Source organism: Apteryx mantelli, chromosome 13, assembly GCF_036417845.1.
Source record: "Apteryx mantelli isolate bAptMan1 chromosome 13, bAptMan1.hap1, whole genome shotgun sequence".
Taxonomy (NCBI): domain Eukaryota; kingdom Metazoa; phylum Chordata; class Aves; order Apterygiformes; family Apterygidae; genus Apteryx; species Apteryx mantelli.
Window position 1 is genome coordinate 5,109,079 of NC_089990.1, and position 70,973 is coordinate 5,180,051.

The following is a 70,973-nucleotide window of genomic DNA, read 5'->3' on the forward strand; positions in this document are numbered from 1 at the left end:
ACTCTGTGATATATATTCAAGGAAACAGAGTTAAATTCATAGGACTTAATCCATTTAAAATCGATTTTGCCTTGCAGCCTTTCTGAAATATCTGTGCAGGCGAGCCTGGGGGCTTCTGCATTTCTGCATTAGAAAACAGAGCAGCCGAGCCAAACCCCGCATAAGGCAGGGGCGAACCTGAGCTCGCCTGGCCGCAGAAACACACTTTGTTATTTCAGTTGGTCCCCGAGAGCCAAACTGCTGGAAGTGACCCAGCAAAGGCCACCGGGGTCCTGTCTCTTGCAATAATGGAGAGAGGATCAAAATAATGGAGGGTAATGTAGGGTGGAGAGCTACCATGCCATAAGGGTGAGCAAGCGGACAGGTCCCGAATGACTGAGCACCCACAAGCTCAACTCACCTGTGGAGGCAAAGAAACAGCAGCTTTCTGGGCATGGAAGTGGTTCCTTCTGCCTAGCTCCTTGGAGGATGGCACAGTTCGTGTTCCCTAAAGGACAGCTCTAGCTCTTGGGTGCCACCGGCAGGGCAAGACCTCTCTTTCCCCTTGGAGAACCCGTATTGAGCCTCTGTTGACCCCGGGGGACCAGAGACCTGAAAGCCTCTAGCACAGGTTTGCCCTTGGCATGGCAGTGCTGCCAGGGTGTCCTACCTGGGGCCACTTCTGAAACCCTGCAGCAGCTCCTGGGGTGCAGCACATTGCGCTGAAGCAAAACCAAGGTAATTTCCGCCAGACATAACAGTTTTCCCATATTTCTTAATCTATGGCCATACTCCTCCACTTTCCTTTTTTTCTGTTTTTTTTTTCTTTTTTTTTGCTACGACCCAGTTTATTTATTGCCTCTTTGATGTGCCCTTGCTCTGGGGAATCCCCCGCAGCCCGCAGCACATCAGTTTACGGGCTGCTGCAAAAGAACAGGGCAGGACAGAGACATTTTGCCTTTTGGCTGATTTTGTTAAAACAATCTTAAACCTCGCCAGCTGGAGCCCTGCCTGCTGCAGGCAGCGCGCACGCAGGGCCCCAGCGCCACCGTCTGGGGACACGGCCGGAGCCGGCCGGGTGCCCGGTGCCGTCCCTGTCCCCTCCTGCCTCCCGCCGGGGCCTGGCCCCGGGTGGGCTGAGCCCCTCCGCCGCGCTTTGCGCAGCACCTTGGGTCTCGCAGGCTGCAGTATCAGCGCCCACGGGGGTGGCAACGAGGCGCGAGGCGAAAGGAGGCAGCGGGACAAGCCGCCTGCTTGTTGGCCACGTCTCCGCTCCGCGGTGCCGCTCTGCCCGCGGCGATCCCTCGCTGCGCCGCAGAAAACGCAGCGCGCACAAGGCGTGCAGGGTGGAAGCGCCTCGGGTGGAGCGGAATGGTCACCGGTTTGAAGGAAGCTGTTAAAACAAGTGTTTTTCACAAAGAGTCTTAAGCCCTCCCAGGTGGAAAATCTTAACCCTTTCTGAGGTGTGTTCTAAAAAGCTAGAAAATGTCTCCTCTTTTTTTTTTTTTTTGATTTTCTTTTCACATCAAATGTTGTTGCATTTCCAGATCTGCTCCAGCCAGAGGGAATTACCTGCGGAAGGAAGGACACTTGTGCGGAGGAAGTCTTGCAGGAAAAGCGAGCCGTTCTGCAGTACGGACCTCTCAACATGATTCTCGCTCCAATAAATATTCTGAGAGCAATTTATCGGATAACTTTAGCAAAATGCTGTGGATGTGAGTACTTTATATCTGCTTATAATAGACTCCCCTTGTTATTTATTGTCCCTTTCAGGTTTAGCTGAGGAAGGAAATGGGAAATGTTTCTCTCGAGCACGCCACCGACGTGGCTAAGATGCTAAGGAGGAAAGGACAGACAGGCCGTGCGAGGGCAGTACTGTCCCCCTGAGCCTCCTGCAGGGTTTTGCTTTGCTCCGCGATGCAGAAAAGGCCCCGGGGAAGGAAAACCACTGCAAGGTTAACGGTCCTGCAGCATGCAAGGTGCAAACCGAGCCGGAGCGCACCGTGGGGAGCACCTCTGCCGCTGCCTCCCACCGTGCCGACCCCTGCCCAGCTCCGAGCTGCAGCGCCACAGGTGGGTGCAGGCTCCCAATGGCGAGAAATGTCCGAGGTGGCCCCAAACACCAGCCCCGACCCGTCCCTCACCCCTCTCGACACGCAGCCAGCAGGGCCAAGCGAGCTGAAGAGGGCATTTCCCTCCGGGACTAAACACGGGCGCCGACTAAACGCAGCACAGCAGGGCTCTTCCCGGTGTCAGCAAGGGGACAGGAAGGTTTGGAGGAGGCTCTTCCTCAGCCTCTGCTCCTCTTGCAGAGCCGGCATGATGGAGGGCTGCTGTTTCATGCCCGCAGCTTCAGGAGTTTGCATTTGGCCCCGAACGCTCACCTGGAAGCAGGCATTGCTCTGGGCAGAGAGCACGGCACAGCACAGTCACAACCCGATGTTCCTGCAGCATTGCTTTTCCCGTGTGCGATGAGCATTTGCTGAAGCTGTGACCCTGCAATGCAATATAGCGGTTGGCGGGGTGGTGGCCACTGTGGCTGTGAGCTCCTAAATCACTTAGAGCAAGAAATATAAGGGTAATTGCATAGCTTTAGCATACACCGCACTTTTCTGTGAGCAGTAGCAAGGCCATTTCCACCAAACTGAGCACCGTGGGATGTCCAGGACCAGCACAGGTCACCATGTCCACGTGAGCCAGGCGTTCTCCCTAGGCTGCACGCACACGGCCCCGCACTTGGGGCCGCAGCAGGAGCTGCGCCGTTCCAGCAGACAGCTGGAGCTAAAATAAGTTACATCTCCCTCGTTGTTTCTTAGCTTCAGCTTTTAAAAGCTCAAACTGTTTGTGTTTTTCCTGGTGTTAGTCATGCACACAAATCGGGAGCCTAACCTGTAATTCTGGCTTTGCTGCTGTTAGAAAACATTCACACTGTGCTCTTCTAAACCAGGTTGGGAGCAGAAACCTTTCAATTTCATCCCAGTAGAGGACTTTAATCTAGGACTCTGACATTTCAATTACTTAGTAATGCATATTTAACATTTAGCTCTACATGGCTAAAATTAAACCAAGAGGAAGAAAAATATTGTATATAAGCAACTATAAGAATTTTATTTAAAGCCAATAAAAGCCATAAATTTAGAACAAAGATCTAAACAAAGACCTTAACGTAACCTCTTTTGCCTATTAGGCTGCATGATTTAAGGAGCTCTGCTCAAAATGAAATGGCTGAGATTGCCATTTCTCCCCGTTTTGGAATTTTTGGCTGATGAAGGAGAGAAAAGTCTGAAATCTTGAAAATTTCCCCTGGATAGCAAAACCATTTCTCCGTGACGCCGGTCACAGTCAGGAACACACAGATGTTCCCCCTCTCCAGGGGTTTGCTCCAGCCGTGCAGGAAACCACTCCGGCATGTTCTCATTGCTGCAGGGAGCCAGGTGTGCGGCTTTTCAATCCCGCAGTCCATAAAATAGTGGTATAAGCAGCACACGAGCACTTCTGCCTCCCATGTGGAATATATAGGCTCCTTGTGGCCTTCCTCAGCCTCGTCTCCTGGTGTCTCTGGCTTTGCAATCAGGCTGCGAGTTCCCTGGGGCAGGTTATTTCTCCCCGTGCCGTGTTTGTGTGGATGTGAGCCCGGCGCCGAGGCTCATCGACAGCTTGGCATTGACCTGCCACAGTATGTGACGTGCTCGACAGTTCGGCTTTCTCACATAACTGCACCATTAAGGAGTAACTTCAGTTTTATATTCTTTAACATTGCTGCTTTCCGCATCCCCGTAGATCGTTCTTTATTGCCCACTGCCAAAGAGATTTTTACTCCCCTATAAAGTAAGCACAATAAATCTGTTTCTTTTCAGCATAATCCCAAAATGTCCCAGAGCAGCTTCAGCTCGCCCAGGCGCATCGCACGGCTCCGAGTGGCGCATGGATAACCAGGCTTTCCGAGTCAACCCTTTCCTCTGTGCGAAAGCTATTGCTGGGCATTATTTGGTTTGCTTTCCGTGGTGGTCGGCACTGGGGATCTCCAGCCTCAGCCCCCCCGAGCAGAGCAGGGGCAAGGCAAGACGCCATCCCGGCCCCACAGAGCCCATGGGCTGGCGGGGAGGGCGAGCACGATGGACGCGTTGGGAGACAGGGAAAGAAAGGGAGAAATCCTGCTGGGCTGCAGCCTCCTGGGAGCACCCCGCGGAGGCGGCAGCCGGGGGGGAGAGGAACTTCCTGCTCCGGGCTCGCGCACTCACACTGGCTCACCACGTGTAGGACACAGCTGGATTTCTGCACTTCCTAAGTATTTCTGGGATTCTTGTTATTTTTTAATCACAATGAAGTTGCAGGAAATGATGCAAGGTGAGAATGGACGAGCAGGTGTCAGCAAAGCAGCCGCTTCGTCCTCGCCTGGGGCGCCGCAGGACCTGGCCCCGTCGGATAAGCGGCAGCAATGCGAGCGCTGGATTCCTGGAGCTGCTTTTACAAATGTCCACTGACGTCTCCATTAGCTTCCACAGCAAATATCAACACCCGTAGAAGAAGAGAGATTTATTTCCATTAATAATGCATTTGCTGCTAGCAGTGAAGGATAAGTCAAATATCGTTGGCCTTGTCTAAGAAAAAATATACAGGCCACATAGTGCCCTTTTAAAGCTCAGCGATGGTGGTGCTAAACTCGCTGCTGGTGAGACGGGTGGGTTGGTCTTGTGGCTGTCCAAGCACGCGGCGAGGCAAAATGCAGTCCTCTAAGGGGCAGGGATCTTTCTTTACAGGGAAAGTAAGTACTGACTCTCATTAAATACAATACCATATATTAATCTGCTACTCCTTTACCCAATGCTTGTGCTATTAACAGCAGATGTTGACCCAAAGGTGGGAATGGCCTTTTCCAATATTCTACCATTAATCCTTATCAGCCTTGTGGTCATGTTCAGAGATCTCCCTCAGCTACGTTTTCTGGACACTATTAAGTGAACAAATTGCTTCTGCTGGCTGCAATTAAAGAAATATATCCAGCCCGAAGGGGACACAAATGGAACTGCACCCCAGAAATTTACTGTACCATGCGTGATCCTTCAAATGAAGTGCAATGGCAAAAAAAAATTACATTCCCTGCCGGAAAGCAAAAATCAGAAAAGATAACAGGAGATCAAATACCGACTAGATGTATCAGATGGGGAGCTAACAAATTATGATATTTATTGATGTACCCTTGAAAAATACAGTCTGTCTCTACTGTGTAGTCCTATATTGTGTCCATCACTGCACTAGGAGCTCATACGCTGTGTTAGATAGAATCTCTTTTAGGGCACAGCAGTGTGGTTGCAGGCTCTCACATTTGGTTTTTGATGATCACCCATCATGGAGAGTCCTGGTCCACAAATTTCTAGGGCTGCAGCTTGCTTTGCTTTCTCTGTTCAGTCTTTATCGTGGAGTAAAGACGAAAGGGGCGAGCCGGGCACGTGGCGCAGAAGGGGGTGACAGCGCTGGGGACAACCCTGTGACTCCGCTTCTGCAGCCAAGGCAGAGCTGTGGCACCCAGGAAAGTAGGTAGCAGGACCAGGACCCATGAGGCAGCTCGGTTATTTCCAACGGGCTGCAAAGAAAAGAAAAACCTCGCCTTCCAGGCGCTCGCCGGAGGCTGGCAGTCCACGCGCTAGCAAGGATTTGAGTGGTTTTCCCCTGATTTTCCTCTGGCTCATTTGTCCCTAGCACCCCTGCTTCCCACTGCTGCTGTTGCAGCCTGACTTGCTCCTTTCTCTGCTGCCCTTCCTGGACACGTCTTCGCTACCGCACGCTTTTCTCTGCCTTCTCTCCTCTTTGCCCACACCACCACTTCCGTCGGAGGGTGCAGCTCATCGCCAGAAGCAGGGCAGGTGATTCGGGAGCGGTTTTTTGGTACATTCTTTCCAAAGGCCATAAAAGCTCAAAAGGCCCGTTTCGCCCGGATTGCTGTCCCACATCTGGCCAGCCAGGCTTGCAAATATTCACTGGTTTGGGGCTCTGGAGAGAGCAGAAATAGATGGTTTAATTTCTTCTGGGACCCAGAATCCGTCAAGAGAAAAAGAAGCAGAACAAGACCCTAGGAGTAAATAGTAATTATCATCAAAAGCACAGATATATATATAAACTGGGGTTAAACTAATACTAAGGTTGAGGCAGAAAACCATGAAACCAGGAGAATTCAAAGCGAGGGCTGCCATGGCAACCCCGACACACGGCAGCGTGGTTAAGCATTGCAGCGTTTCTCCAGGACCTCCCGGCAAATGCCGACATTTTGCTCAGCTTTTTATGGAGGTTTTACAGACAGGTCACGGAGCTGCTGGAGAGAGCGGCTGGTGCTTTTGTGGAAAAGGATGCAAATTTTGAAGAAAGCCCTGGAAACCCAAGCTCGGGGGGTGCAAACACATGCACCGAGCTAAGCCAGGGCTCATGAGTGAGGGAGCACATGAACTCTTGCACCCACAACCCTGCGGGACCTCAGGGCTATGCAGCTTCAGGTCGTCTCTTGGCCTGGTGGATGTCTCTGTGACAAAAACTGCTGTATTTTTCTCCAATGAAAATTCTATATTCTTTTCTTTGCATGATTTTGAGTCACTTTTGCAATTGTTCTGTGGAGGAATGGAGTCATAACACAGACTTACAGCCAGTAAAAGTCTCAATAAAAAACAGCATTTGACCTGCAAATTGCAACCCAAGAAAATCCGGGCTCTTCCCACGCCACCTCGGGGAGGCATTGCCCAGGCAAGCGGCTACCGGCTGCTACAGGCAGGTGTGATGAGCAGCAGACAGAAGAACTTTTCCTAGTACCAACTGGCTTCATGCTAATGGTATATATAAAGCTATAGCTTTCGGATACTATAATACTTTGTGGTCTTATTATATCTTTAGCAATCTAACTGATTTTTGTGAGCTTTTTTAGAGCGCAGCCATTTTGGCTTGAATCTGGATCCAACAGAGAAAACATGTACAAACTAATTAGTTCACTTTAATACTGTTATCTTTTCTGTTTCTATTCTTTCATTCAAACACAAGAGTGTTCTGTAAAACCATGTTAGTAAAAGCTACTTGTTTTCTTTTTGATTCATTCGACGCTTACATTTACTTTTTTAATCTTCGCAAGGAGCTAGTTATCTTTTCAAAGCTGACAAAATTCAGTTCAAAGAAAGCTGCTCACAATTCTTCCTTACGAGACGAGCAAGCTAACCTACTTTTAGCGCAAATGGCTTTCGTCGTGACTTTCAGAGAGCCGCAACGAGGAACAAAAGTAAATCTCCGGGGAAAGCGTAACTCATGGCTCCGCTGTACAGCGAGGTGCCAGCTCTGATTCACAAACTAGCAGTACGCTGCTAGACATTTAAAGATGAAGCATACAGAAAACAAAAACGTAACGATTGTGGGTGAGTACGCACGCATCCACTAAGCATCTTCAGACAAAAATAAAACACGGAAATTCAGCGGACGGAGCATTTGCATTGGCAAAGGCTCAGGCGCGACTCATCTGCACGTGCAGAAATTGCCAGTAAGCCAGAAAGAAGGAATAAAGAACAAGTCTGGGTAACTAAATCAGTGTATTTGGGAGTGCAGAGGATGTAGTGCAAGTCAGAGCAGCTGGAAGAGTCTTCGAATACAAGCCCACGAGCAGCCTGAGCCTTGGGAGGGCCCCAGAGAGGCAGACAGGGCTTTCGCAACCCTTTCCTATTCCAGTCGGCAGAGTTTGCGCCTCACCTTCAATTTAATAGCTGCACTACCTCCTACTTCGATTTTTTGGATAGCTCCCCATAAAAATAATACAAATTAATAGTAACTCTTCCACCAAACCAGACGGATGCTCCAGTTCTGGAAGCAGGGAACCCTCCCCAGATATCTCAGGCTTTGCTCAGCCCATCCTGGCCTCTCCGCGGGAGGGATGGGCAGTCACCACTCGGCTCCAGAGCGCCACTTCCCAGCCCTGGTGCAATGGGAGGCAGGTCTGGGCTGGACTCACCTGCTTGCAAGAGCATCGTCCTCCATGGGGGGCTGACCCACCTCCCAGCCGCCTTGTCCCAGGGTTGGGCTGGCTGTGGCAAAGAAAATCCAGGCCAATGACTTCATAAGAAATGTCCCGCTGAGTCGGTCCGAGGGTGGGAGGCGCAGCCCTGTCGGGAAGGGTCTGTGGGACCCACAGCATGCTCTGGCCACCCGCTCCTCTCCACGCGGCTGGAGGACTGTGGTGGGGTGGCCGCAGGACTATGAGCTGCCTCCCAGGAAAGGCTGCCCATTCCTCCGGAGGGATGGCTCAGGTTGTGTCCTGCTGGGACATGACCCCTCCGCTCAGGAGTGAAGGAAGATTTGCTGTTCCTGGAGACCTGTGGCTTCATCCGGGCTGCAACATCTGGGCTGCAACAGCTGGGCTGCAAGCAGGAGGGAGGTAGCACCGAAGAGGCTGCGTCGGGGTTACAGACTGCAGGACGCTGCTTGACCGCAGCCTGCCTTGTTCACGTGGTTCATCTACAGCCTGAGCCTTCACCCACCAACTTTGCAAAGTCTCCGTATGCCGGAATACCTTTTCCTCTTAATTACGGCAGGAAAAGCCAGCATTGTCCATTCTGGGGAGCCTTGCTCCTAAGGAATGTGTGCACCTCCCAGATGCACGAGTGATTTTCTCTCCTGTAATGCGACTGGTGCGGAGCCCTTTCCACATCCCCAGCAAGGAACCGGGCTCCTTACAGCACCACGCGATCTCTGCCGGCCTCCTACCTTGCACGAATGCAAACCTGCCTCATCGCTGCCGGGGTAAACAGCCGGGCGTGAGGGTCCTGCAGCGCGGCTTGCCCATTAGCAGCAAATGCCATCGTTCCCGTGTTTCCACCTGCTGCACGCAGGAGCAGCCACAGCCGACATTGCCCCATCCCTGCCAGGCTTCACCCTTCGGGGAAAACATTTTGTCTGATATATTTTTGTTAGTGTGTTTCCAGTGATCTGACTTGCTGTTTTGGAGGGGTTCGCCACTGTTGTCTGGATATTCACTTGTTCGGAGAGGGCTGTTTGGGAGCCCTCGGGCGCCTTCCCTAGAGCAGGTTTCCCTCTCCCTGTACCCGGAGGCAGGCATTGAACCACATTCCTTCGCTTGTCCCCGTGTTTGCATTTCTCAGCGTGCTCCTTCATCCCTTTGCATGAGGATTTGACTCCCCCCAGGAGCGTTTGGGCTCCCTGCTCAGTGGGATCCTCCTCCCTGCTCCAGTTTCCCCTCTGCCCTTTCATTGCTGATACCCTCCCCAAAACGCCCCCCTCCCCTCGCCCCTCATGCCTCCCCTGCACTATTTGGGGGGGTGGGAATTTCTGGAGGCTGAGACAGCCTGCATTATCTGCATACGGGTGGTGAGACAGCACCAGCGAGCCGCACATCTCTGGGCCTCCACCTGGGACCTAGGCAGGGGGAAAAAAAACCACGGGAAGGCAGGAGGAGACACAATTGATGGAAATCAGAGCAAAGCACACAAGCGATGCCGGATCCAGGCTCTGGCCGACTGCCCGAGCTGCACAGCAGCGCTTGGACAGTCGTGGCCGGGCCATGGTCCCCCGCGGTCTGCTCAGCCCCTGCGGCACGCTGCATCCCGCCGGGCGCACCGGGATGCTTGCTAGCACGTGGCGCGCATGTGCATGCACCCACCGGGGCAGGAGGTGTGAGGGCAGGAGGTGACCATTGCCACAAAGCCACCCGCCCGTGCAAATCAGCCCCAGCCCGGCCTCGGATGATCCCTCTTTGCGGCGGTGGCAGCAGTGGCGCAGGGGCCCGGCGTCTGCCGCGTGACGGCTGCGGCGGCGGGCGCCGCGGGGAGCAGCCCGAGCGGGTGGTGGTGAGTCAGCCGCGGGGAGCAGCGCTGGGAAGGAGAGCCGCTCGCACAGCGAGAACCAGAAATCATGATTTACATCGATGGGCTGTCAAACGAGCTGGCAAGGATAGAGCCGTCTGCGTGCGTGCGCACGGCATGCAGCTTTTCCTGTTTTCCTGCTCCTCTTAGACCCGTGCAGCCTTGGTGCTCAGGACTTTAAATCAGAGGGAATCACCTGCTTTTATCTGACCACTGACACCATTTCCGAGCCACATCGCAGCCCCACATAGTCGTCACCTCTGGTCACCTTGTCCCTCCTGCTCTCACCGAACTCCATATCCCAGGGGAGCATGGTCACGCAGATAAGCACCTTCAAGCCCCAGAAGGAGATGCAGGAGACCTCGGTGCAACTCTTGGTTCAGCCACAGGTTTTGTGTTTGACCTGGACCCTCCTCTCCCCAGGGGTAAAGCGGGACCAGCAGTTTGTCCAGTGTGCATCTCCCTGCTCATGCTGCAGGTGCCGGCTGCAGGAGCACGCAGGAGACCCACCACCGGCTACACCGCAGCAGGGAACCAGGTCCAGCTTCTCTCTAGATATACTTCTCATCCTTATTTTTTTAATGCACGGATAAAAAATAATTTTGCTTTAAGAGCTTATGCCCCTAGGTGACCAGATGGATCAGGAGACGGGTAATATTTTGCAAAGGCCATAAATCTGCCCTATATCTGTCCACTGTGGGTATTTTCAGATGCTGATGCGGCCTCACAGTGGTAGCAAGACGTATCTGCCAACCTCAGCACCACGAGCAAATGAGCTAGGAGACAACGGAGCAGCGCTCCCACGCTTCCCGGGCCTCTCCATTAGGAAAGCAGCAGCGCTCACTTAAGCGGATACAACCATGTATGCAGGAAGTCAGCTCGGTAGTGGAAAAAGAAGGGAGAGCGTCCACACGTGTTAGCAAATACCCCTGGTGACTTCAACAGCACGGTCCTACTGACACCGCGGGGTGCTCAGGGCCAGCTGACACGTGAGCTCTGATACACAGGAGCCCTCGGGGGAAGTTTGCATCCAGGCCAGGGAGGAGGAAAATTGTCATCCTCTGGTCAGGAGCAGAGCACGTACCGCAGGGCTCCAGCGACCAGGCAGGCGGCTCAGTCGGGAAGCACCGGGGACACGTGGCGAGCAGCCTGTGCTCAGCTGGCCGTGAAGTTCACGGGCTATCTGCTGGGCAGCTCCGAAGGAATCAAAAAGCGGTTCAAGCCCTGAAAATGGGCTGAATTTGTAAATTATTTTATACTAAAAAATACATGGTCCACTATGTCAACGATCCTGCTGTTTCTAAGGATTTTTATCTGTTTATCTCCCCTTCTTGTTTGAGGGCTCTTCTCCCCCCGAGAGCGCGTGTCCTCGCCGCCCCCGCCACGCTCGGCCCCGTCCGCAAGCCGGGAACGGTCTGCACCGACCCGGGGGAGAAAACGCCTGGGTCCTTTGTAATTACTAATTACATCCCTTATCGTGTATCTCTGGGAACTTTGTCCCTGTTACACCCACTTGTCCTGTCCCTGATCTCTGCCAACAGCGCAGACAACCAGATTCGGCCCTCGCAGCGCGTGGCAAAGTCCTGCGGAATGGCACCTGCCCGCCCGCCAAAACGCCTCCCTGTCTGCACGCCGTCCGGGCGAGCGGCTCTCCCGACGCTTCACAGCACGAGACTCTTCCCGCGCGGCCGACGTGATGCTCGGCTCCGCAGCCAAAGGCAGGCGGTGCCGTGCCGTGGTGGGGCCGCAGTTATCACCCTCCCGGTCTAAGGGGCTAACGGCTGCTCTGATGCAAAAGGCAGGTGTTTCCAGGCTGCGGAGGTCGGGACCGCTGTCGTTAAGCTCAGTGCTGATCGTCGTGTAGACCTGACCAAATCTCAGAATTGCACTTTCATTTTAATCTTCCTTAATTCTGCAACTACAGAATTTCCTCTGGGCAACAAATCGTGAAGTCAGGCAGCTGCCGTCAGTCGCTGACAAACTACCAGACAATTCGAGCAGCTCGCAGGAGCTCTCTTTTCCCCCCCAGCTTCTCGAGCTGTCTGCCTGCCCAGCTAAGGTTACATCACTGTTGTCTTTAATAATTTAGAGACCATCCTACTTACGCTAATGCAATCAGCGTGTTTGGCTGTCAGTTAGAGCAGGAACATTGAACAATGAATCACACGTCAGTAATTTTCTGTACTAGTTCTTTGCCCAAATCCTTCACCGTAAAAGCGCAAGGTGTAAGCTGGGCCTGGGCCTCTTTATTTTTAAGAGGAACCAGAAGAATTGCTCATGCATTTCCAGCTTGTCTCCTTTTTGTCTCCCCAGTGCTTCTGCTGGCTTGGTGGATAAGCTTTGTGATTTTTTAGGGAAATAAAGGGATGTGGCTGCACGCTGCACACACATGCGTGTGTGTGTGTGTGTGCTCGCACACGTGCACACGCCTGCACACACATGTCGGTGTCCATGTGTGTCTGCCTCAGAGGTAACTGATTTGACATGGGCACCTATCTCAAATATATAAAGCTCTTACTAGTCTTATGAAAGTAAGTGCACGAAGAGAGGAGAGAGCTCTGATTTATGCCCCCGCTTTGAGAAAATCTGTGTTTATTAGAAACCTGAGAAGCCTCATGAAATGAGTCCTCATATAAACCCAAGCTAAGCATGCTAACTCACATCCTACCCAAGACAGTCTGCACTGGAGAGAGCCTTTCCCATCGCCCAGCCAGCGGGAAAAGCCCCCAGCATTTGAAATGCATCAGCAATAGCCCTGTAAAGGCATCGCACAGTCAAACTGAGCTTAGACTGCTGCAAGCACTAGCTGCCTTGGGGGTTCTCAGCACCGGGAGTTCCCCTGTATCAGCCGTTTCCTCCGCGGCGCTGGCTCGCTTCTGGCAGTTCTCCAGCCCCGGCTCAGCACCCAGACCCTGCACCGCGGAGCACGCTGGTGCGGGCGCCGTCGGCGAGCGTCTCCCAGCCTAGCCGGCCGCAATCGCGGAACGAGAGGTCAATGCAGAGAGGAAGCACCAAATAACAATGCGGGAATTATCAACTGTCATCTCCGCATATATCGATGAAGGGATGCTGCTTTGGCTTGGAAACATGTACTTATCGCTGTGCAGATATTAAATGGAAAAGCATCCCAGATTTCAAAGGGAAGCCTCTTTCCCCTGTGAATTGTTGTTGGCTGATCGTTCGTAATTCGGTGGCCAAACGAAAAGGACCAGAAGATCAGATGAAAATTTATTGGAAGGAAAATACAGGGAAAAGCAAATAAGGAACCATATAATTTAACTCCTGCTGCTGGTTTCAAATGTTCATTACAGAAGTTAAATGGAAAAAATCCTTTTGAAATTTCCTAGCAATTTGTCTAATAGGGTATCTTAATTCCCTCTCATCTAATTCTCACTATTATCTTCATTCTGGTTTCCCCCTATGGTCAAACTAACAGGAAAAAACCTCAAACTTGCTGAAATCACAGCTAGTTCAGGCTGGGGCGTTAAGAGAGGGGTTGCAGCTAAAGCACATGCTTTGGTCATTTTATTCAGGGCTGTGGCAGCCTGGGGCAGCATTTTGCGTCTCCCATCTTTGAGGGGCGGCTGCAGGAACCTGCAGAGGATGAGAGGGAGGCCGCTGCCTCTGCAGCCCCCCACGCCTTGCACGCTGCTACCGAGGCCATCGCAGGCCCTGGGCAACGAGGCCCTCGCAGCTCGCAGCCAGAAGGGAGGCAGAGAGGGAGCTGCAGGGGTGGGAAGGGGACAAGGACCAGGCACGGGGGGAGCAAGTGGGGCTCTGCATGGTGGCAGTGCTCCTTTTCTTTGTTTTGTGGTGGCAGCGCTCCTTCCTCGTTGCTTTGCTACGCTGCGCTTCTCTGGAGTCGGAGAATAGGCTGGGGCCATGCCAGCAGCTGGAAGCACGAGGACAATGCAGCGCTTGGTGCAAACCGAGGTGCTGGGGGCACAGCAAGGACACCTCCTGTCCCCTGTGTCTCAGGCTTGTGGCAGTGTGCCCAGGGTGCCCAGGGCTGCATGGCTCTGGGATGTGGCCCTGCACCCCAGAGCGTGTGAAGGGTGCTGGTGTGCAATGGGGTGCACGGCACTGTCTTGGGGTGCACATTATGGCATGGGGTGCACTGTGCTGCAAAGGGTGAACTGGGGTGCCTGGTGCCACTGCAAGGGGTGCACAGCACTGCATGGGACACGCGGAGCTGCATGGGGTAAAATAGGGTACGCGATACTGCAGAGGGTGCACAGTGCTGCACAGGGTGAACTGGGGTGCACGGCACTGCTGCAGAGGGTGCACTGGGAAACACAGCATTACTTGGGGTGCATGCTGCTGCTACTGGGGGTGCACTGGGATGCACGGGGCTGCATGGCACTGCTAGGGGTGCACGAGGACGCACGGGCGTGCACAGAGCTGCACAGGGATGTTCAGCATTGCACAGGGGTGCGCAGCGCTGCACAGAGTTATGTGGCACTGCAGGGAGTGCACAGCGCTGCACTGGGGTGCAAGGTGCTGCAGGGAGTGCACGGCGCTGCATTGGGGTGCAGGGTGCTTCAAGAGGTGCACGGCGCTGCACTGGGGTGCACGGCGCTGCAGGGGGTGCACGGCGCTGCACGGCGCGGTCGCGCTGCGCAGCCCGCCGCGGCCAGCCCCGCCGCTAGGGGGCGCCGCAGTGTGTGAGTGGGGGGGGGCGGCTTTGCCCCGCCCTTTGCCCCTCGCCCCGCTGCATGACGTCACGGAGCTCGAGTCCACCGTGGCCGACATGGGCGCTTGCCCTCGCTTCCCTTTTCCCCGGCGCACTTCCGCCCGGTAGGGGGCGGTGCCGGCGCCGCTCTCGCGAGAGCCGCCCGGCCCCCCCCCCCCCCGCTCGCCCTGCCCTGAGGTGGCGGCGGCCGCGCTGCGCTGCGCTGCCGGCGGCTCGGCCCGGCGCGGTGCGGCTCGGCCCGGCGCCGCCATGGCCTCCGACAGCGACACCGAGGAATTCTACGACGCGCCCGAGGACGTGCACCTGGCGGGCGCCTCCCCCGCGCCGTGAGTCCGTCGCGGCCGCCGCCCTGCCCTGCCCTGCCCTCCCTCAGCGCGGCCCTGAGGGGAGGCGGTGGCTCCCGACCGTTACGGCCGTTGGGGAGCTGCGGGGGGAGGGGGGCTGCCCCAGGCCCCGCGTCCCCCGGCTCCCCGCACCACGGGGCTGCGCGCTCGGGGCGGGGTTGGCGCGCCGTCCCGGCCGCGGGCAGGCGGGGTAGTGCGTGGCTGTGGGGTGGCTGAGCGACTGGCAAGCCCGAAAGTCGAGAGGATGCGAAGAAATCAAGCCGCTCTCGATGCGCTTTCTGAGGCTTGTGGGGCTGGCAGTAGCCATTATCTTGATGAGATCATATCTGCTTTCCTTGGGCGGACAGCATGTAGTTTTTAGAAAAGACGTGCGGCGATAAATTTAGGTCCCAACAGAACTAATCTCTGAAACTTGATAAGAGTAACCGATTTTCTGAAAAGGCAGGATAAGATTCTTCTGAGGCTAACTGTTGCTGTGTGCAAAACAACTTCTGGTGCACTGTATCCTTCGTTTTTAGTGGTTATGTTTCTGTGTGCTGTGTATTGTATTTAGTCACTGTATGGTTTGGTGTAGTGGATTTTTAACAGTACTTTATAATGGTAATTCTTACTGCTCTTCCCTCAAACCGAACTGAACCCCTGTGTTGTGGCGTAGCCAAATACGCTCCCGCTTCTTAAAATGTAAATGTCTCTCTTTCCGGTTGTATGTTGAATAGGTTGAGTTGTATCAGTTCTATTTTTCACATAGTCTGGACCAGACCTCTCCATCACTTGATCTCGTAGGGTGAGGTTTTATGTAGTTGTTTGAAGAGCAATAAAATAGTTTGTGGAATCTGTCCATTAGAAGCTTTAATAATTGACTAAGCGCTTGTTTTAATTTGTATATCGGTGGTCACTGGATGCCTAGAACAAAGGAAAGGCTAGGTTTGCTCTGCTTATGCACATATCCTGTGTCAAAGCCTTTCTGAACTTTGCTTTTTAAGTAGCCTCGTGAAAAGCATATTTTGGCATACAGTTCCGCAAGATGTAGTGAGCCAAATCAACAGCTTGCTATTGCTGAAATAGCAATATGAAATGAGGTCTTGCTCCAGCTGCTTACCTTGCACTGGCACTGGTGTTTATTGAACTCTTCTGTGTGTTGTTTTAACTCAAAGTAATTGAAAACAGCTGAAAGCTGTTTGAACACACTAAATAGTTTTTGCTGTTTCTAGTTAACAGAAGGGTCTGGGAGGTGTGAGGGTGTTGGATTTGTGTGACTAGCAGTAGGAGAGGCAGGAAGGAGAAAATGGATATTTTGGTAGGCATGAGCTGTTAAATCTGGCTCAGGTGCAAATGGAGCCATAGCTTAGCCTCACTGAGGTGTGTGCTAGGGTTAGTAGGCTTCTGTGTATAATGTGTAATAGCTTGCATTTGTTGTAAATAATGCTGTATGTTCAGATTTTGAAGATTCCCCCAACCTATATCTAAACAGAATTTCATTTTATGAAGTCATGCATTAGAAATTAAAATTGAAGATGCCTTTTTATTTTTATATTGCTTTCCATAATCTATAAGGATGCACCATTGGCTGAAATCAATAGCATTCAACTGGCTTGAGTCAAGTAAAGAGGTGATCTCAGAGGGCTTATTCAGTATCTGGATTGCACACTACATAATAGTACTAACAATATGGAGAGTATTTTTCTCTAAGCTTTGAGATTTCTCAAGAGCTAATTTCATGTTTGTGTGCCACTTCTGAGAAGTTGGCATGTAGATCATAGTTTTGAGACTTCTGCATGTGTAATGTGAATTGGGATGCACCAAAAAAAATCAAAACCTCATGGGAGGAAGGTCAACTGAAAAAAAAGTGCATATTGCTCTCTGCAGTTTGAATTATCTGCTTGTGCAGTAAGCACTCTGATCAGCAAAAGTGCTTGGAGATCCTTTTTTTGTAGCATATACTGTAGCCAGCTTTTTCCAAAGCTGTATAGGTGTATTTGCCCTCATGATTCATATGGGATTTTAAGTGGGTTTTGTAGCTTCCTCCCTCCTGCCCAGAGTTCTGTGTGGGGAAGTTTAGTAACTGCTGATACAGAACTTCTGAAAGTGGTGACAACTGAAGGTTTATGTAAGCTTACTGACTTCTTTGCTATTTAATTGTTTTTACTAATCGTCTTCTGTGATGTGCAAAAGTGGCATTTTCAAGTTGGTGTAAGTTTCCAATTCCCATCATAAGTCAACTGGTACTGAGGCTCAAGATCCTCATCGAGGAAAGCACCATATCTGTATCCTCAAACATACATAACTGGTGCTATTTAAGGATTAATTAGCAAAAATTACAGAACTTGTTACAGAATGTTTATTTCAGATGATTATGGGCTGAGATAGCTCTGCAGGATTGATGACTACTGTAAGATGAAGTATGTTAAACCAGGTATTTGGAGACTACTGCATCCTCTGGCTAGGCCTGCAAGCTTCACTTTTGCAGTACATTTTTCCTTTTATGTGTAACTGTGCTCTTGACAGCACATATGGAGAGTGTCCATCTATTGGATAACTGGATCCCAAACCCTGTCTGTTTCTATTAGTTTTTATAGACCCCCCCAAAAAAACCCCCAAAAAACTATGTGCCTGTGTAGACCAGTCAATGAAGGCATCTATTTTGATGCCTTCCACTAGCCAGTGGAGGGGGGAGCAGAGGTAGTGTGACAGAAAAGAATCAAGAAGGCTGAAAATGTAGTAACACTGTGTGTACACTATGTACAGATGTCCTTTGTCACTCTGCTTGCAAAAGACTATAACCATAGTAGAGGTCTAGAAAAAGACAATGAAATTATTAGAGGCATGAACACTCCCCTGAAGGAGAAACACAGTTTCGAGAAGAGGAAAATATGAAGTAAGGCACACTTGTTCAGATGCAAGCATGTGACTGACCCTTTTATATCTTACTTATAAGAAAAAGGGGACACCCACTCTAAAATGAAGAACTGCCAAGCAGTTTGAACATCATATGCCTAATAGTAAAGGGCCAGTTTGTGTGTAGTGTACTCTTATCCTAAAGAATTGTTACAAGAAACTAAACAAAAGGCACTGTATCCAAGAGACAGTGTGAATAATGAAAAATAACCTCTAGTACCTTAATCAGTTTAGGTTCTTGAATTCTAATCTCAGTAATCCTGTCTTTCTGAAGTTGCTTCTACATTTCTCCTGAAGCATTGAGTTTTCTTCTCTGTAGGAAATTAGTTAATGCTAAGTTGTACCCTGATGACCCATGGGATATGCTTAGCACGACCTTTGCTTGTGTGTATATTAGCCAACATCCAAAACTGATCTCAGCAGCAAATAGATGTAGTATGGAGCATTAGTTCTGTCAGCGTAGTAGCTTGCTGCACTGCAGACAAGCTTCTGTGTCCTGAGTTAGCTGAAGTTCCTGAGTGCTTTCCAAGGGTAGCTGAGAGTGCATTGCAGTGATGAATCCTTGTGGTTTCAAAAGTGTGGACTACCACAGAGAGCTGCATCAAGAATAATTGTAGCTTCCAGGCCAGCCATAGGTTAGGGGGAGGAGAACATCATATGCCTCTGCAAGCTGAAGAACAACAGTAAATACGTTTACTGGACTGGCTGTGGTTCAACCTGTATCTTCTGTACAATCTACTATTGTACATTCGCTCTTTCCATATGCCTGTTAACATATCTTTTCTCTAACAATATTGATCATTCTAGGAAAGCAGGCAGGTTAACCCTGGGGTTTTGACCAAAACCAGTAGTTTTTAATGCTCCCCCACACACACTTTTTTTTTTTTCTGAAGGGCTTAGTGTTTTGTTTCCAGTCATAAAATTTATCAAGAATGTGCTGAAAATGGAAGCTTAGTAAAGATTCAGACCCTTGTTTGAAAAGGCACTAGCTTGAAGCTACCAAGTAGTGGGAAAGGCAGCTTTATATAGCCTGGTCGGTAATCAGGATGAATTTGAAAGCTGAATAAATGCAAAAATAACATTCTTTGCGAGTTTACCTGACTTTCAGACATCTGGTTATATTTGTGCAGGTAAAATAGGATTATTTATTTATATATTTATTTTACCTTAATCTTTATAGATAACCTTGAACATCCCATCTGTTAAACTAGTGCTATCATGGCCAGTATTACAAAAGAAAACGTAAGTTATAGAATGAATTTCAAATAAAATGCTTCTAAGATCCATTGTTGTCAAATGTGTAATCCCATTATTTACTAAACAATAACACATGACAAAAAAATTGTTTGCCTTAAGTTTTCTGTGGTATGTCAGACTTCGTGTTATACCTGATAACCCTGTAAAGCTGCAGAACTTCCAAAGCAAGATTAATATTTGATCATTAGGTTGATCTTCATAGCAAATCTTTTCAGACACCTTTGCTGCTATACATACTTTTTGAAAAGTACAGGCATTTCAGATACTGCATCTGTAAAACCTAGTGGCCTAAAGTAAAACTAGGAGGGGAAAAGGCTGGTAACTTCAAGTGCTTGGGAAAGTGAGACTATTGCAGAGTAATGTTAAACTGCAAGAGGCTTCAGTTATCGACTTCTGTGACATACTTTGTCTTTATAAATGTAACAGCACACAAGAAACTAGTCATTACTTTGATAAGGGAGCGATGATGCTTACGTGCATGTGGTTCAGATATTCCTCAGGCAAGCTGCTAAATTTATTTGGTTATACTATAAACTGATCTGGTGTTACTGCCAAAGCATTATGGAAACTTTGGAATGTTTTAAAAGGATATAATTTCAATGACAAAGGTTCATCTTAACATAAGTATTGTATATTTGATAATCAAGCTCCCAGTACTGTTTTATATTCTATACATGGTATCTTAGTAGTCTTTATCACTTGAGTAGCTTTTTCCTAAGGCATTTGAATAATGCTTGAGAGTGGGTAATAACATCTGTTTTAGTTTGAGTGCAGATTTTCCAGGAAACTAATTACGTAGCTAAAGAAGTTAGAAATGGAAACAAGGTCTTTTGAACCTCAGATTTTGTGTTACCAGTGCAGGAATGATTTGCCTGTACCAGGAGTGACATGACAATTGGTGGGAGGTGTCTCAATAAAAAGCTATAAAGTATGTATTTGCAGTTGAGGGTTTTTGCGCTTTCTTTAGGCTGTGAAGTCTAAATAGTGTTTGGTACCATGGGACCCTACTCCTTGCTGAAGCCTAAGTACTATAGTAATTGTAACTGTATTTTATTGCTGTAGAAGTATTTTGGATTTAATGAAACGCTGACACACAGGTTTGTCACTGTTTCTATTGAAATCCATGAGTGTTTAGTGCAATTGAAAATGTTTCAGTAACTGGAAGTTCAAAACAGGCTGGCCTTCTGACCTTCCCTGGCAATATATTGATATGGGAAATGAAAGACTCATGTTTGCTCTTCAGGTCAAAATACTGATTTTGCCTTTTTTTGCATACTGGGGTTAGCATTTCCTTCTAGAAAGAATACACCTTGTCTCAAGTGTACATATCTGGACAGAAACATGTAGATTTAAGAGACTGTATGTAAATCCACTGAACTTTCTTGCTTACTTAAGCTCACATTTATACAGTGGCGTTTTCTTTTTGCCATAAAACACTTTCAGGTGGTAAACAGAAGAATGGAAACTTAATTTTTTGGCATAACAATGATAGCTTAAAAATGAAATGGAAACAACTTTCTTTTGGAAGGTATTGTCCCTTTAAACTATCATTTTCAAGGCTGTAGATCAAAATAAGACCGAGATCTCTATTTGTATATATTGTTAGTACAAGATGATGTAAATTGTTAAATGTCACTGAACTCAGCAGCCAGTTGGGATGCTTGTGCAATCCAGGTTGCATGCAACCTTTAAGGTAGTAAATTGTAGTTTGTTCCCTGCTTGTGGCCAACAGACTTCTTTAACAGGGTCTTGCTTGGCTATAATCAGTCAGCAATGTGACTCAATATGTGAATACCGAAGATCTTGTGAAAATGGAAATAAAAGTTGACAGTTTGCTGGTTAGACTTGATTGATGACCTAGAGAGAAGTAATTATTTGATACCAGTCCCCTAAGATACCTTGTTCTTCCCTCTGTTTAGTTAAACGAAAGGTTATGTGTGAATGGATGCTAATACAACTCACTGTTTCAGAGTATATGTTTTAGAAAGCAAATAGTGCAAAACTGGTTCCCTCCTGTTATGATGTAGATGCTTATATTTACTGAGCGTAATGGTTATAAGCAAAAGCTTGCATTTGCTAGAGAGTTTGAAGAGTAGAATGGATATGATGGTGTTGATAATACAGGTTAGGATTCATGCACTTGATCCAGAGGATACTAGAGCATTCACACTTCTTGCTGAAAGCTTTGTGTTTCTTTGCTGTCCAACCTATGCTTTCTTTAAATGCTAATTCTAAATTCTCTCTAATGGGAAATGTTTTTAAATGTGCCTTAGGAATAGCATCAGTTTATTAGAAAAGAGTGATAGAAATATGATTTCTCATAGCTGCTGCTGAGAAACTTTGGGGGATTATAGGAACTGTGAGGTCTGTATCTCAGGGATAGCTGGGCCGTTAGCTCTGTTTGGAGCCTTTTGTGTAAAGGAGCAGTATCAGAAGCATTCACTTTGCTAATCTAAAGTATGAAGTATACATTCTCTGTAAAAAAGACTGCCTTACAGATTCTGTTTAATATGAAGCTTATTGTGATGAGTGTGGGTTTTTTTGTTTGTTTTCTCTTGAAGCTTTTCCTAAATCTATCTTCTTCTTTCTATCAGGTCACCGACAAAAGTTGGATCTCATGTACTAAAGGTGCGTTTCTACGTAAAACCAATCAAATACTTACTGAAGAACACTGTGTTTAGCACTTTTACCAAATGTAGACATACTGTGATGGTCTAACTACTACACAGATAGGAAATTCTGGACTCTCCTTGTTGTAGGGAACAATTGTGCTGATGTCTCTTGAATTTCCAGCTTTCCTTTTATTTAGGGTATGTTAACATGTCTTGAAGCTAACTTTACTCTGAAACTTATATTTGCAATTTAATTGAGCTGTACTTAATTATTAGACTATCCTCTTTCAAGTAATTTGTGAGTAATAAGCAAGTCTCTACAGCACTTGGGTTTTGGTCTGATTTATATGAAATAGTTGACTTTACTCCTTTCTGTCATCAAAATAAGAAAAATCTTAGTGTTTGTACTTCAAAAGCCTCTCCTTTAGGTTATATGAAAATAAAACACTATATTTAGCTTATTGAGATAGGGTTGCCACTTCCCACGCAGGTAATTAGTATGCTGCATCTGTGCATAGTGACAGTGCAGCTGAATCTGACACTGAAGTAGGCTAGGAGTTGGAACATTGTACAGATAACATTCATTGTCTGGTGTCAGAGGGGCCAAAGGTGATGCTCTGCAACGCTCCTGCATAGAATAAAAAAAGGCTCGACATTTTGTCCTGAAAGTGTTGGGCAATCGTAGTGAAAACAGTAGTGTTTGATTAGTCAGCAGTGGTAGAAACTAAGTGGTAGCACTCTGCTCCCCAGCTGTCAGTGAATCAATAATCTTTTTACAGTGATATCATTTGGGAACAGATTTTTATTTTGTTCTACTTAATGCCCCTTTAATAATACAATATTAAATGTTTAAGCCTTTCAAGAAATATGGATCCATTATTTTCTGACTAAACTCAGTGCAAACAATCCACTTCAAAACTTTTATGTCAATGGAAGTGGGAATTTTCAGCTATAAAGATCTGTATATTGAGTATAGAATTCTTAAGCATCTTCCCAAGTCACTTGCTCAAAACTAACTTTCTGAAGGTGAAAAAGTAGTTACTTCTCTGCTTGGTACCATATCAGTTCACAGAATTTGTGACTAATGGTATAGTTTGTCTTGGAGCAGGTTAGAAATATTTAAGTCCAAAGTTTAACAGGTGTGAGTTTAATGTCAACAGAATTAGCAATTAATATAATGGGCTTCTGTAGACATGAATTACTCTTAAGTATTTAAGTTGTCATACCTTTGAAGATTAACTTTAGTGATAAAGCAAAATAGAATGCACATTTAGATTAGAAAGGCTATTTTTATGGAAGTGGGGGAAGGAGCGGACAGGAGGAATTTTTCTAGTAATTGCAGCTGTCTCTGCTTGATATGTCATTTCTTGAGGTCAGAACTCTCTAAAGTGGATGTCTGCCTAGGATTTTTCAAGTGTGAAATAGTACTTTAGTATGCTCTAAAGATTCTGTTGTTTGTGACTTACTAGTTGAAGGTTGTCCCTATAATTTAATATAGGTTTATAGTTATAGATAGCATCTAGTATTTCTGACCAGGCATTCATTTAGTAACAACAGATTTTAATGTTGTTCCATATACTGGCTAGTCTTCTTAAAATTAAAAAAAAAAAAAAATCTGAGGAGAAATTTGTTGCATATCTGTACTAGGTGGTCACCCTGTCAATCTTGTCAGGGTCCAAAAAATATGTAGAGGTCCTTAAAATAACTGTTGAGAAATGAATATTATCCTTCTGTTTAATATGGAGAGTATGTATCGTGCACACTTCCAAACCAGTATAAGCTGAATTAAATTCATAGTTTAACAAAAAAAAATATTTTATACTAGCAAGAGTGTCTCTGGGGACTTAAACATTCTGGAGTAAGAATTGAGGACTGCTGGCCTCAACAGAAATCTAAAGAAAGCTTCCTGTCTGTAGACAGGAGGAGTAGAACAGCTTTTTTGTTTAATACTGTGCAGGCTGTCTCTTTATGTATGGTAGTGTGAAATGCTTTTGGTATATACTGTGCATTACTTCTGTCAGATGTTTAAACAGTAATGTGTTTAAAATGTAGCAGAATGCTTGTCCTTTATGCTGTCTAACTGGTTGTAACTTGCTTTGTTAATTCATCTTAATTCAAGAACTTTTTACTACCCTTTTCCTATGTCTTTTTTTTTTTTCATAGGATACAGACAGTCAATTACACAAAGTTGGAAATGAAGTCTCTGTACAAGAAATGAAACAAGATGATTCAAAAGAAGTAAGTTAAATATTGCTCTACATTTTCAGCATCGTACTAGAAATGTTAAATAATTTAAGAACGCTAATCAGGCCTCATCCTAAAACTAGCATAGGTTAGAATTTATCAGTAACATTAGTGAGACTGTTCATCTAAAGGGTAAATATCAGGCTGATTATTTTCAAAATGTTTTTAGGGTTCACTGTTAAATTATTTGTCTAATTTTCAGAATCATTTATAGCTGGGTGTAAGAACCTCTGAAGAGCCAAGCACCTTTGGTTACCTAACTTCCTCTCTCAGAATATAAGTTTATTAAAGAGTAATAAAATGTAATGGAAATGATTCACTTTGTCTTATCTTTCAGATAGGCCTATTTCTGCCCCTGGGTTCTGGTCTCCAGAGCTTTTAAACAAAATATATTTTGTATACAAAGCAACTCTTCAGTGGAAGAGTTTTTGTGGTATTGTACAGACTGACTGGTCAGTGCCCCCCAGGAATGCCTGATACTTAACAGTAGGATGGTTTTATTTCATTTTTTTCCCTAGATTATTGACAGTATTATAGAAGAAAGCCAGAAGGTACAACAACTGGATAATGATTCTTTAGCTTCTAGAGGAAAAGAACTGCATATTCCAACTTCAGATGCAAATGCTTGGATTTCTGGAGCAGGCATCATTAGTAGTATTCCGGAAGTATTATCTGCTAAAATATCATTACAAGAAGATCCTAGAGAACCAGTGGATCAGAGTGTGTGTGAGGACACTGAATTGGCCTCTGGGAAGCTTTTGCTTACTTCTGAGCAACAAGAAACTAATAAACTCTCAAAAGTTACCAATGCAGCTGACCATAAAAACAATGAAACAGAAGCACAAGAAGAAACATCAAAAAATGAGGAAGTAGCAAACAAGAAAGAAGCAAATGCTTTAGAACAAGTGGCTTCAGATTTATCTACCAAAGACCTTTCTACAACAGAAGAAATGCCTCCAGCAAAACCACCAAGGCAGCTTACTGTAGAACCTGATATAGTTGCTAGCACAAAGAAGCCTGTCCCAGCACGACCACCACCTCCAACAAATGTTCCTCCTCCAAGACCACCACCACCTGCCCGGCCTGCTCCACCACCACGGAAGAAAAAGAGTGAACTGGATTTTGAAGTACAAAAACCTGTTTTAGAAGGCAAGTATTGTATCTAGATGGCTTTAGTTATCTACAGGGTTACTGTTTTTCTGCTTTGAGTGAAGAATCATTAAATTTCTTGATTTCAGACTAATTGACCTGTAAACAAGGAAAAAATCCTATAACTGTCTGAGCTTTAGACTTACAGTGTAGAAAAATTCCCTTTTGAATTACAGATGTTCCTACTACATAGACTTTTTTGGAAACTAACACCTTCTGCCAAAATAGCTACTTCTGTAAGGAAGGAGAAGTGGCCATGGCAATATGGGAGAGGAGGGGGATTATGCTAAATATCAGAGTAATCAAGTGACCCTTTTTTCACAAGGCTGTCACAGGTCTGAAGTTACATGTTTCAAATGAAGTATGTGCAATCTGTATCAGCATGGAAATACAGATTGAGATGTAAACTGAGGTGTCATGAATATGAGTAGTCCTGGGATACTAGAAAAACTGTCAGAAGGAAAAAGCAATTTGCTAATAAAACTTCTTAGAGGACTAGGCTTGAAATCGTCCCTGTGCCTCCAGCTACATATTAAAAATATAATTGATAAGACAGATTCAGTGGCAATTGATTTTAAAATAAAAACAAAAAAAATTGCCAGAAAGGGCATTTAGGAGTGCAGCTATGATGTTAGGATTCTGGTAAGCTCTAGCCTGTCTATGGGTAATGTTACATTCTTCTTCCTAATATGAAGTCTCTTTTCAGTTCCTCGAGAGCATTTTACAGCTGGTGGTCTCTTAACTCCGAGTACAATGACAGAGGGCCTGCCCAAAGATTCTCAGCCTTCTTTGGATTTGGCAAGTGCAACTAGTGGAGATAAAATAGTTACTGCACAGGTATTGGGAAATGGTTATAACTCTTAGACTAGCTGTAACACTTCCTGTGTAACACTAGAGATCATGTATTCTATGTCTGCAAAATTTCAGGAAAATGGGAAAACAGCTGATGGCCAAACAGCAAATGAAGTACTTGGACCACAAAGACCAAGGTCTAATTCTGGAAGAGAGCTCACAGATGAGGTATTAGTGATTGTGGTCTGTACATAATACATTCTTGTGCTTGTTTTTTCCAGTCTGCTGAATGAATTAGCATAGTCTCAGGTCATTCTTTGCACTCTGAGCACTATATGTTGTGACCAGGGACTTGAACAGCAAAAGCTAGCGTGCTGTTCCTCCTATGTAAGGACTTTGTGGTCCTTGAGTCACTAGGTGTTACTGTGTTTGAAGGTGTAAGCTGTGGTAGATCTGGAATGCTGTATTGGTTGGTAGATATACAGACATGTTATAAGATTTCCGTATGAGGGAATGCCAGCAAACTTGGCATTGCCCTGCATCTGAAAGGGGAAAGAGTTAGCAGAAGAGAATAATTTTACTAATATTAGGAAGCAGGTTTTTCAGTTAATAACTTCCATTAATCCTAATGATGTCATGAAGCTGTTGCCAGCTGTGTGTATATTTGTATGTTTAGGTATTTTGCTATTGTTGAATAGGTTATTCAACAGTGTACTCGTGCTCCAGGAAGAACTTCTTTCCCTTTGCGTAGTACTAGCTACGTCTAAATGTATTTTCCTGTGGGTAAAGTTAGTCTTTGCCTAAATCTAAACTAAAACTGTTAGAATAACTGAAAAAGGAAAGGCTTCAAAATCTTTCAGTTACATATGTTTGATGTTAGCGTGGAAGGTGTCAGGCAATGGCACATGCCTACATAGCTCCATTTCAGATTTATGAAACAAGCTTTTGATGACATGTAATTGTTAATCTGTGTATAGCTGCTAGAGTATTATGGTAGTGCTAACCTACTAAAGGTGATTTTAGTGTAAGCTTATTCCTGTAAATTTAGTCTTTGTAATGTAAATATATAATGAATTACAGAATTTCCTATTAAGACAAATAACCCATAAGACCAGATTTGTTTTGCTCTAGCTTTTGGGGCTTAATGAAGTCATCTTGGTTTCACATCTTATTTTTCTGTAGGAAATTCTAGCAAGTGTAATGATAAAAAACCTTGATACAGGTGAAGAAATACCCCTGAGTTTGGCAGAAGAAAAGTTGCCAACAGGCATTAATCCCCTGACTTTGCATATCATGAGGAGGACTAAAGAATATGTCGGGTATGAATGAAGATAGCTTTCAGATTGTTGATAGTGCTGCGCTCATACTCTTTGCATGTATCAAAACTTTTTTTTTAATGCATGTAAGGGAGTCCCAACCCATCTGTTTCTTACTGTCTAACATGAGTGATAATTCCCAATTCTCAATAAACTAGGCTATTTATTGAGGCAACAGAATTGTTTTGTGAGTCTTTGTATCTTAAGTTGACTAAAGATTGATATCACTGGAACTTGACAGTCAAGTATCTCTGAAAATCCAGCTGAACTTTAGTTAGTAATAGATGTACTAAATCGATTTAATTCAGAACAGAACTGACAACAATTTATGCTCAAGTACTACGTGTTGCTTATGCTAACTCCTCCTGTAATTTTTTTTCAGTGTTTAATTTGGTAGACCTTGGTGCTCTGAAGGTCTGCAGTCATCATTATAGCTGAGTACTTTGGGGTTTTCCTTTGCTTTCAACAAAGCTTTAGGCCATCGTAATGTTTAAAACTGAATCTGTTTGTGAATTGTAATAGACTAAAGCAGTTTCTTATCAGAAAATCATGTCATTCTAGACACTTATTTCAAAGGTCTAAACTTATGTGCATTATACATCAGACAATTTTTAGGTTTTTGCATTTCTGTATAGCACTGGAAAGCTCACTTCTATAGAACCTTACTCTTCTGTGTAAAAACTCTTACTGTGAATTTTCAGCATTAAGCAATATTACCTTATTTGTTATCTATGGAAAACAAAGTATACAAAAACTTCTTCTTGTATGTGATTTATTTTGTCTGCTTTTAGCTTTCCAGGCTTAAGTTTACTGTGATGCTTTGAGTTTGCAGAAGAGAGCAATATATGGCTTTGGCATCTGGAGAGTGTATGCAGTTTTAGTCTCAAGATGCCTCAGGATTGCAAGATATGTTACATTACTTGCTGAACATCATGTACTTTTGATGTGCCATGTTAAGGAGTAAAGATGGGTCCTAAATAATGATCCTACTTTAATAATGTTTCACTCGATTTAGGCTCATTATGGTTTTGTACTAAATGATGATCACTTCTGTGTTTCCTAGTAATGACGCAGCACAGTCTGATGATGAAGACAAAATGCAGACACAGCAAACAGATTCTGATGGAGGGAGGTTAAAACAAAAAACGTAAGATATTCTTTCATGTCCTTACAAAGAAAAGGCAGTTCTGTTCTGTTTTATTAAGCTGAGGCTCCCCTTCCGATTTTTGAGCAAGTTATCTTTCTTTAAGCACAAGTAATAACTGAAACTGCGTAAGCCCATTGTTCTGTAATTAAACTGAAGATTGTGACTGCTGTCAAGCTAAATGCTTATTTTAAGAAGCAATAATGGAAAGAGATAATATTGCATTTCTAATCATAACTTTTGATTCATAATACCAAAAATAAGAATTTGCCAGTATTATATGCTGAAAAAGTACCCTTGGTTTTTTAAGGACCCAGCTGAAAAAGTTCCTGGGTAAATCTGTAAAGCGAGCAAAGCACCTTGCTGAAGAATATGGGGAACGTGCTGTAAATAAAGTTAAGAGTGTTCGAGATGAAGGTCAGTGAAACTGTTTTTTTGTTTTGTTTTGTTTTGGTTTTTTTGTTTTGGGTTTTGGGCTTCTAGGAATCAAAGCTGGCTGAGGGACATCTGCTGCTGTATACAGTTGATCGCAATGTGGCTTCTTAGAGCTAAAGCTTGTAGCTTAGTAGACATTCTGAGACTATCGGGTTACAGGGATTAATCCTTGTAGAGTGGTAGTTGAGGGACCTTTTCAGCTAAATCAGTTGAATAATTTTTCCTGTGCTGTTAGAAAGTTGTCTGGATATCAAAATGTAAACTTTCTGGAAAGCTCTCCCAGCAAAAGTAGAAGTGGGGGTTGTCTTCATTATTTTCATGTAATAAAATGGTTTGCTGATTACTTATCCCAGCATTAGAATTCTCATATAGCTTGAACTTCTAATAGAAGGTTTCCCGGTTAAAACTGAACCTTCTTCCCCTCCTTCTTGTCTCATCAGTATTCCTCCTTTCAGGCAGATTTCCAGTACTTCAGTAAGCTAATCTAACGCAATCTGAAGTAAGTGCCATAGAACTGCTGCACCTTAACATTCTATGTTGCCAGTGGCTGTTTGCCCCAGCTCTTTTGTCTGTTTGCATCCTCCACGGACTAATTACTGGGCCATTTCAGCACATTCAATGGGAAGAAACATAAAATGCAATGACTACTTTTCAGTACATATTAAACTGCCAGAAATGATGCAGTGCAGGATCTGATGAATGCAAGAGCTGATGCAAGAAGGGGGGCAAAACAAAAATTGATAGCAATTATTTTGGCTGAGTGTATTCACTACAGCCTAAAACTAGTGTAGATGTATTTTTAGACCTTGATGCGACAGCACCCTTGTCTTGCTTTAAGATTTTAAAATTGACTATAGAGAGTTGTTGATTCAAGACTAATCGGCTATCAGAAAGTATTGGCAAATGTTTACTAATAGAATAAATGTTTGCTGCAATATACTTCTAAATTTGTTTTCCTCTTAGTCTTCCATACAGATCAAGATGATCCTTCTTCAAGCGATGATGAAGGGATGCCATACACAAGACCAGTTAAGTTCAAAGCAGCCCATGGCTTCAAGGGACCCTATGACTTTGAACAAATTAAAGTAGTTCAGGATCTCAGTGGAGAGCATATGGTAAGTCTGAAATTTCATTTGTGGTTTTGTTGAATGTGTTCAGCCTGACATTGAACTTCAAGTTTTCGTCTGTGTGATGACCTCCAGACATGAGGGCTGTGGTCCACTACCAGAACTGAGCACAGAGCAGCAAGTTCAGATTTTGACCCACCTAGCAGTGAAAAAAATAATCTGCCAATTGTGAGTGCAAGAGGTATGAATCAAAGTATTGAACAGAACTATTAGATAGGTTCTGGAGGTGAAAGTGGGGAGAGATTAATGAGATATGTGGATTGTGATGATCGGGGAAGAGATTGGGATGTGAGGTTTTCAAAGAGATGACTGTGGTGAGTAAGGCAGAAAAACTACCTATTTATCACTGTTGAAAGTGTGCGTGCTCCCCTGCAGCATCTGAAATGGATTCTAGAGTTCCAGACTCCCCTGATTCTTCTGCTGACAGCAACTCTCTGACAACAATTAAAACTGGCCCTTATTTTAACTGTTAAGCTAAGGATGATGGCTTACAGCAATCAGTTTGGTAACTGAAGAGTTCCAGCTTATCTTTCAGAGCTAAAGTTTTCAGTCCTACTGGCACTCAATTTGTGTTAATTTCCATCATGCCAATAGTTTGCTTCTTAAAACTTAGAAAATTTTCCAAAAGATATCCTGAAAGGATGCTAGGTTGGCAGTCAAATGCCTAATTAAATAGCTGTTCATTAAATAACAAGAAAATGGAATATTGTATGTGTGTGATACTGTGCTTTATTGGCTATTATGTAAATTTTGCATTTGAGAAAGAATTGTTGTCTTTACAAGCTTTGCAAAACGTCATGCCATAGTCATGATTTATTAAATATATGTAGTACTTATTTTGGGTGCCAGAATTGATGTAACCAAGCACAACTTCTCCCTTCCTCCCCAAAAAATTGTTAGTACAGCTTGTGCTAACTTTAGGTGCAGCTACAAATACTTGCGCCTTCTGCAAACAAACAGCAGGTTATAAATCACTAAAAATGGGTATGCTTAGTAACAGCAAATCAATGATGGACAGAACGCTGTGGCAGTACTGAGCTCCCTTTACCATGAAACAGTCCTGTTTTCTACAGTGAAACTTCCAGTGCACTGATCTTTCAATGTGTTTCTGCAAGTATGTTGCACAAACCACCGTTTTAACAATTACCTGTCAGTGCCTTGATCTACAATTTGAATGTTTTACTTGTGTTATCTTGTAAGGTACTAAATCATGTCAGTTGGCATTATAGAAAGGCTTTCTGGTATGGGAAAAAGCAATTCACATAAAGCTGAAACAATGAACTCTTTATTTTGACAGGGTGCTGTTTGGACAATGAAATTCTCTCACTGTGGTCGATTACTTGCATCTGCAGGACAGGACAATGTAGTGAGAATATGGGTTTTAAAGAATGCTTTTGACTATTTCAATAATATGCGGATGAAATACAACACAGAAGGTATCCTTCTATGCATCACTATAGCTGTAAAGCACTAAAAATTATAGTTATTTAGAAACTTAGAGTTGACTGTGGGGTTTCTGCCTGTGTTCTAGGCCGTGTCTCTCCCTCCCCATCTCAAGAGAGTCTGAATTCTTCAAAGTCTGATACTGATGCAGGGGTATGTACGCTACATATTAGGGGGGAGGCTACTTTGGGGAAGGGAGGGTTGCAGTGTTCTATAATGTCAGATCTTCATTGTGACTTTAGCCAAACACATATTGTCGTTTCTCATCAGTAAAAACAGAGTTATTACATCTTTGAGGTGTGGGTGAACTGTGTTACTAATAGACAGACATCTTCAGTCAAATACTGTTATTCCATGTGTATGGAATACAAGCAAGAAACTAAGTAGCTAAACTTAATGCTTTACAAAATCTGCATAGCTTCACTGTGGCTTTCTGCTAGCTAACTCATCTGAGTGGAATTTTGAGTGAACTACTAACAGGGGCTGGGGGAATGCTGAATTTCCTGTCCTAGTGTTTTGCCTTACAGTATTGCTTAAGGTTAATATCTGACTTGATGACTTTTTTTGAGAAAGGCCAAGCTGAGCAATGAGATGGTATATTAAAAATGACATTCTTTAATATTTCACATCTGTATAGGCTAAAATGGAACATGAACAACCAAAAGTATTAGAACAGTGTTGCTTGTAGAGTGTTCAGATACTTTAATGAACTTTACATAAAAATTAATGTATTTATTTCTATTTTTGATCTTCAGTAGTGTAAGAAACAGATGACAAAATTAGGGTTTTAAGGGAAGATTTTAGCAGTAACATCAGTAAAAATGTGTGCCATTTTGGTGCAGTGGGGAGAGGTCATTCCTTATCAAAGATAAGTGAATATGCATGGCTAACCACACACGCTAAGGATATTGTTTTGTATTAGTCCTTTACTGGAGAGCTTTTGTATAGGGACTTGTAGTTTTCTTTTATTTTGCACCTGTTTATTCTGAAAGGATCTCTTATTATGAAGTTAATGTTTTTGATATGCACTAGGAACATGGAAACTTTAACTCACAGTTTATACTCTAAGTTGGAATACAGTTTTTCAAGGTTGGTATACTTTGTCCTAAAAGCTGATCTTAAGATGTTTGCTTAAATTGCTGTCTTAAGCTTATCCCATTGAAATGAAAGCTGCATTGGTGGACAATGTAGAGCTTAATTTTGTAATTTCAAGATGATGTATCACAGCCCATTGTGCTTGAAAAATGACTGTTTGTTACTACTGTGTCATTCATTTTAATGTCACTAGAATTGTTCCCCAAACTGTTATTGGCCTTGTACCTTTTATAAGCAATAATTGCTTTTGAATTATTTTTAGTGTTTCCAGCTAATGTTTTCTAATGTTTCTAAACACTTGTCTGATAGATTTGCAGTGGAGTTGACGAAGACCCAGATGATAAAAATGCCCCGTTTCGTCAACGACCGTTTTGCAAATATAAAGGACATACTGCAGACCTTCTTGATCTTTCCTGGTCTAAAGTAAGGCACCTTAATATAGACTATACAGTTCTCCTGTGGTTTTATGGTTTTCTTTTTTCAGTTGCTGTTGGAGCTATATATCTAAACAATATGAAACAATTATTGCAGTTAGAGATAAGGTTTGTTAAGAGAGCACTTATCCCAACTATTTCAGTTGGAATAAAGTGAACAAAATTCTTGGACTTAGTGTTCCTTCCTTAAGTTTTATTTAAAAAAATCAAGCTAGTAATAATTACCATTATTTATTCAATAATGAAGTTAAACTGTTTAGAGTAGAAGGAAAGGAATTTCCACTGAGCTATTATGTGACTTTTGATTTATGGTGTTACTGCTTTTCCTGCCTTCAGTATGCTGCACTGTTTTTATGCAAAGTGTACAGGTTTTAAAGTTATTGCTATGTATCCAAAGATAATTAAATCCGAAGATTTAAATCAGAGAATTACCTTGTACTTTCAGCTCTTATGGAGCTAATTCAATTAATTCTCCATATTGGAATAGACTTCTTTAAGAACACAGTCTGGCTGAAGGAGCTTAGGCAGGAGGGGCTCTCACCCCTTCTCTGAAGCCCGCTGTGCAGTATTTTCTCTGAATACTTTAACTAATTTCCAAGTTTTACTTCCATTGAGATTCCTCCAGAAAAATGACTGTAGCTAGGCATCAGTGCCCTGGTGTTAAGGAAAGCACTAATCAGTATTGATAACTTCAATTAAAACATTTTATCTGAAAAGATAAATATTATGGCAGCAGAGCAATTGGTGAGACTTCCTTCCTTTAGTCTTCAGGATGCTGCAATTAAACTCTGTTTTTGAAGAGTTATCCTGTTCCTGCTGGTTCACCCCTCTTCTGAAACATTAACTTCATCAGCAACTGAAATTAATTTGTGTTGTGAATAGAGAATTTTGTCTTAATATGTGAAACTAAGCAGTCCTGACAGCATCGTTTTGTTCGGAAAGAAGTTTCAAAAATTCCCTCTTTTCTCCCCCATAGTCTAGTAACAGAATGAAGGAAGGGGGGAGTAGGGGAAGATCAAAAAATACTTTGTTTTATTATGCATTACAGCTATACTCAGTGCCTCAAAAATACTGTCCTAAAGAAAACTGCAAAATGTTTCAGCAGGTTGCATTGCTTAGTGAACCAGTGTTACAACTGCTAAATATATTCATCGGTGATCAAGCTTTGGGACTTTAGAGCTGATGCTTTTCAGTTGCAAGAAAGCTAGCATTTAAGTCTTATAATCCAAGCAAAAATACAAGGTGTCAGATTGTTTCTGTATTTTGGTACTTCTGTGTCTATTAATAAACCACATAATTCTCTCACTTGTCCCACAGAATTACTTCTTGCTTTCTTCTTCTATGGACAAAACTGTCAGACTATGGCACATATCAAGAAGAGAATGTCTCTGCTGTTTCCAGCATATAGACTTTGTCACTGCTATAGCATTCCATCCAAGAGTAAGTGTAATTGTTCTCTTTCCTCTCGAAAGGGAGGATTTGAAATAGCAAGAGTCCTCCTCCTGTATTTCCAATTAAAGAATAAAATGGGTTTGTGAATTTGAAAATATCTCAGTTGGATAATATTCCAGAACTTTGTGTTCATCTTCATAAAACTTCATCAGGAATGTTCCTGTGGTTTAACCATTTGTAGGCATGATGCTGAACGTGAATTTTCTTTTGGCTGTAACCTCACAGCTGGCATAGTTTTGAATAACTTGTTGAAAAGTCAGAAGTTCCAAAAAAGGAAGTTGCAATTAAGTATTGGGGGGAAAAAATTTATAATGATGTAGAATAGGTTGTCCAGAGAGTACATGGAATCCTTGGAGATATTCAAAACTTGACTGGATATGACCCTGTACAACCTGATTTAAACTTTGAAATTGGCCTTGCTTTGAGCAGAGAGGGTTGGACCAGAGACCTTGGGAGGTCCCTTCCAACTTTATGATTAAAAACAAACAAAAAACCTGTGGCATAAAGCTTTATAATATTAATAAAACTCAAGGAGAGGAAAAGCATTTTTCAGTGTTCCCTAGAAACAGTCATATGTAACTGGTAAATGCTCATGACCTCATCTGGGAATTCTTATTTGGGAGGTTCTGGAGAGAAGCCATTTGGCAATGGGGCAGCAAGGTTCTAGGAAGTATTTCAGGATGTACGTATAGCACAAGCTGAGAGTAATGCAGTGTGTCCTCTCAGGATGACAGGTACTTCTTAAGTGGTTCACTGGATGGGAAACTCCGACTCTGGAACATTCCTGACAAAAAAGTGGCACTATGGAATGAAGTAGATGGGCAGACAAAATTGATTACAGCTGCCAACTTCTGTCAGAATGGCAAATATGCAGTCATTGGCACATATGATGGAAGATGCATCTTCTATGACACAGAGGTAAAAAGTTTGAGACTGTCTATTTGAAAATTTTTCTTTGTCATGTTAAATTGCAAATGGTTTAAAATCATGCTTATTATGTAAGTATCAGGAAACAAATCTATTAGAACTTAAAGCAAAATAGTTTAGAACTGAAGCTTTTACACAGTTACTTCAAGTAAGGATAAATTTTAATTTCTTTTCAGCACTTGAAGTACCATACACAAATACATGTGCGTTCTACCAGAGGCCGAAACAGAGTTGGAAGAAAAATTACGGGCATTGAACCCTTGCCTGGAGAAAATAAGGTACTGTATTTTAGTGCAACTTCAGCTCAGTATTGAAGTCTGATACTTATATCTAATCTTTGGTAAGTTTGTGCTAAACTTTTTGTTTGCTGTCACTGGCTTAAATCAGAAGTCTTCTGATGTTACTAAAATAAAAGCACTTTTTGCTGGTTTAGACTAATGGAAAAAATTCTATTCTGCCACTATGCAGCGTTCTAATGACATTATGTTCTGATTAATGTAAAAGTGGAAAAAATGCTCACAGATGACTTTCAGTGAAAACCTCTTTGGTATAACTAACCTTTCCAAATGAATAATGAATTCATGAAATGTGCTTCATACAGAAGCTGAAAAGAAGGTGAAAGCTCCAAAGCTGTAATCAGAAAAAGTGTGCTTACTCCATTCTTCAGAATGGGTCCTTTTGTTTAACTTCAGTCTGATCTGAAGTCTTATGTTGAAAGGGTCAAATTCTCATGCACAGAATACGCTGTTGGGTATTAAAGTCATAATCTAAAACTGGAGAGTTTCTCACTTGTGTATAAAGTTTCAGGTGTTATGTGGGATCAACAGCTGGCTTTAATAGAGCAGTAAACTACCAGCTGTTATTTCCTGGTATTGTATTCTTGTCACTGCTACTTATGTAACTGACTTGATTCCAAAGACATACAGAAGATTCAGAAATCAGCAGTGCCTTTGGGCTTGCATCAAATGCTGTGCTTGGCATGTTGGATGATTTAAGGAAGCACAGCTCAATGAACTTTTTAAAAAGCAAATAGGAAATTCTGTAATCTGATAGTGATAGTGTTTCAAGGGTTGTCACAACTTTGAATAAAATGATTAGATAAATAGAAATAGTCAATATCTGTGATATCTACCCTGGTACCCTATTCATAGTGTCATCTTGAGACTTACTGCTAACTTGTGGTCGGCTCCTTTTTGAAGGTGCCAGAAAAGGGCTAATCAGCTGAACACTCTTACTCATTCTGATGACCCTTTCATGGGCCTCTTTGTTTCTTATTGAAAAATGCATTTAAATTTCTGATTTTCTGGGAATTCTGGGAAAACGTGAAAAGGAAGCAAACTTGCATTGAGCAAGGAAAGCTCAGTTTATGTAACAAATAATGGCCTCTAAATTGTGCTTTGTGATTGACGGGTCATGACTTTCCATAAATCTACCTTAATGGAACAGCTGTTCTGCTGTATTACTGTAGAATGTGTTCCAGAACATGCTTTTCAAATTGATGACTGTTCTTTGGGCCCACATTTTACCTTAGTAAAGTATGTTCTTGACATACAGTGAAGTTGTCTTCTGTCCATTGTCATAGGACCAGAAAGGAGAATGTCATTGTCCTAAAACTTACCCACTTCTTGGGGACTATCCTTTGCCTGTGTTACTTTTTATACTTTTTCTATTAAAAGAACTGGGAATTCTGACTGAATTGTGGTGCTCCTTCTTATGCATGCTAAATTGGTAATTCCTAATGGTTTCCACGTTTAAATTTTCATTATTTATTTCCTTACTAGATACTGGTGACATCAAATGACTCCAGAATCAGATTGTATGACCTAAGAGATCTGTCTTTATCCATGAAATACAAGGGTTATGTCAACAGCAGCAGTCAAATCAAAGCCAGTTTTAGGTAAGGAAGTACTATGGCAATGGAGTTGTTGGGTTTCAGAAATACTGTGGGTGAAGTAGAGAGGCTTTTGTTTGAATAATCTGTGTAACCTGGTATGAAACTGAGCTTCTGAAATGCCACTAACTAGGAATACCACAGTTACTGTGAAGGTTATGGTCAAGAGTGACAAGCCTGCTTATGAGCAGGGAGCTTACACGAATGAGTGAATCCTTTTGCATTGACAGTAAGTGTGTATCCATTATTATTACTGTAAATGCAGGAAGTGTCCTAGAACTGTAGGGCTGGAACACCATATCTTTTCTCTCTGTGATGGTAAATAGGTTTTTATTTCCTTACTTTCATCATGTACTGGTGCAGATGAGTGTTGGTCACCCAACTGTTGTTCAAGGCTGTTGGTCATTGCCTGTGTATCTTCACTGTCAGCATGCAGCTTGCAGATCTGAGTTGGAGGTTGTTTCTGTTTCTTTGTGCTGTCTTGAGCAGCTTCTTTGACTTGGAGTGTATTGCTATGACTGTCATGGAAATACTGATTTTTAAGGTAGAAAAGAGGGGGGAGGAGAAGAAGGTTTGCTCCATGCTCTTGTTAAATTGAATCTTGCAGATGCCAAAGGAGAAAAATGCTTGGGTGTTGGTTTAACCTGGATATTTGGGCAGAGGGAGAGGGTGGTGCCCAAGAAATAATGTCAGGTTTAATCTTGATTGTCAGCTGTTAGCCATTAGAAGTATCTTTAAGGCTGACAGTATTTCACAAATCAAATCATGTCTACTCATAAGGCTGTAGGATAGATAGTATTAGAGTTCAATTATGTGTTTAGATATGTGGCATACATATGCAGTAGAATTAAAGATAAATACTTGAGTTGGATTTGCACGCACTATTTTGTCTCTGTGTGTGTTATGCAGTTACTTGGTTTTCTTCTTGGATGCCTTTCTCTTTCCACCTGTGTGGATCTTATACCTGTGATAGAAATTGTTTACAATATATATTACATATCAGATCGGGTGTTCACACAGGTTCCAGTCCAACACAGAAGCAAATTGCAGCTAAAGATAATGTCACTTTCTCGTTGTTGAGCATAGCTATTGGAGTAACCTCCATTGCTGGAAGCTGCAGGAAAGCAACTTCTGTGCACCATGATGAAATCAAGCTCTTGCATCAGTTGTGTGCTATTCATGAGGACTGTTTTTTTTTTTTCCAGAGGGAGAGCATCAAGGAGCCTGCATGCACCCTTCTTAAAAGGACTGCATGTTTGTTGAGCTCTGCAGTCACTAACATAAAGGATCAAATTGGATTGTGAATTTAGCCTGGTTGCATTTGTAAAACGACAAGTCGTCTTGAGAGCCATTGGAACAGCTTTTGAACAGTTCAGAAGAGTAATGCTTTTTTTTCTTCTTTGTATCCATAGCCATGACTTTACCTACATTGTAAGTGGTTCAGAAGATAAATATGTTTATATTTGGAGTACATACCATGACTTGAGCAAGTTTACGTCCGTAAGAAGAGACCGTAATGACTTCTGGGAAGGCATTAAAGGTAAAAAATCAGCATTTTCCAGTAGTGCTTTTCATTTAGCTTGAACAAATTATTAGTTTTCTAGAAGCAGGGTATGTTAGTAACTTGTGGGTTTTTAATGAGTGGGCTCTGTCAGAAAACCTCATCTTCAGGAAACGCTTCACAGATGCATGACTGGGGTAGCGAGAAATGGGTTTGAAGTCGAGTAGCTAGGAGCTAGTCCAATTTCTGCCAGTGAAACATCACTTCTATGATGATCAAAGATTCTGGATGAATGTAGACTACTCAAAATACTCATCAATCCTTAGAAGTTCCATTTTATGGAAAAGTGACTTTGAAAACAAATGCAAGTTTTTCTTTCATTGCAGGACTTAAAAAAAACAAACAAAAACAACACAGCCCCTATCTGCTCTGCTGTCCCGTCCCGTCCCCCCCCCCCCCCAAAAAAAAAAAAAGATTCTGGGAAGTACAGGACCATGTTTATATCACACGTGTGTTTTGGCAGTCTTGCCAATCAGTTTTGGGAACTTTCAGGAACTTCTGAGATCCTCAAGCTTATAAAATGAGGACAATTGCTCCTTGAATGACTTTATCTGGTGCCACTAGCACTGAGATTTTTGGGTCTTTACTCTTAATTTATGCTTGCTGTTCTTATAAAAATTAGCAGTTCCTTGAAACAAGGTAATCAAAATTGGATTGTCTTTCTGAAGCACACAATGCAGTGGTCACATCTGCGATTTTTGCTCCCAATCCTGGTTTGATGGTGTCACTGGAACCTTCTGAAAAGCAAGAGGTTGAAAGTAAGGGAGAAGATTCTGAAACATCAGATACCATACCCTCTGGTAGGTGTTTAAGATAAGCTCTGCTTGAAACCAACTGAAAGGAAAACTTATATGTTGTGTGAGGAGGAGAAGGTTATAAAGAATATTTTCAAGTTGGGAGGTTTCTCAAGGAGAAAAATCCTTGCAGGGGAGTGGATATATTCGTACCCTAGCAGTTAAACATTTTGACAACATATGCATTCTTAAAACTACTTAGAATGTGTGAAGTGAGGGGCATAGATGTAGTCCTGTGTATTTTAGGAGTATTCTTTTTACACCTGAGCTATTTTGAGGTAGAGCTGTACATACCCATGTTTAATAAAAAGTCCCTCTTCTAGAAATGCAGATGCTTCTTGGAGTAATGGCTTGATAACAGGCAGGTGATAGAGGAAGAGGGGTGTCATGCTGATCACTCTTTTTTACTGTGAGCTTGATTTTAAGAACTGACCATTTATTTTCTTTCCTTGTTAAGGAGCTTTGAAGACGGATCACACAGAAGTGCTTTTATCAGCTGACTTTACTGGAGCAATCAAAGTCTTCATTAACAAAAAGAAATATGTATCTTAATTGTTTTGCAACTGACAGCATAAAGCTATGGTACTGTGGAATTGAATTTCCATAAATAATGTGGGCAAAAGCAAAGTATCTAATATAATAATGTTACAGGCTGATTTATTTTTAAAATCTGTATTTTAAAGCTACTCAAATACTAGATCCTTTGAAAGCAGTGACAACCTATTAACACCGGGGCTTGTAGAATAGAAAGGAATGTGTAAGAATAATCCTGCCAAACATTAGACTCTAAACTTTCTAAGAGCAGTTGTTTTGCAACATAGTTGTGAACATGCACAGGTTTCTGCACGAAATGTATCTGCACATGTGTGTGCCTTTTGGTTACATGCACTAATTTGAACATATATCAAGAGGATTTTAGTGGTGCTTGTGGCCACTAGTTGTCAGGAATGGGGGTGGGAAGGGAAGGATGGAGGAATGGCTGGAAAAATGCTAAATGATCTAGCTTGATCTTTGCACAAAATTCCATTTGAGAAAGATCTTGAATTTGCAGTAGCTATTCAGAATTTTAAGTTATGCAAGTTTTTGATAGGTCAGCAACCATGTGTAAATGTTTTTATAAACTTCTCAACTTCAGGACATGAAAATTTTTTGTTGTCTTTTAATTGTTGTGGACTTTAGATTCCTTTCTTATATATAATTTTTTGCACACTGGAGCACAATACTTACGTGTAAAGAATTCTCTCATTCCTTGTTGATGGGCACCAGGCTATATTCACCTTCCAGGTAAAATTAAGCTGCGTTAGAAAATTCTTATATTTTACAACTATGTAAAATAAACTGTTTACATTTCTTTAAGCATTGTAGCTTAAAGTTTTAAGTTGTTCTTGTTTGTTTATGCCACTCAATTTTGAAAGTCTTTGTAAATATGCATATAAAACACCTATGAAGTAACATTCTGGGCATCATAACCCATGAAATGTTATTGATGGTCAAGTGTTTTAGAGAACATATATATCATTAAACTTGGTCACACACTTGGAAATTGTTGCTGCTTTTCCATTTTGATTCATAAATTTGCCTTTTGTGTGAATAGTTTCTACCTTTTTCTAAGATCATTGATTTTGTGTGCACTTGTTCACTTTTGAGTTCTGCTTTTTCTGATCTGGCACTTTGACAACAGATTTCTTTCTGAAGTAATAAGGAATGGAGTACTGGAACTAGATATTAAACAGAATGAAGTGTAATTCTATGATAGTTTAGTGTGAGGAGGGGAGTTCAAAAGTGTGTAAAGAATCCTTTCCTTCCCAATAGTGAAAAAATGGAGGTACAAAAGGGAGGAAATTTGGCTTACTCTTCTTTTAATTCCTTTAATTCCTCTTCACTCAGATGAATTTGACCATGACTTTGTTTAAAAAAAAAAAAAAAAATTTTTTTTTGAACAAGAAAGGAAGGAGTTGCAAGGGGCTATGTAGTCTGACAAACTGTATAATAAATGCAGAAGTGGTACATGCTATAGGAAATGATTTGTAGTTGACACTTGTAAGTGTGATTCGTTGATTTGAAAATATAGATAAGACAAGCTGTCTTGTGTTAGGATATTTTGGTTACTTAGAGCTCCTCTGAATTGACAGAGGTGAAGAAATGTTACAAAACAAAGACATTTAGTTTGTGACTCCAAAAAATAAGTTTCTATAATAAGTTATAGATGTGCAAGACTGTACTTGATTGATTTTATTTCCTGTGGGCTAGTCCCAGGCATTTCTGGAATCTGCTTTAGATGTTCCACACTTTTAGTGGGAAATACAAGCCTTAAAACAAAAAAAACAAACAAAAAAAAAACCCACTGTTTTGTGCAGTAGAGTTCAGTGTGAACACTATCATTCTGTTAAATATACAGTCTCCCTAGTGTCTTGGCACACCAGGCCTTGCTGTCTCTGGAACTAGAAGCCCAGACTGGAGAAAAAGGCATATGGGCTTCGCATTGGTCTTTTGGGGGCACACTTATTTTGGGCTGTCTTGCTGTCCCATTCCTCATATGGTTCCCCATATTATGATTAAAATAGCAATTGCAGAAATTAGTAGTGAATAACAGGAGGGGGGAATACTTATTAGTTGTTACAAAATCCAAATAAGAAGGGACCCAAGCCCAGCTTTTCCAAGTGATTGGAGACCTGGCACCTGTCAGCATGTAGTGTTGAAGCTAGATTTGGGACTAAGTGAGCTTTGGGAGGGATCCTGCAACATTAATGACACCCATCTTGGTAGATTGTTTTTAAATGTTCTGTGCAAACTGTCTACTCTTTAACACCTTAGTGATCTGAATGATTTTTTCCAAAGATTTAAACACAACTGTTTTGGAGACTTAAGAAGTCAAACACTGGTTTCTCCCTGTAGCTGCCAGAAGCTCTGTTAACAGGTCAGATACAACTGAAGTACTCAGCACTTCATAAAAGTGGTCATTGTTATTTTTCATTACCCGGGTCCCTGTGCAGACACTGGCAGTAAACAAGGCTGATCTTGAGGAAAATGTTTGGCTTCTGTTTATCTCAAAAATTAGGTTCTTGCATTAACAGTCGTGGTGCTGCTCTGCAGTAATCTTGTATTCTGTGTGGTTTTTCCCCAGTTGAACTGTGCTGCATATTTTTAGTGGTTCAGAAATCAGTGCCTCTTTCCCTCACTTCCAAGGATTGCACCAGTAAGGTAGCACTCAGTCTGTTTTAGTGGTGCTATAGTCCTGGGCCTCTTGCCCTGTCTAACCTATCCCACTACTGAGTCTTAAGGCTTGTCTGGTACCTTACACAGCTGGGTTCTGTTCTTGTCTAGAGCCTTCAAGTTCTCCTGTTTTGCAAATAAATGTCAGTTACTCAGATGAACCTCTTTTTGTACTATCACGTGCCTTTGCTGTACATCAGCTAGTGCCTTTACACTGCAAAGTGATATGTTCCCTCAGACACAAGCAAGGCATAGGTGGAGGTCTGTTAAAATAAAACACTTCCCCTTACTCTGGAGGATTCTTCTATTGACTGCCTCTTCCAAGAGCCTACTTAACCTTTTGTTCTTTAACAGAAGCAGTTGACATCTGTGTAATCAAAATTCTCCTTATAGAATATGGCTGAGTTCCCAAGAGATAGAAGCAAGGAATTGCCATTGTACGGTGCCTTTGTGCAGGATATCCCTGAATTAACTTAATCAGTTCCCAAGAATCAATAAAATGAGCTGATTGGAGAGTCATAGATCACTTGAAGAATTTAAGACCCTGTTTCTGCTGTAGCTGGCTCCTGTCAGCTAGTTTTGGCAAGGAGCAGCTATGACTGGAAATAAAAGCTGTTTCTCCACTACCTTTATCTTTTTCTGTGCTGGTCATTAAGCCCAGTGCATGTGCATAGCACAAAAGCAATGGTTCAAGTGGATGAGAAATGCTAACATTGGATCTTTAAATGCTGCAGGAGTCAGGTTTTCTTGAACTTGAAAAGCAATCTGAATCTGTGTCTGTTCAGGGAAGGCTGAAAGGGGATATTCAAAACTGGCCACTCTTCCAGCTTGATTCTAAGTGAACTTCAGAGCATAGGTGGATGCTAAACTGCTCTGCTGTTTTATTGGGAATATCAAGCATTGTGAATTTATTTTTTTCCGGCACTGTCTGATGTCCCTACATGCATCTATATGGGTACATACAGAGAGAACATAATTTGTTTGAGAACTGCATATAGGCGCACTGGTTTTGCTTTGTTTTGTGAATGTGTGGACAAATTGGAAGGCTAGAGGGAACCGTTGACTAGTTCTGAGGATGTAAGATACTAGTGTTCTGATTCCAAGTTCTTTATGCCATTGGTTAGAACTACTGCTTTCCTACTGTTTTGCAAATTATATTGGCCTGCTGCCAGGATGCTAAAGAGACTTTTCAGTGAACACAGTTAGAATTGGTAATGCTTTTCTATATATGCTTTAGTGACAGTACTTCAGGTTTCTGTGTGGAAAGTAGATCAGAATACAATGATAAGTAAATGGAGCATATATAATTAAGCCAAGTGCTATGTACAAAAAAAACCAGACAGGCCATTCAGAAAAGGACTGGAGTACTTTTTAATTTTAAGCCTGTGGGTAAATTAGACTGCAGTAAGTTATAAGCATATGCTTAGAGATACACACAAGTTTGTGCTTGCAGCTGCTCTAATTCCTTTGATTTTGGTAGGATTCATGCTTAACCTCAAGCATGTCCGTAATACCCACCTGAATGAGGGCCATCATTATATTATTGTGAATATCAGAACAGTTCATTCCTTTTCCCTTTACTTCCTCTGGTTTTACATCTAGATGTCTCAATACCATTTCTGTCTCTTTAGTCCTACTAGGCTTTGCCTAGGTGAATTTGTGTCCAAGTTTTTCACTTCTTCAACAGGTTTTGTCTTTATCGAAATAACTACTAAGTGGTCTGACACAAAATTGGGATCAGTGTTGGTGTCTTTCACAGTCACTTCACTTCCATCTCTCATTGGCTCTTCTGTGTTTTTAGCCTCAAGATTTAGCTTCACAGAGAGCTCTGATGAAAGACCTTTAACAATTTTGTCTGTCTTGATGCTGCTGGAGATTTCACTTGATATGTTGTCAGGTAAAGGTTGGAGAGTTGGAGGCTCATTAACTATTGTACAAAGTACTGGTTCAGGAAAAACTCTTCTGGAACTTGTTACATCTTTGCTAAATTCTTTTTGAGGTCTCACTTCTTGCAAGATGTTGTCATAGGTACTCTGAACTGTGTTGGCCACAATGCCTTTGTACTCTGGACTTGACCTGTTGTCCTTCATCTGTAATTTCCGCAGGACTGATTGGATTTCTGAATATTCCTTTTTCCACAGCCTGCTTGTGTCAATTGTCACTTATTTTGTTTATGAATTATTCTCAGGAATTGTGTAACAGGATTTTTAAACTGCAGCCATACACAAACTCAGTACATCTTCCACCAGCTTCACAGCTGACACTGTTTTCTGATTCGGATTGCTCTGCCTTGCCTGAGACAGGCTCTTCTCTCACTGGTCTCCACAGTGCTCTGCTTTGGGGAGGGACATTCACACATACTGAATAGAAGTGCTTTCTTGAAAACTGCTGGCCTGAAGGGGAGGGTGTCACCTGACCTCAATTCAGTTAGGGTTCCCAGCATTGCTTTATAAGATCTCAGAATGGGTCTTGAGGTCTGATATGAACTTTTAGTCCCTCCTGGTGTGGAATGAACATCTTGCTCAGAGCCTCAGAAGATGGAAGTTTAATGTAATCTTTCCATCTTTGTTTCTGCTTTTTCCACTGAATAGATTGCTATTCTGGGGATATTGATAGATGGAATTTTTTTCTTGGTTGAATAGCTTTTAATTTTTTAGAAGATATTTTCATTCCTTCCTTAAAATGCTTGACCAGGATATTATTTCTGTAAGCTCATCCTTGCTTTTCTTTTACAGACCTTCCACACTTCAGTTCTGAAATAAGTCCAGTCAGATATTGAGCAAAGTAATCTAGTACAGAATCAGTTATCTCACTTTCCAGCAGTGTTTTTTCTGAACTGTCCTCTAAGAGTATTATCTTTTAGGTTTTTTCTCCTAATATCGTCTTGATGATTTTGTGAACTTCACACAGTTTTAACATAAACACTTAATTCTGAGTGGAGCTGCTAAACTTTAGAAACTGCCTTTGATATGTTATTGCTTTTGGTCATGCTACCTATCCATCAGAAACATTTTAGAATGGTTTTAACATGGGCAGCATTCTTCTGTTTCTTGTTTCTGGTGTGTCATGTTGAAATGCTCTAGATGATGCTTCTGTTTTTTATTACCTGGGTTTAGAAGGGTTTTTGGGATGATCCTTCTTGTATATTAAAAATATTTTAAACTGGAAATTTAAGTATTTCAGAAAATCTGCAATTAATGTTTAAATTGAAAGGCTACAAATGATTCCACAGTCACTACAACACTTCTGATGGTATCTTTGGTGATTTTTGTCAGTAGAAGCCAGAGAAAATGCTGGGTCATGGAATTCAGCTTGCGTCGGTATGGCATTTTGGCACTTTTGCCTTTTATTTTTGGCTTGTTTGGACCTTTTCGTGTTCTCAAGTGAAGAATGCTAGTCTTGAAACTACAAAAGCTGTGGTTTTTTTTTTTTTTTTTAATAGACCTTTTTGGTGCACCCAGATGTTTTCTGTAAGCCTAAGTAAATTTCTGCAGTGTAGGACATAGTCTGAAGAAAGTTGCCACAGGCTGCTGGACTGATTCAAAAGGCTGAACAATTTGTAAGCCAAGTACAGGCCCAGACAACAGGCTGGTATTATTCTGTTCCCTCATTCTGTGCTTTGAGCCCTGACTGTTATGACAAAAGAACATTAATCCTCAGCTCTAATGACAACCCAGGAAATTCTTACAAGACTTTCAGAGTATCTGTTCCATAGGATGGACCCAGGCAGCATTTAATGAGCCCCCTGTAATATGAATTTTAATGTCAGGCAACAGCAGGCTCTCTCCATCAAGCTAACCTTTGATCTCCTTGGTTAAGAATCTAACCCACAACTGGGTGTGTTTCACAAGTGTGAGAGTGCTGTAGTTACATTATTCAATTCAGGTGGGCTTGTGCTCTAGATCATTCAGGTGCTTTGAGAAAAACATCTGCCTAACAAAAAGCTTAAGAACTGAAGTACAGGTGCTGTCAGGTGCCATCATCTGTGATGCATAAAAGGTCCAGGACAAAGAGAAGAAAACCACCTCAATGCTGTCAACAGGTAGACTTAAACCTCATCAGAGCCCTTCAACACGAGAACAGCCACATGAGTGGGAGCTACTGTCATACCTGAAAAAATTCTTTGCTTTTCTTTACAGCAGTGTCATAGTTCTGCTGATGCTGCTAAAGCAAGGGAAGTTTTTGTCTTGGGAAGGAGAGAGAGCTGCCTAGAAGAATTCACTGGACTGCCACCTGTAGGAAAAGCCCAACCAGCCATCACTCAGTAACTTAAAAGGCTGCTGTCCTACCTTTGTGGAAAAGCTTGGGGGTGTGTGGACAGGTTGGCCAAGACATCATTCCTCCACATGGAAATGATGGAGTGACATGGAGTTCCAGATTAAATATCAGAGCTTCTTTTAGACCAGGCCACTCTGCAACTTCAGGTGCTTTGATATTCAGTGGGTGATTTTTATTGTCCTTGCTTTTGCTTGGGTCTTTGTGGATTCTTTCCACAGGATCAGTAAAGGTCTATGTATTTAGCAATGAAACTTTACCTACAATTGCTTTACTCTAAAAACTTGAATTGCTGAACTAATTAATAAAACAGCCTGTTCTGCCTACAGTTCCCTTGTCTGTGCTCAGCACACTTCTGAATACTGTGCTGGAGCCAGGCCCGTAAATCAACCAGCTCTTTGTGCCTGCTTGACTTGTCCTTTTTCTGTGCTCAGTCAAGCATGCTTGCCTAGGTAAGTATTCCCTTTAGAACAGGACTTCAGCCCTGTTCCTGCCTTCTGTGGCACTGTTCAAGATGAATGTCAAAGCCTCATCCTGGAAGGAAGGAGCTCTTTGTTGGTTCTGGGCAAGTCTGGCTGTGGAGTGTCTTGCCCCTGCTCCATAATGGATCCACTGACCCCAGGAAGAGTCACAGTTGGACAAGGTGTTCAGAAAAAGGCATCAGTAGACACAGGCCTCTTTGCAGCCTGCCATGGGCACAATCTCAACCCTTGGCATGTGTGTTCATGCACAAGGAGGAGTTGTTCTTGTGGCTTCCTGCTCTTGTTTTATTTGGAAACTGTGGAAACAGCAGCCTCAAACATTCCTTTTTCTTTTCTTTTTTTTTAATCACCTTTAGATTTTGATATTTTTTTGTACAGGAGACTCCAGAAAAAAGGACTATTTGCTAAGTGGTGACAACCACATAGTATCGCAATACTGTCAGAGCTAAGCTAATTCAGTACAAAGCTCATGTTCCCTGCTTGTCTTACTGTCCAAACCTTTTCCACAAGAATAGTCCAAGTCTTTCTGTGACATGAAATACAGAAAGAACAAAACAAAAAAGTCAGTGCATTAGAAATCTGACTGTTGCTGGTGAGATCTGAACCTTTTAAAGCGGCTAAGAGGAGACAAGATTCATGAGGCCTCTTGTAAGACATCTGATCTTTGTCTCAAGAAATTAAACTACAGCGGATGGATTTACACACTGGTAAAATTTGTGTGCCAAAAAATTGTAAGTATTTTATTTTTGTGTTACTACAAAATCTTGAGAGCTGAAGCATGGGAGTCATTGCAGCATGTGCCGAATGACAAAGAAATGAGAACTCTGTGTTATAAGCACAAACCCCTTTGCTGTGAAACATTTCCACCATCTGCAAGAAAATGCTTCAGTTTTCCTGCGCAACTGTCTTTGTACCTGAGGAGATGTCCCTATGCTTGTAACAGCAGTGACCTCAGAGCCCTTTTGGGGGACCACTGAAGTAAGTGAAGACTTTGCACGATTCTCCCCATTAACTGAAGGTTGATTAGGTTGGTTAGTTCCTAAAGGGAAAAATAAATAAAGCTTCAATATGTAAATGTTCTACCCAGGAAAATGTCTTGATCACAGGGTTAAGTAAGAGTTCCTGCAAGTGCAGGACTAATGCATTGCTTCAAAGAAAGTTCAAGATATAGAAGTTAAATGGGATAATTGTTTAGTGTTGCCTTAAATGATTAGCACTGCCACTCGTTTGTGGGTTTGGATACATCATTTGCTGTACTAGCACCTAGTGTGGAACAGTTTGGGGGCTTTTAGGAGATATTAAAAAAAAAAAAAAACTAAAAAGAAGACAAGCTATAATGGATTCAACCAACATCTCAATGGAGGATTGTTCTGGAAAGACAGCGTGTTACCAATCTGCACAGCTAGAAAGCAACAGCAAAGCTTTACATGAGCACTTGTGCAAGGCAATGAACAGACTATTTGTGCTGTTCCTCTCTCATATATGTGGGTTTTATACGTAACTAAGAGGTAACTCTAACTGTACGTAAGCATGTTTTTAAAAGAAGCCCAAGAGACTTTTCTAACTTCTATATGCACCTATTTTGCAAGACCTGGATTGTTTCCCAAGTGAGTTCCCTTTTGTCTAATACAGTAAATATTGGCAAAGGTCCTTTAGAAGCGGGATGAGTCTGAAATAAGGCTATAGTGCAGTGCACGAATTCTGTAGCATGCTTTCAAGGAGTCACTGTGGATAAATCTAGCCACAGCAGTGAAGAGCTGCACTGAAACTCATATAAGGTCCTGCAGCTACTAAATTGCTTCCAGTCCTTGAGCAAGCTTGCATTTCTTTGAAATAGTCTGCAGTTCCCTTGGACACACTCTCCTAACCTCTGGCCAGTGGGGAGCTCCATTATTTGTAATAGCCTTCATTTATTGCCTGTAGCTTTTTTTCCTGATTAATAGATATCCAGTAACACAGCTCAGATTTTGAAAGGATGAGAGATTTTTGTATTGTCCCTGCCTGATTTAAGTGCTGTACTTCACGATGTAGAGCATGTTGCCAAAAAGACTTATTTGAATGGTGGTGACCCCTCCATGTTGTTTTCCAGATTGCTTTGAATATCTGTACTACACTGTTCACTGGGCCAATACTGTCTATATGAGGCTTATAGTTATGCTAGTGACAGGGCAGTAGATTAAAGGGATTTGCTGTACTGTTGGTACCCTATTAGCGCTATTTCACTTCCTGTTAGTGCAGTGAGGAGTTTACTCATCACTCCCTTGCAGACCCATGTGTTCTCTCCCATGATGGTGGACACTGGTGAGAGCTCACTGGATGTACCAACAGCTGTGGATGCACCATGGCTATCATCATCTCCCATCCCCAGGAACTAAGGCAGGTGAATATGTGGAGAAGAGTGGCCCTGGCAGGAAGTACAGCATTTGGTCCTGCTGTATTTGAGTGCTCACTCAGGTGGTGACAGTCTGGGGAAAGGCAGTGTTTAGACCTCTGCATGTTCCTCTCCCTTTGTCAAGGGAGGCTAGCTGTCACTGCACCATTCTGGGTAAGTCAGCAGAGGGCAGCCCTTTAACAGCAAGGACTTCTTAGCCCTGAATTAAGCATCAATTTGCTGCTATGCAGCTGAAGTATGCTCCCTTCACATGTACAGAGAAGCCAGTGATGGCTTTCTATTCAGAGTCCCATGGACAAATCTAGTGTTAAATGATATGAGTCAGTAGACAGGGTATATGGCATGCAGGGAATAATGACAGTATCTGTCTAAGATCTATTAAACCTCAATTGGAAACGGTGTCCTAACTTTGGTGTTTCTGCCATATCTAGCCTTGTATAGGATTCATAACAGTGTCAATGCTATACTGGACTTTTCATGGGAGCACCAGACCTGCTGACTGAGCTATGTGTATTGCTAAGAAGAGATGTCTAATTCGATTACCCAAATACAGAGCTTTTCCTTTCTTGATCTTGACAGGAGGCAGAGGCTATGCAGAAATCATTGCTTAAGGAGTTCTTCACTTATGGACCTGGAGCAGTCTCTGCCTTGGCTGTATTATCAAGAGGTAAATGTGCAGACACAATTATAAAAAGGCACAATTATAAAAGTACTTATCTTGAAGTACTTGAAATACACTAATATACCACAGCTCTACTTCACAGGAATTTTGTAGCTGGATAACTGAAGGTACAGTAGCATTGTATAACCCTATAGCTCCCAGCAAAACAGCATGTCTGAATATGGGTTACTGAGTCCAGTGAGTTCACTGCAGGAATATAGACCCCTATCCAATGAAGTGAAGTCAATGGGATTATCAATCAGTTTAAGATTAATCACATAGTTAAATATTTTTCTGGGATAGGCCCATTTGCAGGTGATAAAAAGGTCCACAGATAACCAGCGAAGGTACCACAAAACTGAGGATTATTTTGTGTTGATACTGTCTTTTATCTGGGATGGCTTCTGAGAAGTGAAATCTTAACCAACCCTTCAGCTTTTCCAAGAGGTTTTCAGAGCTGGTTCAGGAGTCCAGTATAGGTGATTCCAGAGCTCATATCGATGTCAGTTGCAGACTCTGATGGATGTTAGCCAGATGAGAGATTCTTCCTTAGTGCATCCTATGTGCTCTTGTGCTATCTGATAACACTGGGAAGGTTTCTTCTGCTGGTCTAATAGCCCTTTGCACATTGTTTTCTGTAGACTGTGCTGTCCACCAGATCTGGAGAAGAAGCTGGCCAGAAAGCTGTTCCCACCCATGTTCGCTACACTTTTCAACATGTTTCCTCACTGTTCATTGTGAGCTGGTGCTGCTGCTCACCCACTGATCAACCAGGCAGGTATGAAGGCCTCTGAGGGTTTGGGAAACAAGCCTTGGATGGTCTGAAGGCTGGAATGGATGTGACTAGGGTTTTAACTTTTTTTTAAAATCTCCTTTTGCTGTTAAATTGGGTTGTCTGACTATGCTCTTTTCTATGGGAACATTCAGATTTCCAGGAAGAAAAGATTGTCTGTAGCATTGCATCATCCCTTCCTCCCCTTCAAATAGCCTCTTTGGCTGATGGTTGAAGTAGCCTGGACAGCTCTTCATTTGCACCCTTGTCACACTGTCATGCTATGAAAGTTTGATAGCAATGACTGAGACAGTAATATAATAATAATAATAAAGATGTTTATTTCCTCACACAAGTTCTTGGATTAGTAACATCCATTAAAATAATGCGATTACTAATTTAGAAAGGATAACACAAAACCATCAGTTACAAATTTAGAAAGGATAACCTGAAACCGTCGATTACTGCGTTATTAATTGGAAGGACTGTTTATCCCTACTTGAAAGCTTTCTTGTTCACTCTCCTAGTGAGAGGGCTCTCAACCTCGAGGAGTTACCTTAACCCAGCATCCCAGGAAGAGGGGAGGGGGGGGAATACTCACGGTCCAGCCGGAGAGGATGATCAGGTCACGTTCCCATCCCTGCTCAAACTCTCCTAGCTCCCAAGTCTCTCTTTATACGGCTGGGGCTCTGGGCAAACACTGCTTTTGCTGACTTTTAGCAAGTTTCGCAATCACAGGACTGTTTGTTTGTCTGCTTGGGAGGACCCTGCTAGCGAGGCAAGACCACAACACCTCCCTATTGTTTCTTCCCTCCCTAGGGGTCCGTGCAGATTCCAGGTGGCAGACTTCTTCAGTCTTGTTAATGCTTCCATTCCGCAGCCTTGCACGTATCAATCCTTGCACATATCGGTTGGTAGACGACTTTAGTCCTGTTAAGTCCTCTGTTCAACAGCTTTGCGCAATCAGCTCTTGTGCTATCAGTTCTTTTGCATATCAATTGACAAACTTCAGTCCTGTTAACTCTTCACTCGCCTGTCAACCCTAACATTGTGGGTTTTCATCATCAGTGCACATGCTGCAAAGCACTGAAATCCCCTATATTTTCTTATGTCATTAATTCCTTGCTTGCCCCAAGGATATTGGGGGGGGGGGAAGGTTGTTTTTTTTTTTTGACGTCGGTAGTGGGCTAGCTCAGAGGAAACTACAGGAACCAGAAATCCTTGTGATGCATGGAAAAAAATGATCACTCTCAAGGTCAGAAAAATATTTCCTATACAAACTTCAATAGCAGTATTGACTTGTTGCCAGACTTGTTGACTTGTAGATAAGGAGGCGAGGAGGATGATATTTCACAGAATGCTTGAGATTGGAAGAGACCTATGGAGATCGGTTAGTCCAACACCCTGCTCAAGCAAGGTCGCCTAAAGCACATTGCCCAGCATGGCGTCCAGACAGCTTTTGAATATCTCCAAGGAGGGAGACTCCACAGCCTCTCTGGGCAACCTGTTCCAGTGCTCTGTTACCCTCACAGTAAAGAAGTTTTTCCTCGTGTTCAGACAACTTCCTGTGTTTCGGTTTGTGCCTGTTGCCTCATGTCCTATTGCTGTGCACCATGGAGAAGAGTCAGGCCCCATCCTCTTTATACCCTCCCTTCAGATACTTGTACGCATTGATAAGATCCTCCCTCAGTCTTCCCTTCTCCAGGCTGAAGAGTCCCAGCTCTCTCAACCTTTCCTCATGTGAGAGATGCTCCAGTCCCTTAATCATCTTAGTAGCCCTCCGCTGGAGTAGCTTCAGTAGCTCCCTATCTCTCTTGTATTGGGGAGAACTAGACAGAGTACTCCAAATGCAGCCTCACCAGGGCTGAGTAGAGGGGGAGGATTACCTCCCTTGACCTGCTGGCAATGCTCTTCCTAATGCAACCCAGGATACCATTGGCTGCCTTGGCCACAAGGGCACATTGCTGGCTCATGGTCAACTTGTTGTCTACCATGACCCCCAGGTCCTTCTCTGCAGTGCTTCTTTCCAGCAGATCAACCCCCAGCCTGTACTGGTGCATGGGGTTATTCCTCCCTAGGTGCAGGACCCTGCATTTCCCTTTGCTGAACATCATGAGGTTCCTCTCTGCCCAACTCTCCAGCCTGTCCAGGTCTCTCTGAATGGCAGCACAGCCCTCTGGTGTATCAGCCACTCCTCCCAGTTTTGTATCATCAGCAAACTTGCTGAGGAGGCACTCTGTCCCTTCATCCAGGGGGATGAATTGATGAATAAATTGAACAATACCGGACCCAGTATTGACCTCTGGGGGACACCGCTAGCTACAGGCCTCCAACTAGACTTTGCGCCACTGAGCACAACCTTCTGAGCTCTGCCATTCAGCCAGTTCTCAGTCCACCTCACTGTCCACTCATATAGCTACCACTTCCTGAGCTTGCCTATGAGGATGTTATGGGAAACAGTGTTAAAGGCCTTAAAAGTCAGGGTAGACAACATCCACTGCTCTCCCTTCATCTACCCAGCCAGTCATCCCATCATGGAAGGCTATGAGATTAGTTAAGCATGATTTCCATGCTGACTACTTCTGATCACCTTCCTATCCTTCACATGCTTAGAGATGGCATCCAGGATGAGCTGCTCCATCACCTTTCCAGGGATGGAGGTGAAGCTGACTGGCCTGTAGTTCCCTAGGTCCTTCTTCTTGCCCTTTTTGAAGACTGGAGTGACACTGGCTTTCTTCCAGTCTTCAGGCACCTCTCCTGTTCTCCGTGTCCTTTCAAAGATGATTGAGAGTGGCTTAGCAATGATATCCACCAGCTTCCTCAGCAGTCATGTGTGCATCCCATCAGGGCCCATGGACTTCTGGATGTCAAGTTTTCTTAAATGGTCTCTAACCCAATTCCTCCTTAACCAAGGGAAAATCTTCCTTTCTGCAGACTTTGTCCCTGGTCTCCAGGGTCTGGGAGTCCTGAGGGTGGATCTTAGCAGTGAAGATTGAAGCAAAGAAGGCATTCAGTATCTCTGCCTTTTCTGTAGCATTTGTGACCAGGGCCCCCGCCCCATTCAGTAGTGAGCCCAAATTTTCCCTAGTTTTCCTTTTGTTACTTGTGTACTTAAAGAAGCCCTTCTTGCTGTTCTTGACATCCCTTGCCAAATTAAATTCCAAATGAGCCTTGGCCTTCCTAGTTGCACCCCTGCATCCTTGGACAACATTCCTATATTTCTCCCAAATGGCCTGTCCCTGCTTACACATTCTGTACACTTCCTGCTTATGCTTGAGTTTTGGCAGGAGCTCCTTGTTCATCCGTGCAGGACTCCTGCTCCCTTTGCTCAACTTCTTGCTCATTGGGATGCACTGTTCTTGAGCTTGGAGGAAGTGACCCTTGAATATTAACCAGCTCTCTTGGATGCCTCTTCCTTCTAGGGCACCCTCTCATGGGATTCTCCCGAGAAGGACCCTGAAGAGGCCAAAGTTAGCTCTCCTGAAGTCCAGGATCCTACTTATTGCCCTACTTCCTCCTTGCAGGATCCTGAACTCCACCATCTCATGGTCACTGCAACCAGGGCTGCCCCCAGCCTTCTGACTATTCCTCCTCCCATCCTTCACCCTCACTAGCAAGATCGAGGAGAAAACAGCCTGGGCCCCCAGACCCCTGACCACGGTCCCCAGAACTCTGAAATCCTATTCGATAGTTTCCAAGTTGCCCTTGGTATCGTTGGTACCCACACAGAAGAGCAGCAAGGGGTCGGATGGATGGACAAGCCTCGTCAGTCTTTCCATGACATCCCGGATTCAAGCCCCCGACAGGCAGCAAACCTCTCTAGACAAGGGGTCAGGTCAGCAGATGGGTGCCTCTGTCCCCTGCAGCAGGGAGTCACCCACTACACTTGCTCCCTGCTTCTTCCAGGTGTTCCTGCAGGGCATAGGGGCCATCAGCTCAGTTGCTTCACTCAAAGCCATGCCCAGCTCCTCCTCAGTTTGGAGGGCACTGAACCCGTTCATCAACAGCAAGGTTTCAGGAGGAGCAAGAGCCTTTCTCTTCATATGAGAAGTGACCAGTTTCCAGCCTTTATCTTCTACAGGGTTATGACTTACTGTTCCACACGGCACAGAGCCTACCTGCATCTCCACTGCTATGGGGGGTTGAGACTCTTGAAGCTGTAGGGTCTCTGAGACTATCCTATGTATCTCTTGCTCATCTTCTCGGATGCTACGCAGCCTGCTTGATTCCTCCTGTAACTCCTTTACCTGGCAACACAGCTCATCAGCAAGAGCACCTCTTCTGCAGAAAACTTGACTGTCAGCCCCAGCCTCACAGAGAGACCCCAGGCACTCCCTGCAACCTGAGACCTGCAGAATTGCATCTGCTGTCAGAAGGCCTGTCTAGGTGAAAGCTTCCAACATGGCACATGTAGTGATTCCAGTGGCTGCTGGAGAATATGCTCTGCAGTGTCATAACCATACCTGAGGAAGTGTACACTGCTCTGCCTGGGGACAAAGGCACCTTGTTGCACCCTCCTGCACAAACTGCTGCCTCTGTTCACTGCACTCTGGGAGCTGCACTCTAGGCTTGGCTCTTATATAGGCCTCTCCCTAGCACTGACTACTAGGGTGCTTGACCCACCCTAATCAAGGGCCAGCTGGAACAAAGGCCCCAACTCCCTCTGATGAGGAGCAGCCAGTAGAGCTCATTAGCAGCAGCTGCACCTTAGCTAGAGCATTCCTAGGAGAGGTTGAGGCCTCCTGTAGCTCTCCTTGCTTAGCTCTTCTGACCTGTCAACAGCAAGCACGCTTGAGCTCCTCAGAGGGGCCCCAGAAGGGCCCCACAACTTCCAACAAGAGTCTCATAACTTGTAAACAGAGCACAGACATTGCTGCACAAACTGCTGCTTCTGCTTGTTGATTCCTTCTGCTGCAAGTTGGAAATTAGGCTCCAGGCCTCTGCCAATAACTATCGGCACCTAGCGCTATGGATCCCTGTAAGTAGGTATGGAAATCGAGAGGCCTCGAGGCCTGTCGAGATCGAGAGGGGTCGCTGCGTAGCGAGAGGCATCGATAGCTACGGATGTGGCGCCCGAGCGATAGGTAGGGAAATCGGTCGTCGTCGAGGCGCGTCGGTGTGAAAAACGGTCAATGTCGATAGTCAGCGGCGCCTCCCGAGAGCAACAGGGGCCCCCGAGCAAAAGCTATGCGTGCCTGCGGAGAACGAGCGTTTTTGGGGCCTATCGATAGGGTTCGATATCGATATATCGATATCGAACCCTATCGATAGGTGTGGAATTGGGCAGGCATCGATGCCGCTCGATATCGAGAGCGATCGGTGTCGATCCCCTTCGATGGCTCCCAAGAGCAGAGTGGGCCCGAGAGCGAAAGCCACAGGTGCCTGTCGAGAGCGGGAGGTATCGACGGCTATCGTCGGGGATCGATCTCGACAGTTGCCGATAACTATCGGCACCTAGCGCTATGGATCCCTGTAAGTAGGTATGGAAATGGAGAGGCCTCGAGGCCTGTCGAGATCGAGAGGGGTCGCTGCGTAGCGAGAGGCATCGATAGCTACGGATGTGGCGCCCGAGCGATAGGTAGGGAAATCGGTCGTCGTCGAGGCGCGTCGGTGTGAAAAACGGTCAATGTCGATAGTCAGCGGCGCCTCCCGAGAGCAACAGGGGCCCCCGAGCAAAAGCTATGCGTGCCTGCGGAGAACGAGCGTTTTTGGGGCCTATCGATAGGGTTCGATATCGATATATCGATATCAAACCCTATCGATAGGTGTGGAATTGGGCAGGCATCGATGCCGCTCGATATCGAGAGCGATCGGTGTCGATCCCCTTCGATGGCTCCCAAGAGCAGAGTGGGCCCGAGAGCGAAAGCCACAGGTGCCTGTCGAGAGCGGGAGGTATCGACGGCTATCGTCGGGGATCGATCTCGACAGTTGCCGATAACTATCGGCACCTAGCGCTATGGATCCCTGTAAGTAGGTATGGAAATGGAGAGGCCTCGAGGCCTGTCGAGATCGAGAGGGGTCGCTGCGTAGCGAGAGGCATCGATAGCTACGGATGTGGCGCCCGAGCGATAGGTAGGGAAATCGGTCGTCGTCGAGGCGCGTCGGTGTGAAAAACGGTCAATGTCGATAGTCAGCGGCGCCTCCCGAGAGCAACAGGGGCCCCCGAGCAAAAGCTATGCGTGCCTGCGGAGAACGAGCGTTTTTGGGGCCTATCGATAGGGTTCGATATCGATATATCGATATCGAACCCTATCGATAGGTGTGGAATTGGGCAGGCATCGATGCCGCTCGATATCGAGAGCGATCGGTGTCGATCCCCTTCGATGGCTCCCAAGAGCAGAGTGGGCCCGAGAGCGAAAGCCACAGGTGCCTGTCGAGAGCGGGAGGTATCGACGGCTATCGTCGGGGATCGATCTCGACAGTTGCCGATAACTATCGGCACCTAGCGCTATGGATCCCTGTAAGTAGGTATGGAAATCGAGAGGCCTCGAGGCCTGTCGAGATCGAGAGGGGTCGCTGCGTAGCGAGAGGCATCGATAGCTACGGATGCGGCGCCCGAGCGATAGGTAGGGAAATCGGTCGTCGTCGAGGCGCGTCGGTGTGAAAAACGGTCAATGTCGATAGTCAGCGGCGCCTCCCGAGAGCAACAGGGGCCCCCGAGCAAAAGCTATGCGTGCCTGCGGAGAACGAGCGTTTTTGGGGCCTATCGATAGGGTTCGATATCGATATATCGATATCGAACCCTATCGATAGGTGTGGAATTGGGCAGGCATCGATGCCGCTCGATATCGAGAGCGATCGGTGTCGATCCCCTTCGATGGCTCCCAAGAGCAGAGTGGGCCCGAGAGCGAAAGCCACAGGTGCCTGTCGAGAGCGGGAGGTATCGACGGCTATCGTCGGGGATCGATCTCGACAGTTGCCGATAACTATCGGCACCTAGCGCTATGGATCCCTGTAAGTAGGTATGGAAATGGAGAGGCCTCGAGGCCTGTCGAGATCGAGAGGGGTCGCTGCGTAGCGAGAGGCATCGATAGCTACGGATGTGGCGCCCGAGCGATAGGTAGGGAAATCGGTCGTCGTCGAGGCGCGTCGGTGTGAAAAACGGTCAATGTCGATAGTCAGCGGCGCCTCCCGAGAGCAACAGGGGCCCCCGAGCAAAAGCTATGCGTGCCTGCGGAGAACGAGCGTTTTTGGGGCCTATCGATAGGGTTCGATATCGATATATCGATATCGAACCCTATCGATAGGTGTGGAATTGGGCAGGCATCGATGCCGCTCGATATCGAGAGCGATCGGTGTCGATCCCCTTCGATGGCTCCCAAGAGCAGAGTGGGCCCGAGAGCGAAAGCCACAGGTGCCTGTCGAGAGCGGGAGGTATCGACGGCTATCGTCGGGGATCGATCTCGACAGTTGCCGATAACTATCGGCACCTAGCGCTATGGATCCCTGTAAGTAGGTATGGAAATGGAGAGGCCTCGAGGCCTGTCGAGATCGAGAGGGGTCGCTGCGTAGCGAGAGGCATCGATAGCTACGGATGTGGCGCCCGAGCGATAGGTAGGGAAATCGGTCGTCGTCGAGGCGCGTCGGTGTGAAAAACGGTCAATGTCGATAGTCAGCGGCGCCTCCCGAGAGCAACAGGGGCCCCCGAGCAAAAGCTATGCGTGCCTGCGGAGAACGAGCGTTTTTGGGGCCTATCGATAGGGTTCGATATCGATATATCGATATCGAACCCTATCGATAGGTGTGGAATTGGGCAGGCATCGATGCCGCTCGATATCGAGAGCGATCGGTGTCGATCCCCTTCGATGGCTCCCAAGAGCAGAGTGGGCCCGAGAGCGAAAGCCACAGGTGCCTGTCGAGAGCGGGAGGTATCGACGGCTATCGTCGGGGATCGATCTCGACAGTTGCCGATAACTATCGGCACCTAGCGCTATGGATCCCTGTAAGTAGGTATGGAAATCGAGAGGCCTCGAGGCCTGTCGAGATCGAGAGGGGTCGCTGCGTAGCGAGAGGCATCGATAGCTACGGATGCGGCGCCCGAGCGATAGGTAGGGAAATCGGTCGTCGTCGAGGCGCGTCGGTGTGAAAAACGGTCAATGTCGATAGTCAGCGGCGCCTCCCGAGAGCAACAGGGGCCCCCGAGCAAAAGCTATGCGTGCCTGCGGAGAACGAGCGTTTTTGGGGCCTATCGATAGGGTTCGATATCGATATATCGATATCGAACCCTATCGATAGGTGTGGAATTGGGCAGGCATCGATGCCGCTCGATATCGAGAGCGATCGGTGTCGATCCCCTTCGATGGCTCCCAAGAGCAGAGTGGGCCCGAGAGCGAAAGCCACAGGTGCCTGTCGAGAGCGGGAGGTATCGACGGCTATCGTCGGGGATCGATCTCGACAGTTGCCGATAACTATCGGCACCTAGCGCTATGGATCCCTGTAAGTAGGTATGGAAATGGAGAGGCCTCGAGGCCTGTCGAGATCGAGAGGGGTCGCTGCGTAGCGAGAGGCATCGATAGCTACGGATGCGGCGCCCGAGCGATAGGTAGGGAAATCGGTCGTCGTCGAGGCGCGTCGGTGTGAAAAACGGTCAATGTCGATAGTCAGCGGCGCCTCCCGAGAGCAACAGGGGCCCCCGAGCAAAAGCTATGCGTGCCTGCGGAGAACGAGCGTTTTTGGGGCCTATCGATAGGGTTCGATATCGATATCGAACCCTATCGATAGGTGTGGAATTGGGCAGGCATCGATGCCGCTCGATATCGAGAGCGATCGGTGTCGATCCCCTTCGATGGCTCCCAAGAGCAGAGTGGGCCCGAGAGCGAAAGCCACAGGTGCCTGTCGAGAGCGGGAGGTATCGACGGCTATCGTCGGGGATCGATCTCGACAGTTGCCGATAACTATCGGCACCTAGCGCTATGGATCCCTGTAAGTAGGTATGGAAATGGAGAGGCCTCGAGGCCTGTCGAGATCGAGAGGGGTCGCTGCGTAGCGAGAGGCATCGATAGCTACGGATGTGGCGCCCGAGCGATAGGTAGGGAAATCGGTCGTCGTCGAGGCGCGTCGGTGTGAAAAACGGTCAATGTCGATAGTCAGCGGCGCCTCCCGAGAGCAACAGGGGCCCCCGAGCAAAAGCTATGCGTGCCTGCGGAGAACGAGCGTTTTTGGGGCCTATCGATAGGGTTCGATATCGATATATCGATATCGAACCCTATCGATAGGTGTGGAATTGGGCAGGCATCGATGCCGCTCGATATCGAGAGCGATCGGTGTCGATCCCCTTCGATGGCTCCCAAGAGCAGAGTGGGCCCGAGAGCGAAAGCCACAGGTGCCTGTCGAGAGCGGGAGGTATCGACGGCTATCGTCGGGGATCGATCTCGACAGTTGCCGATAACTATCGGCACCTAGCGCTATGGATCCCTGTAAGTAGGTATGGAAATCGAGAGGCCTCGAGGCCTGTCGAGATCGAGAGGGGTCGCTGCGTAGCGAGAGGCATCGATAGCTACGGATGTGGCGCCCGAGCGATAGGTAGGGAAATCGGTCGTCGTCGAGGCGCGTCGGTGTGAAAAACGGTCAATGTCGATAGTCAGCGGCGCCTCCCGAGAGCAACAGGGGCCCCCGAGCAAAAGCTATGCGTGCCTGCGGAGAACGAGCGTTTTTGGGGCCTATCGATAGGGTTCGATATCGATATATCGATATCGAACCCTATCGATAGGTGTGGAATTGGGCAGGCATCGATGCCGCTCGATATCGAGAGCGATCGGTGTCGATCCCCTTCGATGGCTCCCAAGAGCAGAGTGGGCCCGAGAGCGAAAGCCACAGGTGCCTGTCGAGAGCGGGAGGTATCGACGGCTATCGTCGGGGATCGATCTCGACAGTTGCCGATAACTATCGGCACCTAGCGCTATGGATCCCTGTAAGTAGGTATGGAAATCGAGAGGCCTCGAGGCCTGTCGAGATCGAGAGGGGTCGCTGCGTAGCGAGAGGCATCGATAGCTACGGATGCGGCGCCCGAGCGATAGGTAGGGAAATCGGTCGTCGTCGAGGCGCGTCGGTGTGAAAAACGGTCAATGTCGATAGTCAGCGGCGCCTCCCGAGAGCAACAGGGGCCCCCGAGCAAAAGCTATGCGTGCCTGCGGAGAACGAGCGTTTTTGGGGCCTATCGATAGGGTTCGATATCGATATATCGATATCGAACCCTATCGATAGGTGTGGAATTGGGCAGGCATCGATGCCGCTCGATATCGAGAGCGATCGGTGTCGATCCCCTTCGATGGCTCCCAAGAGCAGAGTGGGCCCGAGAGCGAAAGCCACAGGTGCCTGTCGAGAGCGGGAGGTATCGACGGCTATCGTCGGGGATCGATCTCGACAGTTGCCGATAACTATCGGCACCTAGCGCTATGGATCCCTGTAAGTAGGTATGGAAATGGAGAGGCCTCGAGGCCTGTCGAGATCGAGAGGGGTCGCTGCGTAGCGAGAGGCATCGATAGCTACGGATGTGGCGCCCGAGCGATAGGTAGGGAAATCGGTCGTCGTCGAGGCGCGTCGGTGTGAAAAACGGTCAATGTCGATAGTCAGCGGCGCCTCCCGAGAGCAACAGGGGCCCCCGAGCAAAAGCTATGCGTGCCTGCGGAGAACGAGCGTTTTTGGGGCCTATCGATAGGTGTGGAATTGGGCAGGCATCGATGCCGCTCGATATCGAGAGCGATCGGTGTCGATCCCCTTCGATGGCTCCCAAGAGCAGAGTGGGCCTGAGAGCGAAAGCCACAGGTGCCTGTCGAGAGCGGGAGGTATCGACGGCTATCGTCGGGGATCGATCTCGACAGTTGCCGATAACTATCGGCACCTAGCGCTATGGATCCCTGTAAGTAGGTATGGAAATGGAGAGGCCTCGAGGCCTGTCGAGATCGAGAGGGGTCGCTGCGTAGCGAGAGGCATCGATAGCTACGGATGCGGCGCCCGAGCGATAGGTAGGGAAATCGGTCGTCGTCGAGGCGCGTCGGTGTGAAAAACGGTCAATGTCGATAGTCAGCGGCGCTTCCCGAGAGCAACAGGGGCCCCCAAGCAAAAGCTATGCGTGCCTGCGGAGAACGAGCGTTTTTGGGGCCTATCGATAGGGTTCGATATCGATATATCGATATCGAACCCTATCGATAGGTGTGGAATTGGGCAGGCATCGATGCCGCTCGATATCGAGAGCGATCGGTGTCGATCCCCTTCGATGGCTCCCAAGAGCAGAGTGGGCCCGAGAGCGAAAGCCACAGGTGCCTGTCGAGAGCGGGAGGTATCGACGGCTATCGTCGGGGATCGATCTCGACAGTTGCCGATAACTATCGGCACCTAGCGCTATGGATCCCTGTAAGTAGGTATGGAAATCGAGAGGCCTCGAGGCCTGTCGAGATCGAGAGGGGTCGCTGCGTAGCGAGAGGCATCGATAGCTACGGATGCGGCGCCCGAGCGATAGGTAGGGAAATCGGTCGTCGTCGAGGCGCGTCGGTGTGAAAAACGGTCAATGTCGATAGTCAGCGGCGCCTCCCGAGAGCAACAGGGGCCCCCGAGCAAAAGCTATGCGTGCCTGCGGAGAACGAGCGTTTTTGGGGCCTATCGATAGGGTTCGATATCGATATATCGATATCGAACCCTATCGATAGGTGTGGAATTGGGCAGGCATCGATGCCGCTCGATATCGAGAGCGATCGGTGTCGATCCCCTTCGATGGCTCCCAAGAGCAGAGTGGGCCCGAGAGCGAAAGCCACAGGTGCCTGTCGAGAGCGGGAGGTATCGACGGCTATCGTCGGGGATCGATCTCGACAGTTGCCGATAACTATCGGCACCTAGCGCTATGGATCCCTGTAAGTAGGTATGGAAATGGAGAGGCCTCGAGGCCTGTCGAGATCGAGAGGGGTCGCTGCGTAGCGAGAGGCATCGATAGCTACGGATGTGGCGCCCGAGCGATAGGTAGGGAAATCGGTCGTCGTCGAGGCGCGTCGGTGTGAAAAACGGTCAATGTCGATAGTCAGCGGCGCCTCCCGAGAGCAACAGGGGCCCCCGAGCAAAAGCTATGCGTGCCTGCGGAGAACGAGCGTTTTTGGGGCCTATCGATAGGGTTCGATATCGATATATCGATATCGAACCCTATCGATAGGTGTGGAATTGGGCAGGCATCGATGCCGCTCGATATCGAGAGCGATCGGTGTCGATCCCCTTCGATGGCTCCCAAGAGCAGAGTGGGCCCGAGAGCGAAAGCCACAGGTGCCTGTCGAGAGCGGGAGGTATCGACGGCTATCGTCGGGGATCGATCTCGACAGTTGCCGATAACTATCGGCACCTAGCGCTATGGATCCCTGTAAGTAGGTATGGAAATGGAGAGGCCTCGAGGCCTGTCGAGATCGAGAGGGGTCGCTGCGTAGCGAGAGGCATCGATAGCTACGGATGTGGCGCCCGAGCGATAGGTAGGGAAATCGGTCGTCGTCGAGGCGCGTCGGTGTGAAAAACGGTCAATGTCGATAGTCAGCGGCGCCTCCCGAGAGCAACAGGGGCCCCCGAGCAAAAGCTATGCGTGCCTGCGGAGAACGAGCGTTTTTGGGGCCTATCGATAGGTGTGGAATTGGGCAGGCATCGATGCCGCTCGATATCGAGAGCGATCGGTGTCGATCCCCTTCGATGGCTCCCAAGAGCAGAGTGGGCCCGAGAGCGAAAGCCACAGGTGCCTGTCGAGAGCGGGAGGTATCGACGGCTATCGTCGGGGATCGATCTCGACAGTTGCCGATAACTATCGGCACCTAGCGCTATGGATCCCTGTAAGTAGGTATGGAAATCGAGAGGCCTCGAGGCCTGTCGAGATCGAGAGGGGTCGCTGCGTAGCGAGAGGCATCGATAGCTACGGATGCGGCGCCCGAGCGATAGGTAGGGAAATCGGTCGTCGTCGAGGCGCGTCGGTGTGAAAAACGGTCAATGTCGATAGTCAGCGGCGCCTCCCGAGAGCAACAGGGGCCCCCGAGAAAAAGCTATGCGTGCCTGCGGAGAACGAGCGTTTTTGGGGCCTATCGATAGGGTTCGATATCGATATATCGATATCGAACCCTATCGATAGGTGTGGAATTGGGCAGGCATCGATGCCGCTCGATATCGAGAGCGATCGGTGTCGATCCCCTTCGATGGCTCCCAAGAGCAGAGTGGGCCCGAGAGCGAAAGCCACAGGTGCCTGTCGAGAGCGGGAGGTATCGACGGCTATCGTCGGGGATCGATCTCGACAGTTGCCGATAACTATCGGCACCTAGCGCTATGGATCCCTGTAAGTAGGTATGGAAATCGAGAGGCCTCGAGGCCTGTCGAGATCGAGAGGGGTCGCTGCGTAGCGAGAGGCATCGATAGCTACGGATGCAGCGCCCGAGCGATAGGTAGGGAAATCGGTCGTCGTCGAGGCGCGTCGGTGTGAAAAACGGTCAATGTCGATAGTCAGCGGCGCCTCCCGAGAGCAACAGGGGCCCCCGAGCAAAAGCTATGCGTGCCTGCGGAGAACGAGCGTTTTTGGGGCCTATCGATAGGGTTCGATATCGATATATCGATATCGAACCCTATCGATAGGTGTGGAATTGGGCAGGCATCGATGCCGCTCGATATCGAGAGCGATCGGTGTCGATCCCCTTCGATGGCTCCCAAGAGCAGAGTGGGCCCGAGAGCGAAAGCCACAGGTGCCTGTCGAGAGCGGGAGGTATCGACGGCTATCGTCGGGGATCGATCTCGACAGTTGCCGATAACTATCGGCACCTAGCGCTATGGATCCCTGTAAGTAGGTATGGAAATGGAGAGGCCTCGAGGCCTGTCGAGATCGAGAGGGGTCGCTGCGTAGCGAGAGGCATCGATAGCTACGGATGTGGCGCCCGAGCGATAGGTAGGGAAATCGGTCGTCGTCGAGGCGCGTCGGTGTGAAAAACGGTCAATGTCGATAGTCAGCGGCGCCTCCCGAGAGCAACAGGGGCCCCCGAGCAAAAGCTATGCGTGCCTGCGGAGAACGAGCGTTTTTGGGGCCTATCGATAGGGTTCGATATCGATATCGAACCCTATCGATAGGTGTGGAATTGGGCAGGCATCGATGCCGCTCGATATCGAGAGCGATCGGTGTCGATCCCCTTCGATGGCTCCCAAGAGCAGAGTGGGCCCGAGAGCGAAAGCCACAGGTGCCTGTCGAGAGCGGGAGGTATCGACGGCTATCGTCGGGGATCGATCTCGACAGTTGCCGATAACTATCGGCACCTAGCGCTATGGATCCCTGTAAGTAGGTATGGAAATCGAGAGGCCTCGAGGCCTGTCGAGATCGAGAGGGGTCGCTGCGTAGCGAGAGGCATCGATAGCTACGGATGTGGCGCCCGAGCGATAGGTAGGGAAATCGGTCGTCGTCGAGGCGCGTCGGTGTGAAAAACGGTCAATGTCGATAGTCAGCGGCGCCTCCCGAGAGCAACAGGGGCCCCCGAGCAAAAGCTATGCGTGCCTGCGGAGAACGAGCGTTTTTGGGGCCTATCGATAGGGTTCGATATCGATATATCGATATCGAACCCTATCGATAGGTGTGGAATTGGGCAGGCATCGATGCCGCTCGATATCGAGAGCGATCGGTGTCGATCCCCTTCGATGGCTCCCAAGAGCAGAGTGGGCCCGAGAGCGAAAGCCACAGGTGCCTGTCGAGAGCGGGAGGTATCGACGGCTATCGTCGGGGATCGATCTCGACAGTTGCCGATAACTATCGGCACCTAGCGCTATGGATCCCTGTAAGTAGGTATGGAAATGGAGAGGCCTCGAGGCCTGTCGAGATCGAGAGGGGTCGCTGCGTAGCGAGAGGCATCGATAGCTACGGATGTGGCGCCCGAGCGATAGGTAGGGAAATCGGTCGTCGTCGAGGCGCGTCGGTGTGAAAAACGGTCAATGTCGATAGTCAGCGGCGCCTCCCGAGAGCAACAGGGGCCCCCGAGCAAAAGCTATGCGTGCCTGCGGAGAACGAGCGTTTTTGGGGCCTATCGATAGGGTTCGATATCGATATATCGATATCGAACCCTATCGATAGGTGTGGAATTGGGCAGGCATCGATGCCGCTCGATATCGAGAGCGATCGGTGTCGATCCCCTTCGATGGCTCCCAAGAGCAGAGTGGGCCCGAGAGCGAAAGCCACAGGTGCCTGTCGAGAGCGGGAGGTATCGACGGCTATCGTCGGGGATCGATCTCGACAGTTGCCGATAACTATCGGCACCTAGCGCTATGGATCCCTGTAAGTAGGTATGGAAATGGAGAGGCCTCGAGGCCTGTCGAGATCGAGAGGGGTCGCTGCGTAGCGAGAGGCATCGATAGCTACGGATGTGGCGCCCGAGCGATAGGTAGGGAAATCGGTCGTCGTCGAGGCGCGTCGGTGTGAAAAACGGTCAATGTCGATAGTCAGCGGCGCCTCCCGAGAGCAACAGGGGCCCCCGAGCAAAAGCTATGCGTGCCTGCGGAGAACGAGCGTTTTTGGGGCCTATCGATAGGTGTGGAATTGGGCAGGCATCGATGCCGCTCGATATCGAGAGCGATCGGTGTCGATCCCCTTCGATGGCTCCCAAGAGCAGAGTGGGCCCGAGAGCGAAAGCCACAGGTGCCTGTCGAGAGCGGGAGGTATCGACGGCTATCGTCGGGGATCGATCTCGACAGTTGCCGATAACTATCGGCACCTAGCGCTATGGATCCCTGTAAGTAGGTATGGAAATCGAGAGGCCTCGAGGCCTGTCGAGATCGAGAGGGGTCGCTGCGTAGCGAGAGGCATCGATAGCTACGGATGTGGCGCCCGAGCGATAGGTAGGGAAATCGGTCGTCGTCGAGGCGCGTCGGTGTGAAAAACGGTCAATGTCGATAGTCAGCGGCGCCTCCCGAGAGCAACAGGGGCCCCCGAGAAAAAGCTATGCGTGCCTGCGGAGAACGAGCGTTTTTGGGGCCTATCGATAGGGTTCGATATCGATATATCGATATCGAACCCTATCGATAGGTGTGGAATTGGGCAGGCATCGATGCCGCTCGATATCGAGAGCGATCGGTGTCGATCCCCTTCGATGGCTCCCAAGAGCAGAGTGGGCCCGAGAGCGAAAGCCACAGGTGCCTGTCGAGAGCGGGAGGTATCGACGGCTATCGTCGGGGATCGATCTCGACAGTTGCCGATAACTATCGGCACCTAGCGCTATGGATCCCTGTAAGTAGGTATGGAAATCGAGAGGCCTCGAGGCCTGTCGAGATCGAGAGGGGTCGCTGCGTAGCGAGAGGCATCGATAGCTACGGATGCAGCGCCCGAGCGATAGGTAGGGAAATCGGTCGTCGTCGAGGCGCGTCGGTGTGAAAAACGGTCAATGTCGATAGTCAGCGGCGCCTCCCGAGAGCAACAGGGGCCCCCGAGCAAAAGCTATGCGTGCCTGCGGAGAACGAGCGTTTTTGGGGCCTATCGATAGGGTTCGATATCGATATATCGATATCGAACCCTATCGATAGGTGTGGAATTGGGCAGGCATCGATGCCGCTCGATATCGAGAGCGATCGGTGTCGATCCCCTTCGATGGCTCCCAAGAGCAGAGTGGGCCCGAGAGCGAAAGCCACAGGTGCCTGTCGAGAGCGGGAGGTATCGACGGCTATCGTCGGGGATCGATCTCGACAGTTGCCGATAACTATCGGCACCTAGCGCTATGGATCCCTGTAAGTAGGTATGGAAATGGAGAGGCCTCGAGGCCTGTCGAGATCGAGAGGGGTCGCTGCGTAGCGAGAGGCATCGATAGCTACGGATGCGGCGCCCGAGCGATAGGTAGGGAAATCGGTCGTCGTCGAGGCGCGTCGGTGTGAAAAACGGTCAATGTCGATAGTCAGCGGCGCCTCCCGAGAGCAACAGGGGCCCCCGAGCAAAAGCTATGCGTGCCTGCGGAGAACGAGCGTTTTTGGGGCCTATCGATAGGGTTCGATATCGATATCGAACCCTATCGATAGGTGTGGAATTGGGCAGGCATCGATGCCGCTCGATATCGAGAGCGATCGGTGTCGATCCCCTTCGATGGCTCCCAAGAGCAGAGTGGGCCCGAGAGCGAAAGCCACAGGTGCCTGTCGAGAGCGGGAGGTATCGACGGCTATCGTCGGGGATCGATCTCGACAGTTGCCGATAACTATCGGCACCTAGCGCTATGGATCCCTGTAAGTAGGTATGGAAATGGAGAGGCCTCGAGGCCTGTCGAGATCGAGAGGGGTCGCTGCGTAGCGAGAGGCATCGATAGCTACGGATGTGGCGCCCGAGCGATAGGTAGGGAAATCGGTCGTCGTCGAGGCGCGTCGGTGTGAAAAACGGTCAATGTCGATAGTCAGCGGCGCCTCCCGAGAGCAACAGGGGCCCCCGAGCAAAAGCTATGCGTGCCTGCGGAGAACGAGCGTTTTTGGGGCCTATCGATAGGTGTGGAATTGGGCAGGCATCGATGCCGCTCGATATCGAGAGCGATCGGTGTCGATCCCCTTCGATGGCTCCCAAGAGCAGAGTGGGCCCGAGAGCGAAAGCCACAGGTGCCTGTCGAGAGCGGGAGGTATCGACGGCTATCGTCGGGGATCGATCTCGACAGTTGCCGATAACTATCGGCACCTAGCGCTATGGATCCCTGTAAGTAGGTATGGAAATCGAGAGGCCTCGAGGCCTGTCGAGATCGAGAGGGGTCGCTGCGTAGCGAGAGGCATCGATAGCTACGGATGCGGCGCCCGAGCGATAGGTAGGGAAATCGGTCGTCGTCGAGGCGCGTCGGTGTGAAAAACGGTCAATGTCGATAGTCAGCGGCGCCTCCCGAGAGCAACAGGGGCCCCCGAGAAAAAGCTATGCGTGCCTGCGGAGAACGAGCGTTTTTGGGGCCTATCGATAGGGTTCGATATCGATATATCGATATCGAACCCTATCGATAGGTGTGGAATTGGGCAGGCATCGATGCCGCTCGATATCGAGAGCGATCGGTGTCGATCCCCTTCGATGGCTCCCAAGAGCAGAGTGGGCCCGAGAGCGAAAGCCACAGGTGCCTGTCGAGAGCGGGAGGTATCGACGGCTATCGTCGGGGATCGATCTCGACAGTTGCCGATAACTATCGGCACCTAGCGCTATGGATCCCTGTAAGTAGGTATGGAAATCGAGAGGCCTCGAGGCCTGTCGAGATCGAGAGGGGTCGCTGCGTAGCGAGAGGCATCGATAGCTACGGATGCAGCGCCCGAGCGATAGGTAGGGAAATCGGTCGTCGTCGAGGCGCGTCGGTGTGAAAAACGGTCAATGTCGATAGTCAGCGGCGCCTCCCGAGAGCAACAGGGGCCCCCGAGCAAAAGCTATGCGTGCCTGCGGAGAACGAGCGTTTTTGGGGCCTATCGATAGGGTTCGATATCGATATATCGATATCGAACCCTATCGATAGGTGTGGAATTGGGCAGGCATCGATGCCGCTCGATATCGAGAGCGATCGGTGTCGATCCCCTTCGATGGCTCCCAAGAGCAGAGTGGGCCCGAGAGCGAAAGCCACAGGTGCCTGTCGAGAGCGGGAGGTATCGACGGCTATCGTCGGGGATCGATCTCGACAGTTGCCGATAACTATCGGCACCTAGCGCTATGGATCCCTGTAAGTAGGTATGGAAATGGAGAGGCCTCGAGGCCTGTCGAGATCGAGAGGGGTCGCTGCGTAGCGAGAGGCATCGATAGCTACGGATGCGGCGCCCGAGCGATAGGTAGGGAAATCGGTCGTCGTCGAGGCGCGTCGGTGTGAAAAACGGTCAATGTCGATAGTCAGCGGCGCCTCCCGAGAGCAACAGGGGCCCCCGAGCAAAAGCTATGCGTGCCTGCGGAGAACGAGCGTTTTTGGGGCCTATCGATAGGGTTCGATATCGATATCGAACCCTATCGATAGGTGTGGAATTGGGCAGGCATCGATGCCGCTCGATATCGAGAGCGATCGGTGTCGATCCCCTTCGATGGCTCCCAAGAGCAGAGTGGGCCCGAGAGCGAAAGCCACAGGTGCCTGTCGAGAGCGGGAGGTATCGACGGCTATCGTCGGGGATCGATCTCGACAGTTGCCGATAACTATCGGCACCTAGCGCTATGGATCCCTGTAAGTAGGTATGGAAATGGAGAGGCCTCGAGGCCTGTCGAGATCGAGAGGGGTCGCTGCGTAGCGAGAGGCATCGATAGCTACGGATGTGGCGCCCGAGCGATAGGTAGGGAAATCGGTCGTCGTCGAGGCGCGTCGGTGTGAAAAACGGTCAATGTCGATAGTCAGCGGCGCCTCCCGAGAGCAACAGGGGCCCCCGAGCAAAAGCTATGCGTGCCTGCGGAGAACGAGCGTTTTTGGGGCCTATCGATAGGGTTCGATATCGATATATCGATATCGAACCCTATCGATAGGTGTGGAATTGGGCAGGCATCGATGCCGCTCGATATCGAGAGCGATCGGTGTCGATCCCCTTCGATGGCTCCCAAGAGCAGAGTGGGCCCGAGAGCGAAAGCCACAGGTGCCTGTCGAGAGCGGGAGGTATCGACGGCTATCGTCGGGGATCGATCTCGACAGTTGCCGATAACTATCGGCACCTAGCGCTATGGATCCCTGTAAGTAGGTATGGAAATGGAGAGGCCTCGAGGCCTGTCGAGATCGAGAGGGGTCGCTGCGTAGCGAGAGGCATCGATAGCTACGGATGTGGCGCCCGAGCGATAGGTAGGGAAATCGGTCGTCGTCGAGGCGCGTCGGTGTGAAA

At 46.5% G+C, this 70,973-nt stretch overlaps 1 protein-coding gene and 1 long non-coding RNA gene across 4 annotated transcripts; both read left to right on the forward strand.

The window, feature by feature from the left end:
• The first annotated feature begins 1,278 nt into the window (after positions 1-1,278).
• LOC106492827 (uncharacterized) lies at positions 1,279-3,975 on the forward strand. Its single transcript, XR_010885593.1, has 3 exons — positions 1,279-1,442; positions 1,527-1,694; positions 3,837-3,975. It is a non-coding gene; the product is annotated as an uncharacterized lncRNA (long non-coding RNA).
• Positions 3,976-14,739: 10,764 nt separating this feature from the next.
• WDR44 (WD repeat domain 44) lies at positions 14,740-40,969 on the forward strand. Of its 3 annotated transcripts, XM_067303993.1 has the most exons (21): positions 18,972-18,995; positions 20,454-20,538; positions 21,605-21,638; positions 23,786-23,860; positions 24,385-25,015; positions 25,722-25,852; positions 25,943-26,035; positions 26,990-27,126; positions 28,187-28,270; positions 28,578-28,684; positions 29,666-29,817; positions 31,127-31,265; positions 31,361-31,425; positions 32,677-32,790; positions 34,119-34,241; positions 34,980-35,171; positions 35,357-35,458; positions 36,962-37,077; positions 38,484-38,611; positions 39,301-39,432; positions 39,884-40,969. In XM_067303993.1, exons 2-21 carry the CDS (start codon positions 20,510-20,512, stop codon positions 39,976-39,978), a joined length of 2,679 nt encoding a protein of 892 aa, XP_067160094.1. In that variant the 5' UTR covers positions 18,972-18,995; positions 20,454-20,509; the 3' UTR covers positions 39,979-40,969. The 3 variants fall into 3 exon arrangements, with proteins under 3 accessions (XP_067160093.1, XP_067160095.1, XP_067160094.1); XM_067303992.1 differs by lacking the exons at positions 18,972-18,995; positions 20,454-20,538 and adding an exon at positions 14,740-14,840; XM_067303994.1 differs by lacking the exons at positions 18,972-18,995; positions 20,454-20,538; positions 39,301-39,432 and adding an exon at positions 14,740-14,840.
• Positions 40,970-70,973: the final 30,004 nt, after the last annotated feature.

Coding starts and splice junctions, on each gene's coding strand:
- WDR44 (XM_067303992.1), top strand. CDS start 14,764: ATGGCCTCCGACAGCGACACCGAGGAATTCTACGACGCGCCCGAGGAC. Junction 26,036..26,989: donor GAAGAGAGCTCACAGATGAG/GTATTAGTGATT, acceptor ATTTTTCTGTAG/GAAATTCTAGCAAGTGTAAT. Junction 32,791..34,118: donor TTGATCTTTCCTGGTCTAAA/GTAAGGCACCTT, acceptor CTTGTCCCACAG/AATTACTTCTTGCTTTCTTC.